Genomic DNA, 67,857 nt, shown 5'->3' with positions numbered 1-67,857 from the left:
TGTGTTGGAGTTAAACCTACGCAAAGAAACATGCGATGCGAACGGGGCCCGATAACGCTTTCACGTTCACTGTCAAGGCGAAGCTTAAGCGTCCTCCAGTTTTTGTTTTGGTAAGAATATAACTTTTGGGGGTGACTATCGTCCTCCGAATGCTCCCCCTGAATATTTTGAAGCACTAAATGATCACTTGCTCCAAAATACAAATTAGCGTTCAAGCATCCTTATGACTGCTGATTTCAAGTTACCTGGCAATAACTGGTCCAGTCTTTGTCGTGACGGCAAAGATTCTAAAATTTTGAGCCACTAATACTAACTGCGTTTACCTTTCCTTTACACAAACTGGTTTCCGATGCTACCAAGATTTCCAGTACTTCTTCTGTTTTTGACCTTACGTTTGTAAGCAGCTCGCTTATAGACTGCTCTATTATTGTCAAACATTGGATATCTGATCACAAGTTGCTTGTTTTAGTATGCCCTATTGTTAGCTCGCGATCACCAGTTCAATTTCTTACACATTTATCATGGACTATATGCGCATGCAGATAATGAGGCAGTGCTTAGCTATATGGAATCCTCGTTCCTGTATTTCAATGTGATAAAAGGCGTTAAAGAGTTATCGTCACGATTTAAAGACGTAATATGTTACTGTGAACGTAGTTATGTGTCTAAAAAAGAAACGTGTCAACAGGAACTACCCATGGATGAATCGTCACCTTATTCATCTGAAACGCAAAGTGAAACGCTGTCGTAAATGCGGTTGCAAGAAACAGCTTCCAAATCTAGTACATACCGTTCAGGAAAAAAAATGCACGCAGCAAGTAACCAATTTCTTTTCCAGCACTTCGTCCTCTTTCATGTTAGAACAAGCCAAATGTTCTGGCGCTATTTGTCTAGAGACAAAAATGGTATCACAGAGATAAAAGCATGGGGTGTAAGCATTGATGATCCCTTTAAATATTTCTCAAAAATTCAACGCATTTTTCACTACATTTTTACGCTGACGGCATCGATCACAGACATGCCATTTTATGCGATTCTTAAACCGATGCCTCAAGTGAACTTAAGCAAACACCATTAACGTTTTGCGTGGACTTGATATAAAGTGGGTATATATATATATATATATATATATATGAGTATAACGTTTTTCTTAACTGATATGCGACTTGGGTGGCCGAGTATTTGTATAAAATATATACAACCTAGGTGTTAGAATGTTGAGTGAGACCCTATCGCTGACGCTCGCGAGGATAGTCCCAATTCATAAATCTGGACCTCCATTAGAATTAAACAATTACAGACCAGATTCGCTAATATCCACAATTTATAAGGTGCAAGAACATATTATATTTGCGGCAATTATGATACATCTAGAAACCAACCAACTTTTTCATGACAATCAACATGTCTTTAGGTCTGGTCTGTCTCTGCAACTCAGGTAGCCGAGATAACCGATGATTTCGTAAATGCACTAAATATGACGAGTCATATTTCTGCATTGACGCAGTCTCTTTAGACTTTTCTAAAGCGTTTAATGTTGCTCCTTATGATGATTTAGTAAATAAATTGCATGCTATTGTTATTGAGCACAACATTGTTTGTGGGTTAGCATGCTACTTAGCTTCAAGGAATCAATACGTGGCGGTTAATGACTTCATCTCTGACACTCTAGATGTGCACTCCGGAGTAGCACAAGGGTCGGTGCTTGATCCACTGTTTTTGGTCTATATAAATCATTTCTATTTGACATTATTTTGCGGCTTTTCCCTTCCGCGTCTGGGCAAACGCGGAACCGTCGCACGTGAAAGCTGCGTCGATTCAGCGTCCGTTCCGAGCAACCAAAAGCACTGTCAAACGCTGCCGAACTACTTGGCGCGCTAACACATGTGCAGCATCCACGCGCCCGTAGCTTTCCCTTCATTGCCACAGAAAGTGGTCCGCGAGTATAGCATAAATCAACACTCCGATCAAGTCAGACTAAATCATGCATTCTATTCAATCAGTGCATGGTGTGACCAATGGGGCTTGAACCTGAGTACTTTGCAAATGGCGAGCATACCATTTAGTAACAAAAAGGAGCCTTTAGAAGTTGCTTACACCATTAAAAATACTTATGTTAGGAAAATTCGGCAAGTGAAGTATTTAGGTGTTACACCCACGAGTATCTTATACTGGGAACCTCATTCAGATAATCTGTGGTAACGCACTGGAAAGCTGGCATTTTTTAAACGGAAACTGCGTCATACGTCACCCGCCGTAAAGTTAACAGCATACAAAACTCTCATCTGGCCAAAATTATAATACGTGGACTTAATATGGAGTCCATGTCAACAATATTTAATTACAAAAATAGAAAGGGTGTCGAACTTAGCCTTCAGGTTTATCTATTCCAACTATTCGCGTCTTAATAATAGGGCAAAGATCAAAACACTCGCTCATCGTAGAATGTTGTCCAGATTAAAATTTATCTGGTTTACCATGATCATATTAAAATACTTGTGAACGTTACATAACGGAGCCGTCCACGCTCTTTGACCGTACACACCACAACAAAACAGTTAGGCAACCATTCAGTCACCTTAACACGCATCAATATTCTCTGTTTACTTATTGAATTTCACTATCCAATAAATTACCACAACAAGTAGTCAACGCTGATACGACACAATTGTTCGTTCATCTTGTAATTATTTTTTCTTCTTCTTCTTCTTCTTCTTCTTATTATTATTATTATTATTATTATTATTGTACTACACCACAATGAAGGATAATAATCAAGTCTAGTGTGTGTTTTATAATATTATTAGATAAAATGCTTAATACATATCAACTGTTGTGTGTGCATGGTATATCACTGATTGTTGTTGAGTTGTGAACTACTATTGTTCCTGCTTATTATTTATTGTTGCTAATTGTGCGTTGCAGATGTTATAGTCCCTGTATTTTTCTGTTTCTAGTCTTGTTCGTTGCCATTGATATAAGCGCTCCGGATGGGGCCTGAATAGGGCTTGGAGTATTTGTAAATAATAAATAAATTAGGTAGCAGTCACTACAACCACTGATGTAGTGGCTAATTCAGGTGGTGGGGTCGCTTATTCGCGTTTATGGTTTTTTTCTTGAGTTTTTTGGGGTGTTATAACATGCACGGTTTCAATTGTAACTTTATTAAGTCACCTGGTGATCGAAAGGCTTCCACAAAGAAAACCTCATCAAACAAATAAATTTGCTGTGTTGATTCGAAGCACTGAAGAAGTAGACGTAAATCTAGAACTACAACAATAATTCACGTAATGTTGATTGTATGCTACTAGTCACTGAGTTCGCTGCATACAAAAGCAATAGAATTTATCCGATTAATAATATTGCAAGATGGAATCGAAGTAATTTTTCTCGTAGTGTTCAGCGTTTTCTTTAAAGCCCCGAAAATAAAGCTTGCTGACAATCTGAAGTTGTGGATGGTGCCACAAGTGTGCTTCACGTTGTACGTATGTTGTGTCTGCGTTAGATAATTTTCGATTGCTTTAACTAAAAAAAGCAATTCATCAACAATAGAGCTTGAAATTGTGAACAGTGAACATAGTAAGCTCAAGCTACAATGAATTTATGTTTATACAGTTCCTGAGTTACTGCTATTGAAGAGGGTTTACACTATAAAAGGAACGATGGAACATTGCGAAAGGCAAAGCAGGTGCTTACCTCGACGAGATTGCGGAATTCCGCGAATGCTTTGCATTACAACAGGGAGAGCAAGACACTTCGTTACCGCTGCCTGTTCTTGACGTAAGCGCGAGCTTATGCCAGCGGAAAGGCAACGCCTTGTGGACCTGCTGCACCAGTTTCGCAATTGCTTCTCGTCCACATCCAGAGTCGGTCAGGCGCCACTGACAGAGCGCCGATTTATCATGGAGGGGACAGCGAGACCAATCCGACGAAACCCATACCATGTAGGACCGAAAAAACGCGATGCAATTTAAGAACAAGTGGAGAAAATTCTCGTCGACGACGCCATCTAGCCTTAAAAAAGCCCCTGGGCACCGCCGGTAGTGGTGGTCAAAATGAAAGACAGCAGTGTGCGTTTCATTTCGATATCAGTTGTATGGACACTCTAGGCTAATTTATGCCATCGTCGTCGCCGCGAGGTTCCGTATAAAGTCCAAGCAGGGTAACACCGTAGTGGCGCGCCTTAACGCTGTATATGCGAGTGAAAGCGTGCGAGGGGAGCCGACGAGCGCGGCTCAATCTCGTCCGCGCGAAAGGGAAGAAAGCTGGCACGAAGTGCGCCTTCTTTCGCCACGCACGAGGCACCCAAGGTTGCGAGGCATCGGGGGGAGGGGAGGGGCGGTGGGGGGTGGCATTTTACTCTGGCTGCAACCGCGTATGTGGCGGCTGCGCACGGCAGTATCTTTAGAGCGATCTGTGCGGGGGGCACAGTCTATAATAGGTGCATCGGCGGCTCATAGCTTTGTGGGGGCTGTGTTCTCGGCACTCAGTTTGCGTTGAAGCGATATACAGCATGAAGGTCACTTCCCTCACTGCTGCTTCCGCATTTCCGCACGCCAGCGTTTTGACAGCGAGTGTCCGCGGTCATCGAGTGTGATGTACTCATGTTTGCTTTGCGCGCTGACACCATGCTTGTTAATTTAGTTAGCAAGCGAATGTTTACAAGTAGATACGGCCGATAATAGTACTATTTTACTTCATATGGCTCTCTGATAATTTGCTATCGCAATCGATGCTTCGCCTTTCGGGCGAAGCTGCGACTTTTTTGCGTCGACAACTGCAACCTGAACCGGGTGACAAAGAAAGACGTTTGCCCATTACCGCGTATCGACGATTCTCTCGACAGACTGAGGCATGCCCGCTACTTTCCGTCGATAGACCTAAAAGAATGTCGCAGTTTCACCCGAAAGGCGAAGAATCGATTGCGATAGCAAATTAGTAGACAGCTATTCGGAGTAGGGACAGTATTTTTATCGGCTGCATAAACTTGGACACATTGGCTAACTAACTGAATGAACAATCGTGGTGTCAGGGCGCACAAGCAAACATGAAAAGATCACAATGAATGACCGCAGCCAACGACTGTCAAACCGCTGGCAGCAAGCGCAGGTTCGCGCGGTCTATCGCTTCAACGGAAACTGAGCTGCGGATGCACAGCGCACACAAAGGTCAGAGCAGTGTGGAGATAAGAGACGGTGCCGGCGACGGGCACCACCGGGCAAACTGCGAAGGAGAAGTTTTTGGCAGAGGAGAAGCTGCCCCCCCCCCCCCCCCCCCCCTCTTCCCGCTTTGTTGCTTTCGCGTGGGAGATTGAGTGGCAAGATACGCCTTTGGTGCCGGAGCACAGCGCCGCCCCGCCTCCCTCCCTCCCATACCCCCACGCGACGGCCGCGTTTGCTTTCCGCCGAGCGTTCGCTCTCCGTGATAGCGCGGGGGGAGTTCGCCCTCCGTGATAGCGCGCGTCCCCCGCGCGCTTTCGCTCGCGCATACGGCGCGCGGCGACAATTTTATCGCCCTTGGAATCTATACGGAACCTCACGGCAACGACGACGACGATGGCGACGGCGACGCCGACGGCAGAAATCCGGTTGAAGTGTCCATATAATTGCTATCTCAATAAAAGTGGCTATTGTAAAATCGAGGTCGACGAGAGAGACAAAGAAAAGACTACTTTCTTAACGCGTGACGGGCTTTAGAAGTTCTGGTCTGACCTTTCGGTTTACGCTTAGCTTCAGAAACTTTTCTGCTACTCATAAATACGGTTCTGTTAGGCCTGAATTGCCAGACATGTCTAGTATACCTCGACGATATCACAGTTTTTTCGGGAACATTAGAGGGACACCTCAGACGGTTGCTGGCTGTTTTATAAACGACACGGTTCGCCGGCCTCACACTGAAAGCAGAAAAATGTCACTTTGATTTCGAGGAACTCCAGTTCTTAGGTCATGTGTTCAGTCACCAAGGTGTCCGCCCTGACCCGGACAAGATAGAAGCCGTCACAATGTTTCCATCATTACATTCCAACGTTTTCAGCGTCGACGAATAAGAAGGCAGTGAGGCGTTCCCTAGGTCTCTGCGTGTAATACCGAAGATATATTGCCATTTTTTCTCATACAGCTTCGCCGTTAACGCGCCTTACAAGAGAAGACACTCCCCGCAGGGGCGTCTGCGTAAGCAGGCGTTTGGTGTGTTGCGACACCACGGACCCGAGCACAAGGGGGTTGGACCCTCCCGCGCTTAACCGTGCGCGGCTCAGCCGTGTCCGGGGAAAAGGGGATCCTGGAGGTTGAGCCGAAGCCGGGAGTTTGGACCTTTTGGCCCCCTGGCGGAGGCAACACACCTCTTTGGCCTCGGCTTCACGTAGACGGCACCCCCGGACTGACCCACCCGGGGGAAATCGGTAGTTGCCTTTTCCTGTCTCTCTCTCCCTCCAACCTTCGTCTTTCTTACTTTCACTCTTTCCTGTCCTCTCTTTATTTTCCTTTCACTTCCGACTTCGCGGGCAGCAAGGGTTAACCTTGTGCATTATATCCTGCCTTGGGTATATGTATTTGGTTATAGTGGTGGCGTACAGTTGGCGTTTGCAGGACCTGTCCCTTACAGACTCTGCAGCGTCCCCTTGTTGGGCTCCATGGTGGGTGGCTGGCGCCACCGCCGAAACTCATCCCACATATATGGATAGCTCCTTTCCTGCACTTGCTGATCGCCGCCCGAAACGGGGGCGCACCGAAGAAATATTCCAATTTTTTGGCCGACAAATTGAGAACTTTCCACGATACCACGTGGTACATAGTGAGAAAACTGACAAGTCCGTGAGAGTGATCTCACCCTTTATTGTTGCAAAGACTCTGACAGAGACTATAGGACCAGGTTACAAGGCGACGAAGTTGGCCAGCGGTGATCTCCTTCTGGAACTCCGCGATAAGAAACAACATGATAAACTACAGAATCTAGTGTCGTTTGGAAATTTTCCTGTGACTGTGACCCCGCACCGCACCATGAACACCTCCCGCGGTGTTATTTCTGATGACGACATGTTGGAGCTCACTGAAGATGAACTTCTGGAAGGATTTAAGGAACAAAATGTTTTGGCTGTAAAACGAATCAAGATGAGGCGCGATGGTAAGGATATTCAGACAAAACACATAATTCTTACGTTTGGTTCAAGTGTTCTACCCGAGACCATTGAGGCCGGATACGTCAAACTACGTGTCAGGCCATACGTGCCAAACCCGCTCCGATGCTTCAAGTGCCAAAGATTCGGCCACAGCTCTCAGAACTGCCGAGGCCGACTGACATGTGCTAAATGTAGTGCCACTGAGCATCTCTCTGAATCATGCGAAAACTCTCTCCACTGTGTGAACTGTGATGGGGAGCACGCCGCATACTCGCGGTCGTGCCCATCCTGGAAAAAAGAAAAGGAAATAGTGACAATTAAGGTAAAAGAAAACATAACTTTCAAGGAGGCACGCAGGCGGGTATTGCACCTGCCAAAAACCAGCTTTGCCGAAGTGGCGCGTCAGGGGGCAGCGCCACAGCGGCTTCCGGCGGCTGTCCGGCTCACACACAGTGAGCTGCCAGCGACGCCATCCGCCCCCTCGGCGGCTGCAGCTAGCGCTGCTCCGCAACCCCAGCAGAAGGGGCCATCAACCTCCGGGCTAGTGGCCTCCAAGGCCTTGTCCCTCGAGAAGAGGCCTTCACTGCGAACAAACCGCTCTCAAGAGCGGGTGTCCAGCGCTCCGCAAGAGCCAATGGACACATCTTCCAGCCAGACGGCGCAGCCAGCGCCAAAGGAGCGGCGAGAATCTCTCGACCGCTCCAAAAAAGAAAAAGCCCGCATCACAGGGCCCGACAAGGGCTCTGTAAGTTAAATTAGTCTCTTTTTTAAACACACAGCACAAAAACACTTCCAACATGAATACACAAATAATACAATGGAACGTCAGAGGACTCCTACACAACCTCGATGACGTCAAAGAAATCCTACACAGGTTTAATCCTAAGGTGCTGTGTGTTCAAGAGACACACCTTAAACCTACACAATCAAACTTTCTCCGGCAATACGCCATTTTTCGTAAAGACCGCGATGACACAGTCGTGTCTTCCGGTGGTGTGGCTATTGTAGTCGATAGAGGTATTGCCTGCCGGTAATTAAAGCTTCGTACGCCCCTAGAGGCAGTTGCTGTCCGAGGGGTGTTGTTTGACAAGCTAATCACTATTAGTTCCATATACATCCCTCCCAGCTATCCACTTAATAAAACGGAATTTCAAAACTACATAAATGAGCTTCCGGAGCCATACATAGTTCTCGGAGATTTCAATGCACATAACACCTTGTGGGGAGACACGCGTTGTGATGGAAGAGGTCGCCTAATTGAAAACTTCCTTTTTTCCTCGGGAGCATGTTTACTTAATAAGAAAGAGCCAACGTACTACAGCGTGGCGCATAATTCATACTCCTCCATAGATTTGAGTATCGTGTCGAGTACACTAATTCCGTACCTGCAGTGGTACGTTCTGAAGAACCCCTTTGGGAGCGACCACTTTCCAATTATACTAAGCTTAACAAAACAAGATGGTTGCTCGCCACATGTTCCCCGATGGAAGGTTAACTCTGCTTGCTAACTGGCAACTTTTAAAGAAATAACATATTTAGGCCGGGATGACATTGCGTCTCTTAACATAGACGATGCTGTGGCGTATATAACACGTTTTATCACTGACGCTGCAGAAAGGTGCATACAACAAACTAATGGACTAGCTAATAAGCGTCGCCTGCCTTGGTGGAACGAGGAATGCCAAAAAGCACGTAAAAAGCAAAACAAGGCCTGGGGATTGTTTCGCAACTCCCCAACAGCCGAAAACTTGATTAATTTTAAACAAGCAAAATCGCAGGGCAGGAGAACGCGCAGACGTGCTTAAAGAGAGAGCTGGGAAAAGTACATCTCCAGCATAAACTCGTATACAGATGAAACGAAAGTCTGGAATAGGGTGAATAAATTAATAGGTCGGGAGTCACATCCCCTACCCTTAGTAAATAGCCAAGGTGATAGCCTGGAAGACCAGGCGGATACTCTAGGCAAACACTTCGAATATGTATCGAGTGAATCGCACTATACACAATCTTTCCTGAAGTTCAAAGAACGCGAAGAGCGGCAGCCCCTTAATCGCAAAGGTTCATCAAATGAGGCTTACAACCGACCATTCAGCTTAGCCGAACTTAAAGCATCTCTCGCTTGTTGTAACAACTCGGCGCCAGGTGGCGACCGTATCATCTACGAAATGATTAGGTACTTACACCCCGAAACACTGACAACACTCCTCTCTCTCTTTAATGCCATGTGGGCGGCTGGATATATTCCTTCCTTGTGGAAAGAAGCCATAGTCATCCCGATTCTTAAACAAGGCAAGGACCCGTCTTTAGCTAGCAGCTACAGGCCAATAGCGCTAACAAGCTGCCTGTGCAAGTTGTATGAAAAAATGATAAACCGGCGCCTAATCTGTTTCCTAGAAAATGACAAAATACTAGACCCCTTCCAGTGTGGCTTCCGAGAAGGTAGGTCAACAATAGACCACCTTGTTCGCATAGAGGCAAACATCAGAGATGCATTTATTCATAAACAGTTTTTACTTTCTGTATTTATAGAATTAGAGAAAGCGTACGACACGACATGGCGCTTCGGAATTCTGCGAGATCTCTCTGGGATGGGGGTCCGCGGAAATATGTTAAACACAGTCGAAAGCTACTTGTCTAACCGCACGTTTCGCGTAAGAGTGGGCAATGTGTTATCTAGAACATTCACCCAGGAGGCTGGCGTGCCGCAAGGGGGTGTACTTAGTTGCACACTTTTCATTGTAAAAATGAACTCCCTGCATACAGTCATTCCACGCAGCATGTTTTATTCTGTGTATGTCGATGACGTACAGATAGGTTTCAAATCATGTAACATCGCTATCTGTGAACGACAGGTGCAGCTTGGATTAAACAAATTGTCTAAATGGGCGGATGTAAATGGGTTCAAAATAAACGCACAGAAAAGTACATGCATGCTCTTCTCAAACAAAAGAGGTGTGACACCGGTACCAAATCTCACGATCAATCGAGAGGAACTATCCGTGAGCAGTGAACACAAATTCCTGGGCATAATTCTAGACTCTAAGCTTACCTTCATCCCCCATCTTAAATATCTGAAGACAAAGTGTCTGAAGACTATGAACCTTTTAAAAATTCTCTCGCACACAACATGGGGTAGTGATCGAAAATGCCTCCTAAACTTGTACAACAGTCTTGTCCGCTCGCGCCTTGATTACGGAGCTATAGTTTATAACTCCGCAACGCCAAGTGCATTAAAAATACTAGACCCCATTCACCATTTGGGTATCCGCCTCGAGACCGGTGCTTTCCGAACAAGCCCGATCCAGAGTCTCTATGTAGAGTCGAACCAGTGGTCACTCCATCTGCAGCGTTCATATAGCAGTTTCGTATATTTTCTGACAGTACAAGCAAACAACGAACATCCTTCTTATTCCACCATAAACGATATGACCGCCGCTGCACTCTTCCATAACCGACCTGCAGCGAGGAAACCGTTTTCTTTACGTGTAAGGAATCTTAGTGAGCAAATGGGTGTTCCAGTGCTTGAACATCGTCCTATGGCTCCTGCTAAATTGTTACCGCCGTGGCAGTGGCAGATCATAGAGTGCGACACATCGTTCGTAGAGGTCACGAAAGACGCTCCAGAGGCGCACATTAAAATGCATTTCCTAGAGCTTCAATCCAAGTACTCGTGTACAGAGTTTTACACGGACGCTTCTAGGTCACATGCCGGGGTTTATTATGCAGCCGTCGGCCCATCTTTTTCGGAATCCGGTGTGCTCCACCCGGAAACAAGTATCTTTACGGCTGAGGCCTACGCACTATTGTCAACTGTGAAGCATATAACGAAAACAAAACTTCAAAAAACAGTTATATTTACAGACTCTCTAAGCGTTGTGAAAGCCCTGATGTCACTCTGCAAACACAAAAATCCTGTACTCATTGAGCTGTATTCCACTCTATGCAGAGCGTATATATCCTACCAGCATGTCATTATATGCTGGGTGCCGGGCCATAGAGGCATTGAGGGTAATGTGCGAGCTGATCAAATGGCCACATCAGCTGCATTGCACACTAGTAATCCTACAGTAGCTGTTCCTGCAACAGACTTGAAGCCTTTCTTGCGAAAGAAGCTACGAAGCCACTGGCAACGCTTGTGGGACGCTGAAACAAATAATAAACTTCACATGATTAAACCACAGTTAGGTTTCTGGCCCTCAGCTACGAAAACACGACGAATTGATGTCCTATTCTGTCGTCTCAGAATAGGACACACGTACGGCACCCACAATTTTTTGCTCACTTGTGATGAACCACCAACCTGTGGTAGATGTGGTGAGAGGCTGACCGTCCTCCATGTCCTCGTGGAGTGTCGTGAAGCCGAAGCCGAGAGAAGGAAACATTTTCCTGTAGCATACCGCTACAATATCCCTCTGCATCCCATGCTGTTTATTGGTGAAGAACCGCTTTTTAATGCCAAAGCAGTCCTCGATTTTTTAATGATGTTGTGCTATATGTTATTAGCCCAATAAGTTCGTAGCGCATCCTCTCTCCAGAGGATGTTGCTGTGATAGTTTTTTATAGCACATGCCTCCAGGCCCTTGTGGTTCAAGGGCTCTGTTTAGGTAGTAGTGCTTCTTGCCAATTACTGTATCTTAAATATTTTAAATGTATAATTCTTCTTTCTGAATGCATTCCTCATTTCATAGTACACATCATTAGTCATTGCCATGATTTTAGTACATGTATATTTTACGCACTTTACAGTGAAATTTTAGGCCCCTTTACAGCCATGTTTCATCTACTTCTCAGAATTCATTGCTCGACTGCACATTCACCAACACTGGCATGGCGCTCTTTGGCCATAACTGGCCCTTGCGCCATAAAACATCACACATCATCAACAAGAGAAGACATTGCCTTGTTTTGGGGCGCAGAACAAGCAGCGTTTAATCACCTCCGACAGCTCCTGCAAACGCCTTCTGTACTGGCTCACTTTGATGAGGACGCTCCTACAACGATTCATACGAATGCTAGCAACATAGGTTTATCCACTGTGCTCGTGCAATGGCAAGACTCAGCCGCAAAAGTCATTGCTTACACTAGCAGGACGGTTTCACGCGCGTAGTATAATTACTCAGCCATGGACAAGGAATATGTTGCGGTGGTAAGGGCAGTTATGAAGTTTTGCCCCTATCTCTACGGCCGTTCCTTCAGTGTTTTCAGGGATCAGCCATCCCTTTACTGGCTGAGGAGCTTGCAGGATCGGTTCGGTCGACTAGCACGTTGGAGCCTAAGGCTTGAAGAATTTGATATGTCAAGAGTGTACAAGTCCACACGACAACACTACGACACCGACTGCCTTTCAAGGTCACCCATTGAGCCGGGAGTCACAGTAGAAGACATGTCTTTTACAGGAGGTATAGACATGTCCACCATTGCTCGTCAGCCGCGCGAAGACCGCGAGCTCATTCCGTTAAATTACGTTTTAGATGGCCGGATAACAAACGCTCCCATGGGAATAGACCTTATCGAATCATTCCGGACTTCCAATACTGGAAATAAGTGGTTTATAGTTGCCACTGATTACCTGACATGCTATGCAGAAACCAAGGCCTTTTCAAGCGGCACCGCAGTCGAAGCAGCGCAGTTCTTTGATGAAAACGTGGTTCTGAGGCATGGTGCACGAATGGTCATAAAATTGACAGATGGACTGCATTTATGGCTACACTCCTCAAGACATCGCTTACCCTCAGCGGCAAAGCTCATCGAAAGACCAGAACCTATCATCAGCAAACAAACAGCCTAACAGAACGCTTGAACAAGATTATCGCGGACATGCTCAGTACGTTCGTAGACATGGAACACAAGAATTGGGATTACATGCTACCGTAGATCACATTCGCTTTTAACACGGCGCAGCAGAAACAACGCGAAAGACAATATTTAACCTTCTTCATGGCCATGATGTGACGACGATGCTCGACGCGATGTTACCCCATGACTCCGGTGGTACCGGCACGGACGCTGAAGCTTTCGATGAACGCGCTGAAGAACCGACACTGCTCGCGCGCGTCAGAACCACCCGAAAACAGGACTACGACTTCCGACGTTACCATCTACGTCATCGATACGTCACCTATTAGCCAGGCGAGAAATTCTGCGTTTGGAGGCCCCTCCGCGGCCGAGTGTTTTCATAAAAGCTACTCAAGAGGTACTTCGGTCCGTACAAGGTTGTACGATGTCTGAGAGACGTAACTATGAGATTAGCCGTAACAGTCCTTCCTCCAGGGCGACGCAGCGTCCACCAGAAGTCGTTCACCTTGTGCGCGTGAAGCCCTATTGTTCAGAATGAAGTTAAGTGCCCGCAAATCGCCTGACGCCACATCTTCCTGGCGTTGGATGAGCATCGGGACGGTGCTCTCTCTGGAGCGAGGCTAATGCCACATCCAATATGCGGCACGAAGAGAAAGACGAAGACCTCGCGCGTGGCAGAAGAGAAGACGAAGTGCATGCTAGATCCCTTTTCAGTTTAACTAGTGTATGTTTTATTTTGATCTCGTGTGGCCAATCCCCCTCGTGGGTACGAGCCATGTTTTGAGGCATCAACAACAACTAAATAAAGTGTCCTGCGTTATTTTGCCAGTTCCTGCTGTTTGTGCATCGTGACGCTATCTACCTATCTATCCATCTATCTATCTATGTCTCTAACCGTCTTCACCCCAACATGGATCACTAGGTAGACCATGGTACAAGGGTAACGCGTCGGGCTGCTTAGCTGACGGAACAGGGTTAAAAACCAACAGTCGGAGCACTTTCGTCACTAGGTATTTGGGGCCGTACTCTGTGGCCATTATGTTTACGAAGAATTCACTTTGGCGGTAGCGTCACATTTGGGCTGTCCGGTGAAGTAATGAGAACGACCGGAAGGAGAGAGTCTAATCGGCGCGCAGGTATTGTTATAGATGTGAACGTCACAAAACATTGGAAAATATAACAAATCAGCGCCGGTGCTTGTCTCGTGTCTTCTTTGTGGTTTGTCCTGGGTGTTTGCGCTGAATTTTTTTCACCTTAAAAAACTAATTAGGAATAGCTCTTGCTCTGAACGCCGAACTCGACCGTGCACACAGCACGCACATGCTCTGCACACGGCACACGGTACCTTCGAATCGCACCGAAACACCTTACACCGCTTCACTTCGTAGCAGACGATGGATGCGGTTTCCGCATGATCGACGTGTACGTGACGTCATCATAATATGTGAGCACGCCCCGAGGTGATGGCATCACCCTGGCGACGACGAATCACTGTTCGCAATGCGAATTCTTTCAAAACCGAAGCGTTACAGAATGCGCTTCCTGGTACTGTGTATATATGTGCTGCTTTTAACAAACCTGTATCACACCGCCATGGGTCAGTGGGGATGCCAGTCTGGCTATGCGGCACAGGGTATGTACCATTGTGCAACGAATTTATTTACACCGACTTGGAGCGCTGGGTATGGCCACTCGATCTGTGCTACTTTTTAATGAACCTCTTCGATGTCAACTTCGGTCACTGGATATGGGCCAGTAGGTGCGTGACGTTCTTTAACCGTTTATGGTCGGGCGTTGCCTACAGGCAACATACCAGAAATATTTTCTTCCTGAGTTTCGGTATTGAGTACGAAGTTTCTGGCTAAATATTCTGAGCCAACATTGAATAAAAGGCAGCAAATGCTATTTATTGGTATATCGCCTACAACCCAGAACAAGGAAGAAGTTTGACATGTGAGTCGCGTTCTTTTGAAAGCATGCCTGGTCATAGTAGAATGACCAATGCAAGGTCTCCGGCTGCCATAGTTTCACGTACGTGATGTAAAGCAAAGGAAATATAAACATATTGTTTACACAGGACGAGAGCTTCTGTACAAAGTCCACTAACCCATATAGTTGCTTCGGGTGACGCCTACTTCTACTTTTCTGTCTTTTCTACGTTACCCCTTGTACTATGAAATAAGCTTCTGGAAAGAATGATCTTTTTCGTTTAATGTTCTTATTCTGGATGTCTGTTGCACATTTCAGCAGAAAATAAATATTTCTATTTCGGTATTTACATGTTTCATCCTAAAGGGTGAATGAACTTCTTTGGCACCATGTGGGCGAATTTGTATGTGCTACTGGGAACCTTCCTTTCACCACTGACGAACAAGATCCTTGAAATTTCACCGATGCCCCGCGGAATCGCACCCGCGCCGACCTTTGAACCCGCTTTGCTAGATGTTGTACAGTAGGAAGCTCGGGAAAGCAGCCTAGCTGCATTTCAACCAGCTGATTGTGCGATGGGTAATCTCGACCAGCCAAATGTACCAATATAAAACCTTTCGAACTTCTCCCGTGCTGGGTAGAATCTAACACAGGTCCCTTCGTTTAATCAGCTTGACGCTTGGGCAATATGCGCCACATATCCACTGGGTATGCCATTTTTCGATTAACGACGTGCACGCCAACGCACTAAATATATGCCGCTCTCCAATGAACCTGAAAACTAACACCCATAAAGCGTCTTGGCAACTGGTTGGAGTGGAGCACTCCCCCACAAAATTTAGACAAGCTAAGCTGGCCACTTCTAGCGCAGGCCGTCAAGGACGTTCTAAGCCAGGAAGAAGGAGCCTACCAGGAAGTCCGGACAGCGGCCTTTGTTCCCGCAGGACTAATAAATTGTGTTTCTCTATATCTCACGAACTTGCCTCACTGAGCATGTACCACATGGGTGTCCGGCTAGCGAGTGAACATTTATCAATGTTCACACGCACCGGCGCACCACGCGAGCCGGCTCAGAGGACAAGCACAGATTTCTCGGCAGCGCCACTACATGACATGGTGTAGCTCGAAAGAAGCGTGACAGAGGAGGCCTGCTGCTGCATGCCGCGTTTGCCCGCGTCCCGCGCACAAGCGCGCCATGCATTTCGGAGGCCGCGTGTGGGGTTTGGGGCGGCGCCGCTTGATGTTGTACATGTTCATACGGAAGCGCGAGAGAGGAGTCCTGCTGTAGTACACGTTACATAAGGGGCGTTTCAACCGTGGCAGTACTTTGAGTGGCTGTATTGCTTTAATTGACCTAGATAAGCTGACTGGCGATCCTGAATGCCTGTTCCCTTGCCATGCTATTGAACACCATCTTTCCCTTCTGAATAATAATCTTCAACGCCACTTTTACACTTTCTCGGTTAAGGTCCTCAATCATTTGTTGTATTTCGTCCCCATTGTTGCTTAATAGGACAATGTCATCTGCAAACTGAAGGTTGTTCAGATATTCGCCGTTGATCCTCACTCCTAATCCTTCTCAGTCTAAGAGCTTGAATACTTCTCCTTAGCATGCAGTGAATAGCATTGGATAGATTGTCTCTTTGCCAGACTCCTTTCTTGAAAGGGAACTTTCTACTTTTCTTGTGGAGAACCAATGTAGCTGTAGAATCTTTGTAGACATTTCCAAAGATATTCACGTATGTCTCCTGTACTCCTTGTATACGCAATGACTTTATGACTTCTGGTATCGCTACTGAATCAAATGCCTTTTCATAATCTATGAAATAAATATAGAGAGGTCCATTGTACTCCACAGGCTCCATGAATGTGATCAATTGTAGAATATCTCTTCCTGAAGTTAGCTGTTCTCTTGGTCGATTCAAGTCAACTGCTTCCCTGATTCTATTGGAAATTACTCAAAGGGGACCCTGACCACGGGAAAGAAATTTCAGAAGAATAAAATTGGGCTGCAGTGCATATGGCAGGCATTACCAAATCCTTACTGGGAGATTAGCACTGTCGTTGAAAAGAAATGTGTACAATCATTGCACTCTACCGGTGCTAACATATGGAGCAGAAACTTGGAGGTTAACAAAGAAGCTCGAAAACAAGTTAAGGACCACGCAAAGAGAAATGGAACGAAAAATTATACTCCTTACGTTAAGCCACAGGAAGAGAGCGGTGTGGATCAGAGAGCAAACGGGATAGCCGATATTCTAATTGACATTACGAGAAAAAAAAATGGAGGTGAGCAGGCCATGTAATGCGCAGGATGGATAACCGGTGGACCATTAGACTTACAGAATGGATACCGAGGGAAGGGAAGTGCAGTCGAGGACGGCAGGAAACTAGGTGGGGTGATGTAGTTAGAAAATTTGTAGGCACAAGTTGGAATGAGCTAGAGCAAGGAGGGGGAAATTGGAGATCACAGGGAGAGGCCTTCGTCCTGCAGTGGACCTAAAAAGAGGCTGATGATGATGCCGATGATGATGACTGCTTTAACGCAACACATTACCATTAACAGTAATCGTGAGTTAAATTCTGCCATATTTATGAAGCGTTTCTAAGTCATGATCGCAAGCCGCTTCTGTACCAGCACATGATACAGAAAGCACCAAGCAAACAAGACCCCCGTACTTGCTAACAGTTACGTAAAACCTTGCATATGACTATCTACATGTGACGCCAAACAACATTACCTTGGTATTGTCCAGCGACGTCGCATTTGCAGATTTTTAAATCTTGGTGCATGATAGATGGGACACCCTGCATGTACAGGGTACGAATTATCTGTCTCGTTTACTATATCACACGTTTTCATATATATATGTATATATATATATATATATATATTACTTGGACAAATCTAATTGCAAATAAAAAGAAATACGCAGATTTCTCTTTCGGTTTCTTGGTGGATTTTATGCTCTACTGTCGTCCCGCAACCTTTATTCTGGGTGCCTTCTGTTGCTTCCCCGCAATTATTCCCCATTGTTCACGACTGAAATATTCACGATTAGAGTTCATGTTCAGCACGTATGCACGTAGTATGACCATAAAGCCCATCACACAAATATTTCACGGATCTGGTGACGCATTATTTCAATGCTTCGGAATTTCACATTTCTTGTCTAAAGTTCACTTGGAAGCTGCAGTGCCTATTTACTTGCGCTTAAGTTTTGGAAAGAGATGTCTCTGATGCTGGGTACACAATGCTTCACATTTTGTGCGCGTTAACTTTAAGCCGTGTCTAGAAAAGATGCTTGAAAACATATTCGATTTGGACGAGATTGGCAATGTTTGGGGACTTCACGCAGTTATCGGTATGTCGGCTTGCCCTCGGCTAACCTCTTTCACACTAACTTCGATCCGGATAGTCCATGGTCCGATAGGTAGACATACCTGGCTGCAGAGGGAGCTGCGGAAAGAAGCGCGTTCGAGACCAACCGTCGGTCCAATTTGGGTCACTGGATATGAGCTATTCTGTGTGTGCCGTGTTCACTGAACCTCTTCCATGGCAACCTGGGTCACTGGGTAGATGCCACTGTTCCTGTACCACTGTGCGTAAGTATGTACCGCGGTTCACTGTATATATATATATATATATATATATATATATTTCCTGTCTTATATGCCGGTATATGCCACTCCTCAAGGCGCCTTGTCCAATTTTTTTATGGACATGATATAATAGGAGAGCTTGGCGCCTTTAGGTTGCCTCGGCTACTCGCCGTCGCTTGGCAAAGAAAAATATTGTCTAGAATTTGTAACAACATTCTGCACAGACCAATAAAAACAAAGAATCACTAAGCAATACGAAAAAGTTCTATCCATGAGTCCCGGGACCCACAGAAGGTGAAAATGTATACAGTTCCATATGTAGAAACACGTGCTTTGTATCGTCCCAGAACACAAAGAATATCAGTTTCACTGATGAAGTTCCGTTTTACAGACGAGTGCACAGACCCAAAGTTCATCCAAACATAACATACTACCTAAACTTTTGGCATTCAAGCACGGACTCGTATCATGCATGTACATTTCAGCGGACATTAACATTTGGTACAGATCCAAGATACTGGTGTTTACTAAGAAAACATTTAAAGTGACAAGCGCTTTTCTCTGAACCCCCGCAGTTGGCCATGGTATAAGTATTTTATTGCGATAGCAATTAATACTTATACACTCGAAGAAGAAATAAACTTTATTGACAGAGCCGGCAGTTCGGTTTTAGTGGCCTCAGGTGTCGTCTCGAAGTCCTTGGACTCGGGCGGCATATTCGGCTTGCCGGAAGAAGCGAATTTTGGCTGTCGTCGTCGCCAGGAGATTCCGTATATATTTAGGCATATGTAGGCTACGCACCATGCTATGCTATATGACATGCGGTATATGCGGGTTATATTGCCACACCTTTCTATCCCTGAAGTTACTCATACCAGGTCTTACATTCATGACAAAATTATTCCTGAAGATTTTGAGAATGGAAGCCCACGAACACATGTCATGAAACAAAACAGCGAAGCGCATGTCTTTAATCTTCAATGTTCTCAGACTTAAGTAATAAGTGTGCAACAATAACAGAGCTGAAACCTGAAAATAATGTGTGTTTATTGGCACGGCTGTGCACTACCTCCGGGATCAGCCGAGAAAATTGGTTTCAAACATACCCGATACGAAAAAGTGGCGGTAGAGTCGATGACAAAGACGTTAGCCCTAATTAATAAACATATATAAAATTGTCCGATGGCAAGATTCAAACAGAGGACCCCTAGCACAACAGCTCCTTTTTAAGTTTACTTCAATTCATACTGCCAATACAACTTCGAGTCTTACACTTCGTTTGTAATAGTGATATGTTCCTATCGCATTCATTGCTTCGCCCTTATGGCGAAACTAATATGTTTTTAAGGTGAATGCTTGTTGATCTAATAGCATTAGATCTGCCCTCAAACTCTGCCTTGATGTTTCATGCCTTGGACACTCAAAGAGGAGGTGGTGCCCGTTTTCGTCTGGGTGGCCACATGAGCAACGCGAACTAGGGGCACGTTTAATCCTGCACAACAAGTACCGCGTATATGTTGTACCAAGTCACACATGGTGCATTAATATATCCAATTTTCACTTATACAAGTTTGGCAGAATTGACAATTTTATACATGGGTCTGTAAAAAATATCTCCGAAGCTTTAGACTTTTGGGCAAAGTAGGTATTTTTTGGCATGACGTCTGTTACGCCAACATGGATCAAATGGAACAAGAACGTTTGGAAGTTTTCGTTTCCGGCAGGTGAAAAGCTCTCTTCCTAGCACTTTCTAGCACTGCATATGTGCCGCTGATTTACGACACCATAGTCAGTGCACTATTTACACAAAAACATACCGATCACAAGATATGTTGCTAATGACATTAACGTGAGAAATCATCTCTTAAATACAGATGCGCAGCCTTTATTTTTTCTTTTCAATGAAGCAGTGCCTTCGGTATATGCATATACGGATGCCTTAAGCTTTATTCTCTTTCTGTGCTACTTCTACGCTGTGCTGACAAAACCAAAGAATCCCCCGAAAATAAATAAAACATCCCACTACAGAAGCTACGCTGAGGAGAAATGATACCTTTTTGACCATGCGTTTCAAAAATTATTTTGTGGGCTTCCCCGCTGTGGCCAACAAGCTCAGGAGCTCGAGCTCTCGGTCTTCTATTCGAAAGTAATAAGCATACATATGGTCCTTCGTTTCGTGTAATGTTCTTCTATTGAAATTTTGCAAGAAGAAATATTAGGAAAACATTTTAACAATCATGATAAACTCACTTTGTACGAAAAATTCCGGAGACCGCGACCAGATATATCAATTCAATATTCTCCTGAAACGCAGTTGCTGGAGGATAAATCCCGCCTGCATGTTCCAAGTGGCTTCTTGGAAACCGCTGTAATCGCTTCAGCGAAATCGCACGAGCGGTTTAGAAGCAGTTGCTTCTGTGGAGACACTTGCATGCTTTTGATTCTCGCGTTCAATAAACAACTAAGGGGGTATTTTATGGATATACGAATTAAAAACATGGAAAACTACACCAGAGCTTGATATTTTATGTCCAGTTCCGTGATGTCGAACAAGAAGCAAGGGCTAATAAACTCTTGTTCTTTCCATCAATGATGCACTCGAGGAGAGCTTGTTGTTCTGAAACATTTAGAAGCTGGTCGAAAAGAAAAAAAAAACTGCTCTTCGCACGCCAGGTCAAGAACTATTTCTCTGAAGCCTAGTTGCAGTTGTGCGGATTCCCGTGAATTTACCACGTGTGCAGCTCTTAACTGCGTCACACGAGGCTGCTTGTTCATTCTTCGTACCAACCTCTTTTGAGGCTGCACAAAGGACACGTGTAAAATGGTAAATAAACCAAAAGGCAATAATGTGAAAACTATTAAGGGCAGATTCCATTAGGACAACGCGAGAAAAGCAGAAACAAAAGCGCTACAATAACGGCAAAAGATTTCGGGCTGAGAAAAAAACGGCAATTATGATTTGTGGACCGTCACTTCATTGCCGTCTCGTACTAGAGAAAAGCATGGGTTGGCGAGAAAGAAAAAACATATATTGTATAACATAGCGATAATATTAATTATAAAGACAAGCTATCACTGAAGACGGACTTCAAGGCCAGGCCAATAGTTACGCTCACAGGTCACAGTACAGTAGATTTTCAAGATGGGGTGTGTTGTTGAAGTGCTCACTGTTTCATTACGTAATTTGATAGACAACAGAGCAGTTAATTATTAAATCTGTATCGGTAGTATCGGTATCAGAAGTCTCTTCCTGAAACGTTTCGTTCTACCTTTTACAGCTACCTATGCCTGATGGGTGTAGCTTTGCAGCTTCTCAGGGGAAGCTCTAGCTCTCATAAGGTTTTGTATCTAATTCTAGCACTTTCCCCTTTTAGCTTGAACGACAGCACTTTGTTAATTTTATTTCTTACCACTATTTAGGTGGCACGCCCTATCAGCCCGAGCCACCATGTTGTCACTTTGAGTTTTACGGATAACGCTGAATACGAGGACATAATTCTACACTGTGCTTCATAATTCAAAAAATTGATCGAGGACTTAGGCATTACAAAAATTACGTGGAGACTTAAGTTAAAAATATTGCTTCAGCCTTTGCCACCAAGGTATACCAGGCTTAAACCAAATGAAGGTACAAACGTTGGGCTCACGCGAATAAAATTTTGAAGAAAAAAGAAAAGTTTAGAAAGAATAATAAATAACTACGATGCAGAGCCATCCCATCAACGGGAAAGGACCTGATGATCTCTAAATATTCAAAGTATTGAATCACATCTTGTCTTCGCTAACAATTTTATTCATTCCTGAATGCTGTCTTACTTTGTTCTTTGACCTTTTTTTCTCAATCACTGTCATCTCCTTCATGTGGCTTGTGTCCATGATTGTGCTCTCCTTTGGTTTTATCTCCCGCTGGTAGTTTTTGGCTTGTGTTGTTCCTGTTTACTTAAAAGAAAGCTACTATATATATTTAAATAATTTCACCTAATGCCTTATTATTATGCTATTATTTGCTATAAGTTCTTGATTTTACTCTTTTGAATGCGTAGGTTCCGTTCAGCACCCTTTATGGATTACTGCTTATTGATGACTATGTTCAAGCCTACACTTTTTTTAAGTATTCAAACATGCATGGCATTTTCCCAAGGTATTATTATAATGTGTTGCTTTTCTTACTTTTTTTCCCGGACTTAGGGTAATCACTGTGATGGTCATAGCTGGATTTAAATTTATCCACAATGCCATTTTCAGCTCTTTTATTGCGATAGCAATTATATGGACACTTCAACCGGATTTCTGCCGTCGGCGTCGCCGTCGCCGTGAGGTTCCGTATAGATAAAATCTTCGCCGCGCGCCGTATGCCCGAGCGGAAGCGTGCGGGGCACGCGCGCTATCACGGAGAGCGCACGCATGGCGGAACGCAAATGCGACCGGCGCGCGATAGGCCGTGGGGGTATGGGAGGGAGGGAGGGAGGCGAGGCGACGCTGCGCTCCGGCACCAAAGGCCTATCTTGCAACCGGGCGCACGGGGAACTTTCCACTCAATCTCCCACGCGCAAGCAAGGAAGCAGGAAGCCAGCGCCGGAGGGAGCGGGGGGGGGGGGGAGTTCACTTCTACTCTGCCAACAACTGCCCTCGTCGCTCGCCCGCACCGTCTCTTATCTCCACACGACTCTGACCTTGTATGCGCTGTGCATTCGCCGCTCATTTTCCGTTGAAGCGATAGACCACACGTACCTTCGCCCGCTGCAGCGTATGCGCTTGCTGCCAGCGTTTTGACAGTCCTTAACACCCCGTTTACATGAATGCGACAGTGTCGCATCGCATTTCTAGCGCATCGCATTCGTGTAAACAATGGTAATGCGCTAGGAAGGTGCATCGCATTAATGCGCCAGGCGAGGGTAGATTTACGGGCGAAAGTCGACTCTCGCGGAGCGTGTAAACGCAGGGCGCCTACCAAGACCTTCGATGACTACCGTGAAGCTACTGAGAGGGGAGAACGGAGGCGGGGGCGTCTAACAATACCTTCGATGACAACCGCGAAGACGCTTCCGAAAAGCAAGCGAGAGCCGAGGGGGGCCTCTAACGACACCGTCGCTACATGTAAACGGCGTCGCATCGCCTTTCCCAAATGCGCTTGGAAATGCGATGCGCCACTGTCGCATTCATATAAACGGGGCTGTTGTCTGCAGTCATTCAGTGTGATCTATTCATGTTTGCTTGTGCGCGCTCACACCACGCTTGTTCATTCAGTTAGTAATAGTCGGGCCACATTTTCCAACGCACGCTACACATGCAATGCTGCCCAGATCGGCAGTGCAGCGCTACAGGTGTGTCCCTTCGCACGCACTGCCCACGGGAAGCGCTTCTCATCAACACCACCGTTTCACACGCGCCTTCTCGTGGTCATCGAGTCTCTCTTCATGTCGGTCTACTTACGCCGCAGCACACCTGCTTACTTAATCAGCTCATGTTTATTACAATTCATATTGCTACTAAAGCCGCTCACCTTACTTCGTATGACATTGCTGTGTTGCTATCGCATTCATTGCTTCGCCCTTAGGGCGAAACTGTGACATTTTTTCTCGGTTAAGAAGATATTGAAGCCTTTCCCAGTTGGTTTTTATGCTGACTACTGCTGTTCTACAGCTGTACACTTTTATTTTGGCCGGACGTAGCAGCTTAGGGACTATGGCGGTGCGCTGGTGAGCTCAAGGTGGTGGGTTCAATCACAGCTGCACTGGCGGCATTTCGATGGGGGCGAACTGCAACAAATCTGATGTATTTAGACTTACGTGCATGTTAACGACAAGATAAAACGGTAATTTCAATGTTGATGTGAACACGTCATCAACTTCCACTCACGCCGCCGCGTGTTGTGCTGTTTCGCGCGAAGGCGATTTATTGATGCCGATTACAATATATTGGACAACTACATGAAGTATGACTCGTATATATCGGTAGTATAAATTGCAGTACAACATTGTTTTTATTAAATTGAGAAAAAAACATGCTATCAACTTCAATAGGCAAACATGAACCGATCCCACTCGATGACCGCGAACACTTGCGGCGACTACACTGGTGTGTTCACTAGACTAGCGGTAGCGAGCGCTTTGTGCGGCGTTTCGTTTGAACGCGTCGCCTAAACTTGAGATTATGTGACCTCAAAAGTTAAGTTGGGCTCAGTTCGTCTCACTGAGTTAGGCTCAGTTCGACTCGCTGAACTGAGCGCCCGCCAAGACTTTGCATCCGCCGCATATTACCTCCAAAATAATGCACACCAGTTTTATGGTAGACAGAACCTATTTTAACGAGGTGCATTGCAAACGAAACGTCTGTGAATTTTTGAAAGAGCCTCGCAAAGCGACCAGGTGGTACAATGTACCAATGTACTCTGTCACGACAGAATTTGTTGGCGTTCTATCATCTCATCTGCGCTGCTTTACAATAACGTAAAATGGTGTATCGCTGGTCTGTTCTGTGTACTTCTCATAGTAACTTGACATTTACATATCAGTATGCGGCCGTTCGTGTGGGTTTTCTAGGTAGTTTTATCCTGATCAATTAGACGTCCCCGAGTTCATAATTGTGTAGTTTCAACTGAATGATAAGAGGCTAAAGATGTATAGAACTGAAGGAAAAAAAATCACAAAAACCTTTTTAGTAAGTAGAATGTAGGGCCTCCATGACTATCTTCTATTGAAGAAATGTAGCAGTACATTGCTGAAATCATGCCCACGAGAGAAAAATCTACCATTATCTGTGATTTCGTTATGCTCACCGACAAAATGTGCTACAACCAGCTACTACAGTCAAAATAACAAGCCTCTTCACAAGCTGCGGGATTCAACTGCTGTATGTTGTGACGCATTTCAGAAAGTTAGATTTCGAAGATGACCCCAGACGCTAGTGTATCCCACAACCTCATTATATGAAAATCAAATTGCGACAATTCGTAAATGGTCGCTCCGCTCCAGAAGAACGCGTTCGTCGTTCTGTCAACTCATCCGCACCATTTTAATACGCTCTTAATTTACGTTAGAAATTAGGTCTGTAAAATATCGGCCAGAAGACCTCAATAATGCACGTTCATGCGCGCGAAGAGTTCTTAAGTTTGCAGAATGGCCTAGTTGTAGCCGAGGCCTGGTTGTAGAGCACCCGCTTCGGCTGCGGAAGGTTGTGGGTTCGATTCCCACCGCCTACCGGGCACCAACTGGTTCAAGTGGCTGCAAGCGTTCCCCGGCGAGGCATTCGGCTTTCTTCAATGGTGATGCGCTTGGGAAAGGTGCGTGTGCCCTGAATTGTTGTCGAAACTTTTGTGGGCACAAAAAAAGTTTTGGGCCGCACCCATGGCGGCAATTTCCCAGGTTGCACCCCAAATGCAGCTATTGAAGTGGCAGCGCCTTCGGGTTGGGAACAAACAGCCGTTTTAAAGTCCAATAATGGCTGAGCACCAGGCCGGGAGCGTGATTCTACCTATTTTACCAGTAGGTATCCGGCGGCAGCACTTGCCTCCCAAAGTCACGGCGGACAATCTTCAGCAAGGCGGTTTGTGGTTAGACAATAGGCGCCAAGAGAACACGCATGAAGTCTCTTTGGGTTCCCTTTCTAAATGTGAACCCCACAGGAAGCCGAGCACTAGGTCATGGGACATCTCTACCGATTTGAAAAAAACCGGTGGTTCTCCGGCGGTCCCCGAATTTGAACTCAGTACATCCCGCATATGCGGTAGATGCTTTACCGGTGGCTAGTGGCCATGGGAGTGGCCCAAACCTCCTTTTTTTGAGCTCACGAGGGTTTCCACGGGAACTAAGGGAGCATGCTTGTTTCCCAAACGTATCACCCCTGAGAAACCGATCGCCAGGACAGGGTATGCATGTACCCTGTCCAGTGGCTGGTGGCCGGAGAAGGGAATCGTGCTGGTTCATTGAAGACTACATTGAAACACAACACATGGCAAGTACAATATGCAGGTATCTTTATTTACAGACTACGACGTGTCCATGGTTTCAGATCATTCCATGATTACCTGCAATACCGGAGTTTGAATGGTTACGTAACACGCCCATTTGACGGTTTCCACGTTGGTAATCTTCTGGTGAGCATGTCATCAATATGCTTGCTGAATCTCGGCGCAGATATTGTGTACTCTAATAGAGACGAGCAGTTGCAAAAGGCAGCAGCACTTTGTACTTACGAAAGAACCCGCGGCGAAAAATTCCTGGCATTAAAATCAGTTGCTACTATGCGCATGTTTTATAAGTAGAACACATTAAGAACACATGTAGCGAAAAATCTTTAACCGAACACCTCACTTGACGGCGGCTGATTATGCTTCATGAGAGAGGGGACAGGGTGCAGGATGTGGGGTCCGAATGCACTGCGCTCGCAGGATGTCGATTATGTTTAGCAATGCATAGAAACTGGCAAGAAACGTGATAGAAGAGGCCTAAAAAGTTGCAAGTAAGAATATGGTCGTAAACAACTTCCTAGTAATGTATATGGCTCAGCCACTTGCAAGAATTATGTTCCCAAGAGAAGTACTCGTATTATTGACCGATGAAAGCCGAAAACAAATATGCATTCAACGTTTTATTTTCCAAGATGACCAGTTTATTTCAATATCATCTGTCGAACACGTTTTACTGAAGTCAATGGAAATTTGTATCGGTACGTGGCTGTCAGCTCACTTTTGTCAACATGCCAAAATATCTAGATTTTCCTGTTTGGGACACCTCCTGCAATATTAAGCACAAAAAAACACTATTGCATTATTCTACGCGACTTCCCTAATGAGAGCGTAACGCCGACATAACGCCTCACAAAGATACCCATGCAGATATAACCCTCAAACATTGAGAGCAAATTTATCGAGAAATGCATGTTTGAGTACTCGTACATAGTGAAACATGCATTGCACATTATATTTGGCATTAATACTCTGATGATAGTGTATTTATGGGTACGTTTTTCCGGCATTTTGTCGGTACATTATTCTGAACAGAAATATTACTGGTCAGGTGTTTCTTTGAAGACTCTCCAACCCTGCATAATTAGGGCAATTGTGTTGAAAGCATAAAAACGGTTCACGATTAGGGCATTTTATTGCGCTTGATACAAGAATATGAGCAAACTGAATTGTGAAACGCTTCAAACGGCAACATTTACGCAGCTTGGGCTGGTCTCTTACAGCTTAGCAATTTTGAGAACACTTTTTTCGAGGTAAAAACTGTATGCGTAATTGAAAATACGCTGCCCCAGTAAAACAGGTGAATAAGAACGGAGGGAACTACTGGAAAGCACCCTACTTATGGCGCTCAACATTTTCGGTGCGGCAAGTAAAACCTGAATTTTTCTTTCCAAGTAAACTCACAGAATAAATAACGCAGCACTTCACACGTCCGTAATACATTTGTGCATCTGGGCGTTCTTCTCTTATATATCAGTGCACAAATAGTTCTTCATTTCGTCTCAACATCCTTCCATTGAAGTAAAACTTAGCAGGTTAGATCCTAACTCTGAGCATAGGACAATCAGCGGTTCAGCACGATATCAAGGGTTGTATTCCCTTTCAAGCTACCAGAGTGCAAGAGTTGTACTTTGCCCTCAGCCCGCCTTGAACAATTTGGTGGCGAAGAAGCAACATATAACATCCTTAATACGATGCGTGATGTTTGAGCGGTAAAACATGAACATTCTATACACACAAGACTACTGGAAACTGTTATTGAACGTACTCGCGTAAGGCTTGCACCTCGATTTTGACATGTTGCTCATTGTCGGGGTCGACGCATGTATTTCTTAAACAGCACTTGCACGGCACTTGTCAGGTATTAAACAGCACTTGCGATACATCGTACTTGAGTAATGATGATTTCAATTTTGCGATTTCGTCGAAACATGCAATTTTATCACGGCAGCTGGGTTTAAATGAACAAGAAAGAAATGCTCACGTGCACCTAAGAAATTATATAAAACGAAATTTTGCTTGAGACAGCATCATTAGTAAAAGTTCTGGACATATGTTTTTCGATATCCGCCATTGTTGATCGGAGTGTAATTGACGCATGAGCAAAAACGAACATTGTGAGGGTTGGTTAACAGTGAGGACACAAACGTGGAGCCAAGGATATAGTACCCTCCACGGTAACTATCTGCCTTTGGCGTGGCGCTGCAGAGCTCGAGGTCGCAGGTTCAATAGTACCAAGACGCTCGCAGAAGGGCGAAATACAAAAACGCTTGCGCACATAGATAAGCACAGACGTTAAAATTCGGAGGTGGTCAAGCTTAATCCGGAGTCCCTCTGTACGGCATGCCTGATAATGAGGTTGTGGTTCTGGCATAAAAACACGCAATGTAATTTTATTTTATAGGTATAGTGCACATGCAAAATACGCGTGGTGGGCGCATAATATTGTTCATATGCCTCACTTTCAGGATATCGGTATGTTTGCACACCTTAACAGGGAACATTTCTTATTGTATTTAGCACAATGACGAGTCGCTTCTTTTAAATTTTGCTATGGAGTAATCCGGCCGTCATCATGATTTTGGGGGGTGCATGTGATATGTACTTACAAAATTGGCCTTTTGCTCACATTTATCATTTATCGGACACTTTTTATGAGAATAGACGAAATTAGATGCTTGAATAATTGTTTTATATCAAGACAGTAAAAGGAAATAAAGCCATTTCCGAAATGGCTTACTATCATTCCCTGACTCAGTTTTTTTGTGAATATGCCCCACAGCGTTCTAGTTTGTGATTACGACTAAGCAGTAATGGTATATGAAACTATAAATAGTAAAACAGATGAACTGCTTGTTTTTATTCAGTTGCTGGCAGATGAAGCATTCCCAAATTGAGTAAGATCATTCCCGCTAACAGTCAAGTGATAACATTGCCGTTTGTGCTGTCCTTACACAGCCCAAATTGCGAAGATAATTGTGAGAGCTATAGTGTTCTTTAACGCTTCATGCAATATGTATTACAAAAACTGAATTGCCACTAGGAGTGGTCGCTCTCCAATAAAACATTCCAATTTTTGTGCCCAGCCTGAATTGTTCACATAATTTGCGTGATTTTGCTTCTTTTATTTACGTGGTCCATAGTCTATTTTACTTTTGGCCCTCATGTAGTGATCTTACCTCTCCATGACCTCTTTCCACTTTTACTGAACCAAGGTTATCATGCTCCAAGGGAAGAAAACAATGAAGAAATATGTTTTTCGGCTAAGTGCGATTTTTTGGCATTCGTTTTAGTTTCACTCGATCAGTCTCAATAAGCCTTGCAACAGAACTTATTATAGCACATGATGAAGTATGCCAACTAAAAGGAGGAAATTTTGTTTTCATTGCCGCCACCAATTTGTAACGTCATAAGCAGAAAACTTGGCAAATTTCGAACTAAACAATAGAACTTGTACTTACAAGAATGTCTGATTCATTACTGTCCAGTCCAGGCGAGAAAAATTAAAGAAGTGCGTCGAACCAAATCTGTCGGTTAAGAACAATCCAAATGGTAGTGTTAAAGTTCCGGCCAGAAAAGCGTGATTTGTATGAACTACCCCTAAAGTTATATTATATAGTATTGTTACTTCAGCCTGGTAAGCCAGGAAAAAGAAAAAAATGTCGCAGTTTCACCCGAAAGGCGAAGCATCGATTGCGATAGCAAATTAGTAGAGAACTATACCAACTAAGGATACTAGCTTTATCGGCAGTATAAACTTGCAAATATCCGCTTCCCAACTAAATTAACAAGCACGCTGTCACGTGCACAAAGGTTAACATGAACACATCTCGCTCGATGACCGCGGAAACTCGCTGTCAAAACGCTAGAGTGAGTAGGCGTGGCCGCAGCAGCCAGCCAATTGGCGCCTAAAGTTATAGTATATAGTATGGTTACCTCAGCTAACACGTTATGTATCCTTTCACATGTACGAAAATAATATTAACTAAATTCGATTGAGTCGCGTTGAAGGCGTCAGCCATTAACTATGAGCCACAATTATCGCTGATGGTACTGAGGTCATATCAAAGCTATTTGGTTCTGCTGTGTTCGCATTTGGACAGCACTCCTATAATTCCTAACTTAATGCAACAACATAGATGATTTGTTTTGCAGCGGAAGTTAAGCGATTTCTGGCTGTAGTGTTAAGCTATTGTTGCGGTTTGGCCACAATTTTCAAGACACACGGTGTGTTCTCAATCAACGTTGGACGCTGGTGTTATAGTGATTGCGTTTGCTACAAAGAGAAACATGACGGATGCGTCCAACAATTTGAATACGTTGTGAGTGAACTTGCCAGGCTAATAGGAAAGCCTTAGTCTTACGCCTACATCTGAGCAAAAGGAGCGCGCAGAGAAAACAGCACTACGATTAAATTACCATAGACAACATGAGCCAAATATATAAATCTGGCAACGCTGAAAGCATGACCATGCGAGAAGCCTCGTTTAGCAGTCTCAGTTGAAACCATTGTACTGTGCCGACGAGTAAGGTTTTCACTTTGACTGTTGTTCATTTTAGCTATGGAAACGTGACGCAAAATGGCGAACATCTTTGAATTGCCGCAATTTAAAATCAACCAGACGTATTGATGACAATCAAAAGAGAGTATACTGGTTTGTTTCCTATAATCAACCTTGTGCTTAATTATTAGCGATTTCAGACGTAGTACTGAGCCTTCTGAGACGCCGATATCGGCAACTGTACTTTTCTATGACGCTCGACTTCCTGCCTCTGCTGTCACGTCTCAGCAAAAGTGTCAATTTGAGGAGTTACTTTCGGTATTTCGTTTTTCTGACTATCTCTTTTAGCACGTGTGCTTTCCTAGTCCATTGTAGTGGCATGTTCCTGTTGAAAGTTATTTTTCCAACTGCCGGTACTTTTGAGAAGTGTGCAGCATGAGTCTTCGTAGTCACTTGCTTTCTTGTTTGGCTATACTTTCGGCATGAACTTTGCTGTCGTACGTTTTCTTTGAATTTATTTTTTCTACCTGCTCTTCTCATGGCTCCCAAAATGTTCCTGGCAGTACGTGATAAATAAATAGACAAATTAAAGAAATTTCGTAGAATTGGTCCGGCTGATATTTTTCATTGTTATGTAAAATCACTTGCACACTAAAATAATTATGTAGTTTGAATAACCCATTTTCTCCCGCGATCGTTCAGAAATTTGATTTCGCATTAAAAACCAGAGGTACAACATTATTGTCAGGCTAGACGTATACAATGCCTTTTCTTCCTGACGTTGCGTGGCTTGCGATTGCACAAATTAGGAACAGAAATCTGCTTTGTAGTGTCCATATAATTGCTAACAAAATAAAATGTTACTCGTTCGGCTGCAGCTTTTCATTAGATGATATATCGCCACAGAAGTAGAGTCCTGCGAAAGTGCCCTAGCACATGAGCAATAGACAGTTTTAGCAGAGCGTTCACGGTCCGCTCCGCTCAGACCGTCGTGTCCTAACGATTCGCGCAGAGCCGCTCAGCGGAGCACTAGCAGGAACGCTAATGCCCGCGCGCACAACGCTCATGTCGGCAGCGGAACGAAGAACTCTGCCCACGCTCCGATACGAAGCCATTTGAGCGGAGCGTTAGGGTGCGTCTACTGGTTGCTTTGTCGTTTTGCAGCCACGCTTAGCAAGCGTGGCCGGCGTCTCTGGAAGACGCGCTTGTCAAACAAGCCAAATCAATGGAGTTCATGCAGCCAGTGGTGTGCGTGAAATGTTAGTGGAGTGGAGCGTAAGCAACCCTCTGCTAAAACTGTCTAATAAACTAATTACCTTGGTATATTTCTAACCACAATATCCACCAAGGAAAGTTGACTAATGCAAGATGTGTGGTCAGCTATGTACTTACAAAATACTTGACTAAGAATTAAAGCTACCATTACGGATATGGGGCCAGATTCACAAAGCTTTTTTTCGTAAGTGCTCTTTGCCATTGGCCGGCTGCCTTAGATAATAATGTTTTGCATGCGGATTAGCTGAAATTCTTTCTTACGAACAATTCTAGCGTAAGATGTTTTTGTGAATTTGGGCCATGTTGTTTACACATGCCTAAGTAATGTATGAGCACCCAATTTTGATGTGCAAGTTCCGAAATGTAATAAGCGTAATATGAAACTCACATAAATGATGATGCTTTTATTGTCGACCAAGGGTTTTGAAATCCTTGATGGTGTATTATGATCGCAGCGCTTGTATTACTTGTACAAAATGTTCCATCGGTCTCCATGGCTGCGTAAAGAACGTTAAATTCTAGTGAGAAGAGCATGCTATGCTTTCGTTGCCTTTGTATTATGTATGCTACTATATAAATTCTGAATATCAATTTTTAGCTATCATTAGGAGATGTTGGCTATCTAGCAAATATGTTTCTCTGAGATTCTCTAAAATCAGTACTCTTGTAACCGTTTCATTATATTTCTAAGCTTTTATCACAAAACCATGAACCAGTAATTTATAAAACAATAAAGCGAAAACGGATGAGTCTTGATTTTATTTGGCGTACTGTTCCTCTGCTTAATCCGAGAGAAGCATAAATTTGTTGTAACAAGTAACAGATTCAGAAAAAGAAATGGGATGCACTAGTCTAGGACGTCTACTCCTACACTGATAGGAAGTGCTAATTTAAGTGGAGAGAAGATTTCGTGGTCTGCATTACTAAATAAAGAAGGCACTTTATCAATAAAATTCTAATTTTGGAGGTTCCGTTTATGAAACCTTGTGGTTATGTTGAATTCGGAAAAGCAAGAATGCCATATATATTGCCGTATTAGCCGCTTACAGCCTTTTTATTATTCGTGTATTCGCTTCCGAAACAGCAATTCATAAGCCCTACAAGCAGACGAACGTCCCTTTACCGTAAATGGGGATGTTGTCCTACCATAAACATACAATTTACCTTTTTACTTACAAAGAGCAGAAGATCGCCCGGTTGGCCATTTTTATTTTGTAGTTACTGCATTCTCGCAGCACTGTTGTTCTTGGTATATACAGTAGTACAAATATTTGTTTTTCTTGTGTGTGTTTGTGTGTTTTTAAACATGCAATATCAGCACTCTAAAAATATGAAATTCGCACTTGAACTATCTATTGTTCCGGTTTTATGTAACATAGTGTCTCGCCAAGGCCTACGTACCACAGTCATATTCAACCTTTCTAATACATCAGACACATCACTTTTCATGTTGTCATGTTTAGGTAGAGATAGTTTTCTTTTAACATGGCGCACACTCACAACTCGGCATTGCGGAATGCGCCGAAGCGAAAGCTAGCATTCTACATCGCATAATTCAAATTACATGAAGCGTCGGTTCAACAATGACTCCTCTATTTATCGCAAAGCAATGCTAGGAATTGAAAACTTTAGCGCTCAGTGAACCGCTCGGCTGTTGTCGAGGAAAACCTCAGTTTACAGGAACATAAATAATGGTCCCTCCTTCTCAGAGATGTTCCCTCTGACGCTCGTTCAAACGTTCGTAGATAAGCGCACAAAAAGCAAATGTTGTAAATGAAAATGTACGAAAGCAGGCTTCTGTTTTGTCAGGTTCTTTCGCCTAACCTATTGCAGCAAACTAGAAAGATGTCTAGCACCTCCAAATTTTTGAAATAATTTTGTTTTACTCGTCCGGAAATCCGACACATAATAATATAGGCGTTCTGGTGCGATTGCAGGACTGTCAGTGATGCTAATTGGGTGAGACGCCTTAGACGGTATTCTTTTCCAGGACTTCTGAACTACACAGCAGATGAAATTGAGAAGTGGACGGCGACTTTGGGATATTACATTTGGTGTCTGCGTGCTTTGGCACCAACTCACATAACTAGTAGGCCAGCTACCGCTTGTGCGCACAACAGCCACCTTCCAGTTACTGGCTTACTCTAGCAACAAAAGGTCGCAATCAAATGTTTCGTTACATCCTTTGGTGTACTTGCGAGAATTTGACTAAAATATACATATATGCACGCGCAACAAATTTATATTTAATAATTTTTCCACTAATGATTAGTCCTGTCAGATTACGGCAAACATTTGAAAATATGTCTGTCAGGCAAATCATATTGTTATGCACTGTAACTTATTCGTCTGTAAGCATCTGAAGTGGCATTAGTGATAGAAGTTGTGCTTTGCGTAAGGATAGCGTGCTATTCCCTGTTTATTTTTTAGATTAAAGGCAAGCATCACTGATATTCATTTTTTAGATCATTTTGGGGTTTTACGTGCCAAAGCACGATCTAGCTTTTACGAGTCACACCGTACTGGGGGACTCCGGACTATTCTTGACCACCAGGTGTTATTTAATGTGCCCCCAGTGCCCCCATCGCCCCCGTCGAATATATTCATTTTTCAACTCTCTCAGACTGCAGCTATCACTCACCAAAGTCAGTTAGCCATACCTTTATCAGTGAGCCAACGTGATCGTGAGACTTCAGTATTGCGTTGAGCTCTCGTCAGCGTACTATCAGGCTGGTATTTTTGTTCTGTTTACCATGTAAAGATGAGAAAACGCTTACATCTCATATTTTAATTGTGAAGTTGCTGGTGCGGGTCATACAAAAGGGTTGATTTGAATGTTAGCTGCATGAAGAAATATTTTGATGCGGATAATGTGCATTTTTGTCGCCTCTGTTCTGCACATCGTGCTGTCCTCATTACTGCACATTTTTCATTGGAGCGTCTGTGCTCCACTAGCAGCCGCTTAAGTCTCCTACTACGTAGATAGTGCAAAAATTCGTTGTTTTATCTTTACTGAGATTTACTTGATCTGCAACAGTAGTTCAGCGTATACTGCAATCCCGCTTGTTTCTGTGAGCAAGAGTACAAAAAGTCTCCCATGACGAAATGAACATCTATGCTATTTTCTGGACACATACCATTTTATGTGATGCAATAATATTTCAACTGTTGTAAAAGGGATCGTTTTTTCCAGTGATTCTTCAGGATATGTTATGCCCAAGTGGCGATATATTTTCTGTATTCATGGCTTGTTAACGTCAATTTAAGACAAAGTCACGTCCTCAGAAGAACATGTTAGAGGAAGCAGGTACAAGCTTTGCAGATGTTGCGCCGCCTGCATACCTTTCATATTGTTTATACACACATGCTTTGGAAAGTATGGCACATTGCTTTACAAAAATGACATTTTTCTTGTGAGAAACAGAATGCTGCCAAATCCTAAGTATCGTGTTCACCAAGCGTAAAGATATTGTCGATTCAACCACTAAATCACTCTATTGTTGCTGGTCATAAGGAGTGACACACTTCGCCTGAACGAATGTTTCCTATTTGCAATTCCATACCTGACTGACTCAGAGCTCCGGAGCTAGTCCCATAGAACTTGTTATCGCTCCTGAAAGAAAAAAATCGGAGTTATGGCTTTAGCGCTTCATTTTTTTACCAAATTCTTTAAACCTAGGCCGAATCAAATGATAATTTTAACGCAATAATTGCAACGTTCATTATCGAAAGCTGCAAGAGCCAGTTTGCAGAGTGAATTTAGGACGTGCTTTTTCTTTAGTCTGATATAGTAACGTTTACACGAAACATATCAACCGTCCCTCTATTGACTTCTATATTTCCTGCTTAAATTAGTTTTTTGCATATGTTCCACTATTGCATATTCCGAATAGCCATTTGATTGAAAAAATAAGCCTACAATTATTTCTATAACTGTTGAAAATTCAAACGTGCACTATTTTATGCATGGGCGGAGAGCTTTAGTAGACAGAAATAAATTACTGGAGGTCAGACAGAAGTTGATAATGCACCTAGTAAGACCTCAGCAGTGCATCTTCTTTTGTACATTTGGGTAGACCAAAGACACGCTTGTGAACATCTAAAGTGGCACGTTTTTGAAACGCTCCGTTAAAAGTTTACTCCAGCGAATACATAAAATGTTGTGTTCCAGAAATAATGTACCTCTTTGATAAAAGTCTGGGTGCTGTGAGTATACTTACTAATTTTCTATAACACATCATAAATAATAATTTACTGTGCGTCTCTAGGTTCGCACGCAGTGTTTTCTTTGTTTCCTTCTTTTCTGCAAGGCTAATATATATGGGAATGGGTTTATCACAGCGAACCTGTTATACGCTAGGATTGAGGAAGCGTGACCGGCAACGGAAGTAGATAGATAGACCGGAAGTAGATTAACAATTTCGGCTCCATATGCGTGGCGCTTTCCTGCCAGTTGGGCCTTAGCACATGTGCAAAACGTATGATGGATGGCTCATTGTTATACCCCCCGCCACCGCCAATGCCACCTTCACAAGTGTCGCGATACTCGGCGGCGGCACGTCCCACCGAACGTTGTGCTCCTTTATCTCGTAACGTATCGTGCTGGCACTGTTATCAGCAGTTGTCCCTTGGATTTGGTATGGGATGGACGCTTGTTCAATCACATGTTCCAGGATTGTGACATTAGGATCCTGACAATGCCGTGCAGTGTGCCGCGGCTATGAACGCTGTGGCTCATACACTAGTCTATGACGATGGGGCGGACTTGGCGCAGCAAACGCACTACTTGGTTATCGCACCTGGCGAAAAGAAGACGCCGGTGTCTTTGCTCTGTGACGAATATGCCGAATACACTCAATATACTCAATAATGATGATATATGAATTGGCTATAGCAATATTCACTATAGCAGTCCCACCATAGTCGCAGCTTCGCTGCTTCCATCTTCACAGTAGTGGAAATGCTCTGAATTTTTTTGTTCGACACCGTAAGAAACATTTTTTAGTCCATTTCAGTTCATAATATGAGGCAACTCCTGTAGCTCCGCGTTGAATACGTTTATGTGCTGTTTTGCAATTTGAGAAATGTCACACCTCTATCTTGTCTCTTGTTTTACGAAACATATAGTTCTGTTTATTTCAAAAGAGCCTAATTGTAGGCTACTCTCACGTAGTGCCTAAAATTGTGCATTCAATCAATATTGTATAGCTTGACACCACATGTAGAAGATTTACCAGAAGCACCGAAAATTTGACAACCAAAAAACCCACAGCATTATGTTTCTATGAGCAAGCCTAAGCGGCAAACTAATGTTACTTCTACCGCCACTGCGCTACAGCTGCCTCGAAATGTTTGCAGGCGTCACTTCAGATCCAGGAGGTCAGTTGCTGCTCTTGCTGCATTCATCGCAAAAATACAATGAGAAGGATGAAATCGTCCTCTTCACACGGCAGCAGAGTAAAAGTCACTGCATCCTGCTAATTATTTATTGCCTGTATAACAGGTCAGTATTAGAATTTGGGCGTGTTTCGGACTACGAAGGTCTTACAAGGTTCATATTTTCCTTCCCCGAAGACGCAAAGCGTTCCGCCTTTACATGGGGCTGCCCAAGTTACCAGCAAATGAGGTACTCATCCTGGAAGCGTGAGTGCATCCGTTAGGTGGGAGAGAGATTCTGACAAATAACAATCCAAGATAATATGAAAGTGCATTCATCTTATATTAGATGATGCAGCATGGGGTACATATTGTCGCCAGCGTACATTTTTTATGCAATTTTGATGCCATTTCCATACACCGCCATTGGTCTTTTCGCTAGCGCTACTAAAGCTCTGCTGTGTAGCTAGCACTTTTTATGTTGCCGACGCCTTCAAAAGTATTTTTGATAGATTCTAATCAAACAATGCTAACATTTTCTCCTCGCTAATTATCAATGACTTGCTGGCTGATCGCTTCATCCTTCTTCAGACCAATGTTGGAGTGTCAAACGCCTCAAAGAATAATACAAAAGAAGGTGCAGAAATGTTTTCTTCATGTCTAGCTGAGTCCTTGTTGATTAGACAACTTCATTTTACTCTAGCTATGTAGCAGACCTCTCCACTGTAGCTTTTAGTCTGGGCAAATTGAACCTATATCTTTCGAAGTAGCTATAATAACTGACTTTCTCTGCGTCTCTTAATTTCTCGCAGCGCCATTAAGCGATTATTATAAGTGATGACTTCTCATTTTTCATACTTCGTTTACTTTCTCTGTCGGAACAAACACAAAGATTTGGTTTTGAAGAAGTGTGCCCACTCAATTGCAAATCATTAACTTTGAAGCCTTGTAGCTTCTGTCCTTCCCCCGACCAATCCAGTCAATGCAGCTATAGATTTTGGACATTACCAATTCTGAACGAGTTTTATAAAAGCGCCCTAGGCCTTGTATGCTGACTACCAGCTCTTATTCTTGTCCTGCGTGAACAAATTCTGATAGGAACGCAAACTACAAGCGATGATAAAAGGCTAGGGTGCCAGATTCCGGCAATAGATTCGTGTTTAGAAAGGTCTGAATTAGCAGTGTCGCCTTTAACTACACAATGCAGTGAACAGGAAAGAATCTACAATTCCTTGCATGTGATATTCCTCAACGAAAAAGGTTCCTCAAGTTTCCTATAGGCAAATTTGTCGTCAACATGAATGTTTTGGTACAGCTTTCATTTAGAGCACCCAAAAAAGGATAGAGCCACCGCAACGTTATAAATGCTATAAAGACTCAACTCTTGGATCATACCTCCGGCTTTGTTAACATAGACAATATCTGAAATTTTATTTTGAGCATGTTGAGATTGACTCAACTGTTTTATCTGAAAATAGCCCAACTCTTCATTAACACGCATTTCCGCAGTAAGGCAGTTTTATTGCGATAGCCATTATATGGACACTCCAAGCAGATTTCTGCTGTCGTCGTCGTCGTAGCTGTCGCCGTGAGGTTCCGTATAAAGTACAAGGGCGATAAAACCGTTAACGCGCGCTTTATGCTTTATGTGAGAGTGAAAGCACGCGTGGGACGCGGGCTTTCACGGAGAGCAAACGCCACGTCTTACGTTGCGTGAAAGCCCGTGGGGGGATGGGAGGGAGGGGGGCGTGACGTTGTGTTGCGGCACCAAATGCGTATCTTGTGACCGGGCGCAAGCGGAACTGGTAATTCAATTTCCCTCGCGAAAGGAGAAAAGCGGAAACGCAGCGCGGGAGAGAGGTGGTGCGGCTTCTGCTCTGCCAGCAACTGCGTACTTGTACTTTGCGCGGCAGCAGGTGGTCGCGCGCACCATGGTGCTACTCCTACCTTTGTGGGCACTGTGCTTTCGCGACTCAGTTTCCATTGAAGCGATAGACCACATGAACCTTTGCTCGATGCTGTGGCCGCGCTTGCTCACGCCAGCGTTTTGACAGCAGTTGTCAGGTGTCCTCGAGTGTGATCTATCCACGTTTGCTTGTGCGCGCTGACACCATGCTTGATAATTCAGTTAGTAAGCGAATGTGTCCAAGTTTATACTGTCGATAAAACTACTATCCTTACTCCATATAGCTCTCTACTAATTTGCTATCGCAATTGATGCTTTGCTTTTCGGGAGAAACTGTGACTTTTCTTTTATATTCTGAACCGGTTCAACGCATTTTTACTAAACCGTTAATTTATTGACTCATTTATTATTTAGTTGCCACATGTAGGTGTCTATCGTGCAGAGGAAGTTCAGCAGAGTTTTTTTTTTTCTGGGCGAGTTGTTACATCTTTTTGAAGTAACAGAACAAGAGCAGAAATGCGCACACAGATGTGTTTCATTGTGTGCCCGTTTTTTTTCTGTGGCTTTCGGTACATTCATGAACAGCAGAGAAAGCATCTAGAGTAAATCGGTTGGACTTATTTACAGGGCGATAGGCTGTGAATGACCGAAGAAAAAGTCCGAGATAGCCTGATGCAAATGAAGGCCAATGCCTCACACCTTATGTTTCCTTTTCTTCAGGGCCTATGCTGCCCTGGCGCCCCGTTACATTTTTCCGCGGACCAGACAAGGCATATTAAACGTGTCGAAGAGTTAGCTGGTTTATTTTTGCAGATATTACAAGTCAAGAAATTAGGTATAAACAGGACAAGTGCTAACTCTCAGCTAATTATTATTCGTAGCGGGCAGTATACACGTAGAGAAGCAGTTAACATGTGCAAACTGCATCGCACGTAAATGGCAAGGAAGGTAGTAGTAATTTTTCAAAGCATAATAAATGAACACAATCATATATCGAAAAATTTTTCAGCGCAGCACTACAGTGGAGATGCTGCACTCCTAAAAACCTGCTGCCAACTCATTTCGACAGCAATGGCTGCCACCAAGCAAACTTCTGCTTTTCCGAGCGTGAAAGGAGACCAAGAATACACGCGAAATTGCTGCATGACTGGCCGCTCAAGGCACCAAAAAAAGTGACGCGCTTGACCCGTTGATCGGATTTTCAGTGATCGCAGACTGTACTGACTGTCACTTGCCTTTCTGGGCACAAGTTCGCGCAATAAAAGGTTACGTTCGTGCATCAATTCCTTCTACTGTGTTCATCGCCATCACTGTAACGTGACAATATCATCCAACGTCTAATTGAAAACGGCGCAAGCATGTGATTATTTCACACACGGGATTTCGCGCGCGATTCTGCTAGGCGTGGTGTACGAGTCAAATATCCCCAAGAGCTACTTGGCATTGGCACGGCAAGAGTATGTGTGCGGTTGCCGCCGAATACTTAGACCATCGTGTTGTCGTGCTGGAGACCGAGGGGTGTGCCCTAACCTCGTAGACGTACTTACTTTTTTCTGTATGAGCTATTCGGAAAGACAGTAGGAGCCACCATGACTGGCATCCGTCGTCGGATCGTGCCTACCATCATCCCGACCGCCATGGTAAGGTAAGTCCAGGAGGGTTCATTACAAAACCTTTCGCGGCAAAAAAGCTACAAATAAATCACGTGCGAACTGATTAAAGCACTCATCCAGGATTTGGATGCATGGTCGAAAATACCCCAAGGTACATGAGCTGCACTACGCCAATAATTGCGATGCGGCTTTACTTTACATTTGATATTCCCGTGCGCGTACGTTGATACAACAGCCTTTTTGCCGGGTATAACCCTTCGGAATGTAAGCGAAATGTCGGAACATACGCCAAAGTTGCACAGGATATCAGGCCTTGAGCACGTCTTCCCTGAAGGAGACTTGGATAGCCCCAAAATCAGCTACTCTGGTAGCTGACGCGGTACTTCGAAAATTATAGGTGCTTTGTACGCGTTCGCCACGTTTTACAGCGTAAGCTGTTATGGGCTCATTCCAATAGACGTTTCTGGTCGCGATGATGCCGCCGCCGCCCCCGGCCCCGTAACCGCTATCGCCAGAAATGCTAAAAAATGTGGTTGATCCCTCTTATATAGGAATCGGTATAGAACACGAAATTGAAACGTGTCTTCACAGAAGTAGTGTAATGTTTATTGCACATTGATATATAATGTCTATTGGTGTTTTGTGGCTAAAGCGCCCTTAGGCGTTGATGCACCCACGCTGACGCCTGGTGGCACGTCTCCTCCATCACGACTACCAACGTCGATGACCATGAGCAACCGTCGTGCATATGGAAGCTGCACTACGCTGCACACGCTAGCACAACGCGAAAGACGAAGCACGTAACTGACACACTAATACAACGCGCAAGACAAAGCACGTAACTGAATCGTCACCGAGTCAAATCAGCGCGTACAGCGCGTCGTAATTGCAGCCTCCGCGATCAACTTCAGAAACATTTTCAGAGCTAATTGCGGATGCTACGCTCCGCTGTGCTGAGTACGGTGACCGCCACCTAGGTGGCGTTGGTAGTGCTTCTTGATGCCAGCGTTCCTTCAAATGCTGGCATCGAGGCGTCGTAGTGCTGAGACCACCGAAGCGTTCACTGTCGGTGCGCGTTAGTGTCATAATGCAGTACTTCTCTTTTCTGCTCGTAGGCGGCGGCACCGCCCCGAGCAAGAGCGCGGGTACACGGAGGAGTGTTAGATATATAAGGCGCGTCTGTGTAGCTCTCTGCAAATGCGTTTGTGGCGCAATGGGTTAAACGCTCGGCGATCTATCGTCGCGGACCGAGAGGTCGTGGGTTCGATTTCCAAATTTTGCATGTTTGTGGAACTTGTTCTTCTGGTTTCTTTCTTTGTATTATGTTCGTGTACATTGTAAGCTGACGTATTTCCGTGACGGAAATACGTCAGTGAAGTCTTGGTGGACCCCGGCATAAAACACTTTCGTGTTAAAAAAAGTACCCGCTCTTCGCCGGGGTCGAACCCAGGCCCACTGCGTGGGAGTCGGATACTTCACCACAAAGCCGCGCAAGCGCTTGCTATCAGGCAGCAGAAAAAATACCCTTGATACACGCCCTATAGGCCTCCGCCAGTATGGTTGCGCCATCTACATAACGTGTCTGCAACCGCCGCGTGCGACAAAATGCGATGCAGACTAGGCGCGCATTCAACGCTACCCCGACGTTAGATGTGCGCCACGTATTCAGGGTACCTCTTCGGTACACGTTATGGCGTCTCCTCGCAAGGTACGAACCGCTGCTGAAGAAGCGAATCGTAGAGCTATGTGCGCGGCTACAACCAGGCATCATCGGGCTCAGCAGACTGCTGTGCAGAGAGCATTGCAACCCGCAGCTCGCCGTCGACTCCGACGCCGGGCGTACAGTGCAGATCATTCTCGTCAAAACCGAGGCGAAGACACTTTGCCACGAAGACCTTGTTGTGCGTGGTGCCGAAATTGGAGCCACTCTTGCGCCGCTCCACCAGCTTACGCTGTGACTGTGCTGCGTGTGCCGCGCAGGCCTGTGAGTTTTTTTATTGTTGTGACAATTAGGACATGTAGGGCGCCACCTAATAACTGTTTGTTTTGAGTATGGGTTTAGGTTTCTTTTTACCCTTAAATTTCTTAATCAAGGTCAACGAAATGAAGCAGATGAAACCAGCTGACTAATAAAACTAACTGCTAATAAAACTTACAAGTTGCACTAAACGAGAACAGTACTTCACGAGCACTGATTCGATGCAGTAAAAAGCAAACGCACATTTCACAACCTTGCTCTGAGCGAAATGGAAAGGCAAAGGTTTATTGAGCATGTGAAGAGAGCATATAGCATATATATTGCTCACTGTAATTCATGTTTTTAATATCTAACAACTTAGTCTTCTAAAGAAATTACTGAAGATGCTCAAGAGAAGCCAGTAGAGAACCCTTGAATGTAGTTTTACGGTATTTGTGTAACTTTCTTCTAACCTGACTGATCGAACGCAAAGATTACGCAAAGATTTCAGGCGAAAGCCCTTTTAAAGCCTTAGCTGTTTACTGTATGAACGCGTAAACAAGCTATGTTCAAGACAATATGTTGCAGTTATTTCTCATTCATTCAATTTTGGACTGAAAGCAACATAGGCGCCTTAAGCATACTTTTTCATGCCATTTTCACATCAATGTTTACTTTAAGATTGCCATCTTCTCACCAAGAAAAGCCGTAAAATATAGTATTCGGAGGTAGTCCTAAAGATTTTCCATATTCTGTAAGGCTCTTCAGTGTCTCTCTTTCTTTAAAGACACCATCTGAATAGGTGGAGAAGTTGTTTGTCTGAAAAGTGGCAGATATTAACAAAAATTAAGTGATTACTTAGCCAAAGTGTTGCAGCATCAACGCGCTATATTATGGCAACGTATCTACTTTTGGAAAGCCTCCGCGACTGCAGCTTATCATTATTTAAAACTTAGTAAACATAAAATGGTCTTATTTGCAAAATACGGCTCAGTCAGGACAAATTGCTTGCCTAATTATTCACTAATACCATCTTCACATCCATCTTTCAACTCCCAAATGCCATGCCAAGGCATATCAAATATGCATATAATCCCCCATAATATAGGAAGACATATTTGCATGCTCGTATTTCGCGGTAGAGTTTCCAGCGCTTGCAATTAAGCACGATAGGTCGCTGCTCTTCATGTTACCAATTCTCAGCGTCAACGTTCTCATCCCTGTTTTTAACTCCCTTTTCCTTGATACCAGCGCTGACTAGCCTGTAGACGCAACTTCAGGTTGACCTAACTCTTCGCTCGCTCGTACATAATATTCATTTTCTCTACCTCTCCTGTAGTCAGGCTAGCCTAATAATAAAACGATAATTAGTTGTTTTCGTGCGCATTTTTGGCGCACGAATTAGATTGTCAATGAATAGACTTGAACATACAATATAATGCCATATCTGGTGTAATAATAAGAAATCATACGTATAAGAAATCAGACACCATGAAATTGGAAATGGTCCAGAAAAAAGCTATCAGGTTTATCTACCGTCGTTATGACAGCAACTTTTCTCCGTCTTCTAAACTTTCAGAGTTATATCTAACAACTCTCAGCACCCGTCGCAACATAGAATCCCTAAAGCTATTGCATTCACTAATTAACTCATCGAACAATTCCTGCCTTAGCAAATACATAAAATTTGTGGAACCTTCCTCATCTAGGAGATATCACCATCTTAATATTGTACCTTATTGGGCACGAACAGATGCGTTTACATATAGCTTTTTCCCTTTAACCATTGATTATTGGAACTCTCTGCCTGGTGCCATTCGCTCCCTTCCTCTGGACGATTTCTTGCTCAAGCTTGACTGTTATTGATTTATTTTTTGTGTTGTTTGTTCTTGCTTCGTGGTGCTTATATTTGCAATTTGTGTACGCTCTACAACTGTATAATTCCCCACTCCTGCCATAGCCCTAACAGGGCTGCAGTATGTAAAAATAAATAAATAAAATAAATAAAGAGTCAAGCAGCCTTCTTTAAAAATCAAAGTAGACATAGCAGGCGAGATATTCATGTATTTAAGCATCACTGAAATGCAATTTTCATTTGCTTTCATCGGCATTTTGCTAGCAGTAACACATAAGCACACAACAAGGAGCTGAACAACAAAAATGTGGTTGATCCCTCTTATATAGGAATCGGTATAGAACACGAAAGTGAAACGTGTCTTCACAGAAGTAGTGTAATGTTTATTGCACATTGATATATAATGTCTATTGGTGTTTTGTGGCTAAAGCGCCCTTAGGCGTTGATGCACCCACGCTGACGCCTGGTGGCACGTCTCCTCCATCACGACTACCAACGTCGATGACCATGAGCAACCGTCGTGCATATGGAAGCTGCACTACGCTGCACGCTAGCACAACGCGAAAGACGAAGCACGTAACTGACACACTAATACAACGCGCAAGACAAAGCACGGAACTGAATCGTCACCGAGTCAAATCAGCGCGTACAGCGCGTCGTAATTGCAGCCTCCGCGATCAACTTCAGAAACATTTTCAGAGCTAATTGCGGAGGCCACGCTCCGCTGTGCTGAGTACGGTGACCGCCACCTAGGTGGCGTTGGTAGTGCTTCTTGATGCCAGCGTCCCTTCGAATGCTGGCATCGAGGCGTCGTAGTGCTGAGACCACCGAAGCGTTCACTGTCGGTGCGCGTTAGTGTCATAATGCAGTACTTCTCTTTTCTGCTCGTAGGCGGCGGCACCGCCCCGAGCAAGAGCGCGGGTACACGGAGGAGTGTTAGATATATAAGGCGCGTCTGTGTAGCTCTCTGCAAATGCGTTTGTGGCGCAATGGGTTAAACGCTCGGCGATCTATCGTCGCGGACCGAGAGGTCGTGGGTTCGATTTCGAAATTTTGCATGTTTGTGGAACTTTTTCTTCTGGTTTCTTTCTTTGTATTATGTTCGTGTACATTGTAAGCTGACGTATTTCCGTGATGGAAATACGTCAGTGAAGTCTTGGTGGACCCCGGCATAAAACACTTTCGTGTTAAAAAGAAAACAAAGCAACATAGCGGCAAGACTAGAACTGCCCTGAAGGCCATATAGCTTAATTATCTGAAGAAATCTCTTCATGATTTCGAAGCTCACGCGAATTCGCAAAAGACTATTTTTATGAAGAAACATGGGAAACAGAAAAAAATAGAAAAAAAGACATAGCACATGGAAGCGAGACACACTCTCCAATATTATTCACTGCGTGCTTTCAAGAATCATTGAATACGCTTGTTGGGAACATCTTGGCTGAGAGGCTAGCAGAGTGTAGCTCAGCCTTCTTTATTTGGGCAAATTATGTTTTACTATTCCGCAACGCTGGAGATGACAAGTATTGTTATCAGAATGCTGTTTTTAAAAGACGATAAAAATTGTAACGGTTTTTATTGGCATTTTAAGAACTATTTATGATTTGAAATGGGGTATATTACGCTCCTGCTGAATACGAGCAATCAAAGCTATCCCTGGAGTCAGGTGCAGGAAAATATACGTGAGATGAGACGCTTCTATGTCTTGCAACTGCAGAAGAATGGCCGGTGCTGCAGTGCGGCACTAGTTTGTGAACGCATGCATACAGTAGCCAACTTTTCCACGACAAATTTAGGAGAAGAAATAAAAATGCTTCGTTTTCCAGCAACCTATGCATTTCTTTACTCCACTTAGGCAAATTAACTTTTATATTTATCATCTTTATTCGCGCTTAGATCGCTTTACACCGACGAATACTGTGGTAATAGTACATTTCGATCCCCTTAAAGAGCACACCAGTCTACTTGCACGTGGTGACGTGCTGTTAGCTTGATTCATTATTGTCATCGCTATGGTCACCAGATGAGCGATAAGAATAATGATAAACATATCATGTCTATGAAATTCGCAGTTGACACGGCGGTTAATGGCATTACGTGCCCTTTTGAATTACTTCACTTTTTTTAGCAGATTGATTGCTCGCGATCTTTTGTTGTCTGAAGGTGGTTTTTCTAGGATATTCGCGAGCGATTCAGTTCAGACTGTTCCAATAGTTTGATGACAAGAGTTTGCGAGCATGAGTTGGAACAGTACAATGTTCTGTTGAAGGATATGTGCAACGCGCTCCAGTATTTTTTATTGTCCTAACAATAGAACAAGACTTCGTGATCAGTATTGAGCGTTTTGAAGCTGTAAACGAACACCCCACCCGCCGCGGCGACGCGGTTGGTGTGGCGCTCGGCTTCTGAGCACGAGTTTGTACGTCCGACTTCTCTCCTGTGCAGCAATACACCTATGGGAGCGAGATGAAAGAAAATCTCACGTGCAATAATTTATGGGCGCAATAAATTAAAACACATTGTTTAATTTGAAAGTGTATTGGGAAAATTATGTTAGCTGTTTTTGTAAGGACTCAATTGGCTTCAGCATCATGTTGAACACTTACCTGTGTAACTTCTTTGACCTTCATCTTTATTTTTATCGAGTGATTGTGAAAATACGATTCAACCTGAAATAAAACAGGTTCAAATAAAACAAGAAATCTGGTGCGAGCACGATTGCCAGATAAAAGTGCATGACCACCTCGAGCTGTTTAATAACACAAACGTTTCAGCTGTATAATGCATGGATAAATGGTAATTTGTGCATTTTGTTACGTCATTTCAGTACCCTAATGCCACCCGTAGAGCCTCATCTGCATGCTCAACGGGTTTCGGGGTACCCCAAGGTGGCGGCATCTTTGATACAGTCTCAAATTATATTTATAATTTATTTGACGCAAAATTTCAAGAACAATATTGTTGTGCTAGAACAATTGCAATCTATAAACTGGATTGCTATAAAAGATACATAATTGAATAGTTTTGACAATTTCACAAGGTACGTTTTATGGAATTACATTTCAGCACATATTGAATTTTAAGAATTGTAGCTGGTAAGTTTGCAACAATTTATCCAACGTCAGACTTGCAGCAGAAATGCACTGTTGGTCCAAAGGTATGTAAAATCAACAGAACTCAGCGTCACTCACAAAATAGATTTTTTGCTAGACACAATTTTTGCGACTAGCCTTAATTTTACTGAGACGTGCTCACTAGGGTTCAGAGCCACAAGAATTTCACTCAGCATTCTACTCAGACTCAAACATACAGGTTGGTCTGAGTCTGAGCGAGTCGACTCACAAGCGAGTTTCTGTTTGTAAAATTCTCTCAAAAAATCTCTTTCAGAGTTTCTCTAAAAGAACGTGATTTTGTGTGTTGAAGCACACTACACATATGGTTATGTGATTGTTCCGTTGCATACTTTGGGAATTAAAATCGGCCAACTGTTTTCACCATGGCAATTCATTTCAAGCCCGTATGGTTCGCTAACTCACCGGCTACGATTGATAAATAATTTGTAAAGTAGGTATATATTACCCGTTTAGTATAATCGTTTGAGTATGATGTATTGAACCTTTTATCGTTATATGAGCTGTGAAACGCGGACACTCCTGCTTGGATCGAGAAAAGTATTGCCGAGCTGTGCCTGTATAACCACCGACCGAGATGGTATATTCAAGTCCTATGGCGTCGTGCATGGTGCGCCATCAGTGCACGCGATACATGCATGATCGAGTGGCTTCTTTCCTCTACACAACGTTTCTGATGTGATGGACGTGGGCAGTAAGTTTGCCAATTAAGATATAAGCAATAAAACCATTACCTTTTTTTCGTAAAAGTCATGTAATGTTACATGACGTTTTATCAAGCTGCTCCCCTATGCTGAATGAGATGAAATGCATTTCATTGAAATGAATTATTCGCCTCTGCTTTTCTTCACTTAAAACTAGTGTCAGCCTGGAAATTGATTTCGAGTGGATGCGTCTTGCAAGCTCACTGGCTGCGATTCGTAAATTGCATTATGTGTCGTGAAGTAATTACCTATTAAGTTAATTAGTCAATTTCTCTTAATTATTGAATGCCAAGCATTTCTTAGCGAACATTTGCCACTTTGACAGTATCTATTTTTCTATCTACTATCTATCTAGCCACCTACGTCTTGGTGCTCTCATGGCCGTTTCGTTAACTTGGTGTGTACCAAAATTGGCATAGTATGACAAGAGTGTATGACGAACATAAATGTTAGGCCATGACATGAATATCACGACATGTGTGTCATGTAGGTCTGAACCAGCTGCCTACGTCCTGGTGTTCTCCTGGCCATTTCGTTAACCTGGTAGGTACCAAAATTGGCATAGTGTGACAACAGTGCATGAGGAATATCAATGATAGGTCATGACTTGAATTTCATGACATGTGTGTCATGTAGGTCGTGAAACAGCCGCCTAAAATGACAATGACCCAGCTAAAAACATTAACACTAAAAAACCGCTGAAAGAGGTTCGGACATTTGCACTAAGGGAAGGAAACACTAAAGGATAATAGTAGAAGTCATAGCCGTGAGCATGACTCCGCAAAAATGACAATGACTCGGAAAAAAATTCAAAAACCACTGAAATGGGTTGGCACGTGGGTAATAATTGAAGGAAACACTAAAGGATTGTGTTAGATGTCATAGTCATGATCAGGACTCTGCAATAATGACAGTGACTCAGCAAAAAAATTAATCTCAAAAGCTACTGAAATGCGTTCGGACGTGGGTACTACGTGAAGGAAACACAAAAGGATGGTGGTATAAGCCATAGTCATGTGGATGACTCAGCAAAAAATGACAATGACTCAGGGAGAAGAGATTAACACTCAGAAACCACTGAAATCGGTTCTGACGTTGGTGCTAAGGGAAGAAAACACTAAAAGATGATGGTATAAGTCATAGTCATGAGCGTGACTCAACAAAAATGACAATGACTCGGCAAAAAAAGATTAACACTCAAAAACCACTCAAATGGGTTTGCACGTGGGTACAAAGTGAAGGAAACACTAAAGGATGGTGGTAGAAGCCACAGTCATGACCATGAGTCAGCAATAATGACAATGACTCGGCAAAACATTCACTGTCAAAAGCTACTGAAATGGGTTCGGACGTGGGTACTACGTGAAGGAAACACAAAAGGATGGTGGTAGAAGCCATAGTCATAAGCATGACTCAGCAAAAATGACAGTGACTCAGGGAGAAGAGATTAACACTCAGAAACCACTGAAATTGGTTCTGACGTGAGTACTAAGTGAAGGAAAAGGCTAAAAGGTTGATGGTCGAAGTCATAGTGATGAGCGCGACAAAGGAATTCGCCTTAAGGTCTCTTAAGCCCAGCTCAAGGGACCCCTGAGGAACTCAAGACATGAATGTCATGACATGCGTGTCAGGTAAGTCACGAAACAGCCGCCTACGTCTTGGTGCTCTCATGGTCGTTTCGGTAACTTAGTAAGCTCCCCGCTCACTGCTTTGCATAACATCAATTCCCACAAGGTGCGGCATCTGCCGGCTTTTTTTTTTGAATATGTATTTCAATTTCTGGTGCTTCTAATGTCCGCCTCTTCGAATAACCCAGCTCAACGATAAGAAATATGCCACCTGCCACAGGCAAATTTTAAAAATTGCCTAAAACTAAAAAATGAACACCCTGTATATGACAGGACCTACGGGGAGGAGTTTACAAGCTAGAATTGATTGCTCGCTTGTTTTGCACACAAATCTACCTTGGCTGATCTAAGTTTACACCAGACTTTAGGCTACAATAGCACAAAATTTCTTTCTTCGAAGATGTTATCTAACGCTCCAACTTATTCATTCGCATGCAAACAGGTCTCACTGTGGCCTGTTTTTTTCTAGGAAGGGTCCACATTGCGTTCAAGCATACTACTTGCGCTGATCCGCGGCCAGCTCAACATTAAACGCAAACGCAAATAAATACTCAATCTTATATTCCCCCTTACCACTGCACATATGTCTGCACGGAGAGAAAAGAAGAATGCTCGTTTTTTTTTTCTTTCCGTCCGCTTGACATGCTTTAAACTTTAACAGTGTAAGGACGCCAGAGGGGACAGAAGAGAGAACAGAGCACTGAATTCCAACAGTTTATTTTCTTTTCATAAAGCATCGCTATACTCGTATATAAAGTCCCAGAGTAGTACACCAGTCATGCGCAGGACACAATGAAAAATCCACACTAAAAAAAAAAACGCATATCTACGAAGTGAATGATGATGAGTGGCGAAGCACCCTGGGATCATTCGGGTAACCGTGAATCCCCCGTACATTGCCCACTCGAACGTGCAAATGCGTGACAACACATGTATACATTATATAGAATGTGGTTTTATTGGTCGTATATGGTATTGAGGTGCGGACTTCGTTTTGCCTTCATTGAGACTGCCTTTTGATCAGTGCAGCAGCACGGCGACGACGGAAAGGGGACCCAGAGGCGACGAGAGCGCGGGAAGTGGCGGCAAGACGCCGGAAGCGTTCTCCGGAAACCGGAAGTTGGCGTCCGGTACCGGCTTCCGGCTTCCGGTGCCTGCTTCCGGAAACCGGAGCTTCGCGTACATATAATATATATATATATATATATATATATATATATATATATATATACATACATACATACATATATATACTGTACATGTGTACAGTATATACAGTGCTTATATAGGCCTTGTCCACAGCAGCGCAACTAGTGGTCTCCATGCAAACCAGAGCTACGGACGGACAACGGACGACGAGGGAGAAGGCTCGGCCCTAAGGTGCTTCGCCCCTAAAATTTAACGCTGTCATAGCTCAATGTATCTCATTTCCTTGTCACTCCGAGCGGCGTGCAGACGCAAGCATTCATTAAACAAACTTTTTCTGCTTCGATTATCTCGCGTGCGGCACGATCGAAAGAAATATCTACTTAGAGCAGCCCCTGTCGCGTACGGACCTTCCTCTCTGGGTGTTTAAGAATATATGTTTTGGTGCAAGCACTCTTGGTTGAGTGTTTGCGCTTCAGGATTGTGCATCAGTGCATATGAGTGCATGAGTGCCCCTTGTGCCCAGATTGTGCGCAGGGACACAGTCATGGTAAACCCCTTTTCCTTAGTATGAACATTAGATCGTATTTACTTTTTAATATTCTAGAAGCTTCCTCAAAAATTAGCATGACCACTTTTAAAGAAAAGAAGGTGAAATAAAAGAGAAAATAATGTATAATCATTTTTTGTTCTGAGTATAGTTAGTACTGACCAATAAGTTAACGATAAGCAAGGACTTATATTACGTTTTCATTGCATACCATGGCCAATCATCCATCGAGGGTAGGTACCATAGGTTGAAGGTTCAAATACTGCATTCGAATGCTTCAGGTGCCATATGGTGCTATTTTATTGATCTGATGTTAAATATTCAGTCAGCGTCTCATGGAGACCAGAGAGAGTGTGCGTTCTCCATGAGAATAAAACATGTTTTTCTCTCATATTGTAGGTATTTAATATTTTTGAGAAATGAATGAAGAAACACTACTACAGGACAATAGGTAGGAGGGGCTTCTAACAGCGTACACAAATATGCATAATTAAATGACAACATAAAAAGCACATATAAGACAGGAAAAATTTACCCTGCGAGAAGAAACTGGAAGCAACGCTACCAATATTACAGCATAAGGTCGATATACACAAATCAGCGTTGGGCAACAAAGGAAAATAAAACAGAAACGTAGAACATAAAATTCAATAAACATATCAGAGGGTAATAAACATAACAAAAAATGTGGTTGATCCCTCTTATATAGGAATCGGTATAGAACACGAAAGTGAAACGTGTCTTCACAGAAGTAGTGTAATGTTTATTGCACATTGATATATAATGTCTATTGGTGTTTTGTGGCTAAAGCGCCCTTAGGCGTTGATGCACCCACGCTGACGCCTGGTGGCACGTCTCCTCCATCACGACTACCAACGTCGATGACCATGAGCAACCGTCGTGCATATGGAAGCTGCACTACGCTGCACACGCTAGCACAACGCGAAAGACGAAGCACGTAACTGACACACTAATACAACGCGCAAGACAAAGCACGGAACTGAATCGTCACCGAGTCAAATCAGCGCGTACAGCGCGTCGTAATTGCAGCCTCCGCGATCAACTTCAGAAACATTTTCAGAGCTAATTGCGGAGGCCACGCTCCGCTGTGCTGAGTACGGTGAACGCCACCTAGGTGGCGTTGGTAGTGCTTCTTGATGCCAGCGTCCCTTCGAATGCTGGCATCGAGGCGTCGTATCATCGAGGCGTCGTGCTCGTATCACTTTTAATGTAAAGTAAGAAATAAAAAAAATATTTGCTATAATATCTCAAAAATAATTATAATTGTGTGCTAGTACAAGAAGAACAATTTGAATTAGTAAGTTCTTACCATTTCTTTTTTGTGATGTACGCAATTTCCTTTTTCTGTGACATGGTAATCCATAATATAAAATTTGAAACTACACACATGGGTAGACTTATAGTGTTCTCAGACTATCCCGTCTAAAATGTGTAATTATTGAGTCTAAATGAATAATATTCTACAGCATTTTATTCGCAGTTGTATGGCCAAATGCATATGTTATAATTTCTTGTGCCTGAAGTGTTCGACATTGTACCAGTGCAATTCAGTTCTTTGAGGTAAATCTTATTGCGGCGTGTTTATTTTTTTTTTTTTTTTGGTTTGATGTAAAATAGTCACATTTCTTTGTTTTGATCATTCGGTAGGACAACGTCGAAGCAACCTACCTGACGTGACTGCAGCGAAGCATTGTAGATGAACATCGACTTTGAAATCTCGTTACCCCATTTTCAAAACTCAGTTTTTGTATAAATCAACATTTAGGCGCAATTCAGGTGGCAGTGACTGTGGTAAAGGTTTCGTGCGTTTAGGGTTCGATGACTTGTTTTGAAGGTTCTCCCTGATAAATTCAAATAGACTATTATCCGAAAGCTTCTACTACGACTAATATCGGTCGAAATGACGCTCCTAGAAGATTTGGGTGGTTACATTTTCTCTGTCCATTAGCCGTACTACAATAACAAACACTCAAGTACTTGGCGCATTTGTGTAGTGTGAGCTACTTGGTAAACAACGTGGACTTGTCGCTGTGACGTCGCAGTTGGCATTGATGTCTGACGTTGTGAAAGTTTTCGACATTGTTTTCCCGAACATAATTATCGGCGCATCCTCTTATCGGAGTACCTGTCGTACTCCTGGGTTATTCTCAGTATTATCATGGAAGCCTCCCTGGTGCCGCTGACGCTGCTTTCAGGAGCATGACAACGAAGAGTAGTACTTAAATATGCCGCCACCTTTGTCAAATCAATTTATATGCAATGCACATTGTGTATTCCTTGTGACATACAATATTTCTCATCCCGGCCTCCGAAATGCCGTATGACACTCCTCTCAGCATCTGTGTAGACCGCAAAACCTAACACTAATTGGCAAGCACACTTGTTCTTTTTTGGTTCTCTCGTGCATTTGTTTCGGCGCTTGGTTTGCCCCGCGGCCTACCTTCAGTATGAAATTAAATATGAGCATGTAGGCCTGTTTGATGCAGACACTGCAGCAATGACTTATCGATTGTATTGGGAGTATCAATAGTGTGTGTATCAGGTTATATTTCTGCCTTTCTGCACTGCAATAGTTATCATGAAAAAATGTCACAGTTTCGCCCTAAGGGCGAAGCAATGAATGCGACAGCAACACAGCAATGTCATACGAATTAAGGTGAGCGGCTTTGGTAGCACTATGAATTGTAGTAAACATGAGCTGATTAAGTAAGCAGGTGTGCTGCGGCGTGTGTAGACCGACATGAAGAGAGACTCGATGACCACGAGAAGGCGCGTGTGAAACGGTGGTGTTGATGAGAAGCGCTTCCCGTGGGCAGCGCGTGCGAAGGGACACACCTGTAGCGCTGCACTGCCGATCCAAGCAACATTGCATGTGTAGCGTGCGTTGGAAAATGTGGCCCGACTATTACTAACTGAATGAACAAGCGTGGTGTGAGCGCGCACAAACAAACATGAATAGATCACACTGAATGACTGCAGACAACGACTGTCAAAACGCTCGCAGCAAGCGCATATACGCCGCAGCGGCGAAGGTACGTGCGGTCTATCGCTTCAACGGAAACTGAGTGGTGAATGCACGGCGCATAAAGGTCAGAGCCGTGTGGAGGTAAGAGACGGTGCTGGCGAGCGACGAGCGCGGTTGTTGGCAGCGTAGAAGTGCGCCCCCCCCCCCCCCTCCCCCGCTCCCTCCGGCGCTGGCTTCCCGCTTCCTTGCTTGCGCGTGGGAGATTGATTGCGTTCGCTCTCCGTGATAGCGCGCATCCCCGCACGCTTCCGCTCGGGCATACTGCGCGCGGCGAAGATTTTATCTATAGGGAACCTCACGGTGACGGCGACGGCGACGGCAGAAATCCGGTTGAAGTGTCCATATAATTGCTATCGCAATAAAAATTAAGCAGCTTGCACAAATGGTGCAAGGCTGGTTAATCAGGGGAGCTGGTGATTGACCTAGCTTTTTCCAGGTTTAACTAGGCTTGGCTAAGTTTTACTAGGAAATGCTAACTGCTGCCAGGGACAGTATTCCGAATCCGGTCGCCGCCGACGCGCAGATTTTCGCTTGGCCGCGCGACGCGCTTCAAGATGAGCGGCTTCTTTTGGTGTCCGGATCTTCTTTGGTCGCCTTATGTAAAAGCTACAGGTACTCGCCACAGAGTCAACGAGAGTTGTGCTGCCGTCGTGGCGGCTCCGAGCTTCATCGCCTCGGTGACGTCCAGGCCAAGCTGCGCCTCCACACTTGCCGCCGCGGGGATGGTCGAAACCTGTCGAGCCGCCGCCAGAGGTGCCTGCTGCAGTCACGGACACTACGCGCGTTTGGCGCGAACGCGGGGAAACGGGTAAACGCTGACGGCGTCGGCAGCAGCTCCGCGCGTTGCCTCGTTGTTGCTGCTACAATTTTTAACACGAAAGTGTTTTATGCCGGGGTCCACCAAGACTTTACTGACGTATTTCCGTCACGGAAATACGTCATAGATCATAATACAAAGAAAGAAACCAGAAGAAAAAGTTCCACAAACATGCAAAATTTGGAAATCGAACCCACGACCTCTCGGTCCGCGACGATAGATCGCCGAGCGTTTAACCCATTGCGCCACAAACGCATTTGCAGAGAGCTACACAGACGCGCCTTATATATCTAACACTCCTCCGTGTACCCGCGCTCTTGCTCGGGGCGGTGCCGCCGCCTACGAGCAGAAAAGAGAAGTACTGCATTATGACACTAACGCGCACCGACAGTGAACGCTTCGGTGGTCTCAGCACTACGACGCCTCGATGCCAGCATTCGAAGGGACGCTGGCATCAAGAAGCACTACCAACGCCACCTAGGTGGCGTTGGTAGTGGCGTTCACCGTACTCAGCACAGCGGAGCGTGGCCTCCGCAATTAGCTCTGAAAATGTTTCTGAAGTTGATCGCGGAGGCTGCAATTACGACGCGCTGTACGCGCTGATTTGACTCGGTGACGATTCAGTTATGTGCTTTGTCTTGCGCGTTGTATTAGTGTGTCAGTTACGTGCTTCGTCTTTCGCGTTGTGCTAGCGTGTGCAGCGTAGTGCAGCTTCCATATGCACGACGGTTGCTCATGGTCATCGACGTTGGTAGTCGTGATGAAGGAGACGTGCCACCAGGCGTCAGCGTGGGTGCATCAACGCCTAAGGGCGCTTTAGCCACAAAACACCAATAGACATTATATATCAATGTGCAATAAACATTACACTACTTCTGTGAAGACACGTTTCACTTTCGTGTTCTATACCGATTCCTATATAAGAGTGATCAACCACATTTTTATCACTCTTTCTCTCGCACTCTCATTTTCTTTTTCTCTCTCTCGAACATAGTGTGCACCGCGCGCATGCTCTCCTTCCCTCTCCTTAAGTCCCGTGTCAAAGCAGCATGTGCACGGCATGAAGGGGAGGCAAAGCACACGCCGCTCCGCGAGGTGGTTGCTAGGCAACGTAGGTGACGTCATCTCTCAGCGAGGTTTTGTTCGCGAGACACGTACTAGTACTAACGGTCGGCTGAAACAGCTCCGCTGTTAAAAACAAATTCTCCGGTAGCTCGGAAGTTAGCGCGCGCAACTGAAAAAATGCACAATATTTCAATAGCATGCACTGTAATCTCAATATAGGCAGTTTTGTATGCGGTTTTTATTCCTGCTGTGGCGATGAGGAAGATGTGGATGACGAGGTGGCGTGACGAAGAAAAAACTATCATCGTTTTATGGTCAACAACGGCAGCGGTCATCCACAGCATAACAAAGTTTGATGAACGTCTAGATGGACGAACCTACAAAACAAACCCAATATCAACCATTTAACTGCTAGAAAGAAAATGATTACCTAAGTTACCTAACGTTAGGCGTATTTTATTTACTGCGGGAATTTTAAATGTTTAAGCATTTCTATGCCTACCCAATCAGAAAACTTCACCATTCGTCCGTCACGTGAGAGGAATCGCAATATAGAAATGAAAACGTTGGCGAAAGGGAAAACGGTGGAGGTGTTGAGTTTCGAACCTACGACCCCATGCTCATAAGCCGAGTGTTTTACCCACCACTGGGATAAAGGCCCACGCTTGCGGGAGATGAATATATATGAACCATACTAATGTGGTGTGCCGGCGGTACAAAGCAAATGTCAAAAGAGAACAGTTTCCACGCACGCTTTGTTGAAAGCTTTGCTCATGGTTAAATAAAAGACCTCCCTAGGATCCTATGTAGAGCTGACTTGGAGCATTTTAAAATATCAGGAAAATGTTGGTTTTGCTAAAAGTTAATGGTGAGACGCCACATCCCCGCTGAGTTTCCGTGGTCGCGGTAAACCTTGTGGTATTTGGACGCTCCGTCATCGACTGAAATATTACCAATCTCTAAGGCTCATGCGCTTCAGAGACAGATAAGCAGTCAATGAGTTGACAAGGATGATAATGAATGATTAGGCGTTATATGGGTCTCATCACGGTTGGTAATTGCTCGACACGGATCGATAAGGTATTTAAATCCATAAGGGCTTATAATGGTCCGAGCGATTCTGAAAAAGTGAATAAGCACTGCTAAGGGGTGAGAAGGGTCCGATCAAGCCCGATAAGGTTGAAAAGGCCAGATAACAGCTGATAATGGTGGCGTCATGTCCGGTAAGCTTGATAAAGACATGGAAGGGTTGATAATGATCTTAACGATAACTACCGATAAGTGTTTATAATGGTTTATACTGGTCTGATCAAATTTCATAACATTGATAGTGAAACCGGGTGGCTGGAAGATGAACAAGTGCAATATGCTTATGTATACTTAGACAACTCCCAGAGGAGTTTCTGCGCAAATTTTTTTATATAGCTTCACAATCACGCTTTCGGGAAAGATATTTCTCAGACGAATGATACCTCAAATCGCTGATGAGGTTCATGAGTCGGTAATACCGCACATGCGCGGGAAGCTTATGTCATTTTGTGAGGTATAGTGACATGTACGACAATTTTTTTAGGTGGAAAAGATGGTGCATGGAAAAAAGTAATGCAACTATTGATAAAACAACGAGAAAATGACTGCGTCACAACAGGTTCCTAGCAGCCGAAGGGAATGAGCAAGTTATTTGCACACGCGTACACGCTCTTCCACTCCTAACTGAATTACGGGAGTGAGTGGGCGCTCCACAAGACGCGATGTCTAGCTTCCGGAGAAATGCACGCGAAAACGCGATAAAAGAGATGTGGCGCGGCTTATTGCACGTCCTATTTTACCTTGCCGGCTTGCGCATAGCCTCAACTGATGGTAGGATGGTAGGTTTGGGAAGGTTGGAAGACTGGGATAGCTCGCGTATCTCTCCTGCAGTAAGGTCAAACGCGTTCACTGACTGCTCGCTAGATGGCGCTTGCATACCGATAGCCTAGCTGGAATGGTGGTCGCCTTCGGCGGATGGAGCTTTCTGTGACTAGAAATCACCCTTTTCACCTGTCAAAAGTAAGTTGCTGCTGTTTGAATTACACTTCTCTCAGAATAAAACCACTCTGTGGAGGCTAATACAAATTTGTCTCCGAAAACACACATCAGCGTCGTACTTCAAGCAATAACAAAAGTTCTTTTTAGGCCTAAAAAGACAATTTTTTGTCGCTCAATGTTTTTTTTTTCTTTGGGCGATGTAGCTTGGGAGGAATGGGACAAATGAGTTGAGGGTGGAATGTGGCCCTGTCCCATTCCTCCCCACAATAAAACTGTTGCTGTGCTAGGGAACCAGCTTCATGGTTGAGCCGCATTAGCTCCGAAAGCAATTAATTTTGTTTATTTCATATTTTAAGCTTATAAATATTCGGGGCCTTGAAAATTAGAATAAACGTAACAGACAGAGTGCCTACATGACAATTCACGTTAAGACATGCTAAACTAAAGGGGCATTATAAAACGCGATGTCGCTTCACTTAAAAAAATGTCACAGTTTTGCCCTAAGGGCGAATCAATGAATGAGATAGCAACACAGGAATGTCATACGAAGTAAGGTGAGCGGCCTTGGTAGCAATATGAATTGTAGTAAACATGAGCTGATTAAGTAAGCAGGTGTGCTGCGGCGTAAGTAGACCGACATGAAGGGAGACTTGATGACCACGAGAAGGCGCTTGTGAAACGGTGGTGTTGATGAGAAGCGCTTCCCGTGGGCAGCGCGTACGAAGGGACACACCTGTAGCGCTGCACTGCCGATCCAAGCAGCATTGCATGTGCAGCGTGCGTTGGAAAATGTGGCCCGACTATTACTAACTGAATGAACAAGCGTGGTGTGAGCGCGCACAAACAAACATGAATAGATCACACTGAATGACTGCAGCCAACGACTGTCAAAACGCTGGCAGCGGGCGAAGGTACGCGCGGTCTATCGCTTCAACGGAAACTGAGCGGCGAATGCACGGCGCATAAAGGTCAGAGCCGTGTGGAGATAAGAGATGGTGCGGTAGAACGAACGACGAGCGCGGTTGTTGGCAGCGTAGAAGTTCGCCCCCCCCCCCCCCCTCCCGCTCCCTCCGGCGCTGGCTTCCCGCTTCCTTGCGTGCGCGTGGGAGAGATAAGAGACTGTGCGGACGAGCGACGAGCGCGGTTGTTGGCAGAGAAGTGCCCCCCCCCCCCCCCCCCCTGCTCCCTCCGGCGCTGGCTTTCCGCTTCCTTGCTTGCGCGTGGGAGATTGAGTGCGTTCGCTCTCCGTGATAGCGCGCGTCCCCGCACGCTTCCGCTGGGGCATACGGCGCGCGGCGAAGATTTTATCTATACGGAACCTCACGGCGACGGCGACGGCGACGCCGACGGCAGAAATCCGGTTAAAGTGTCCATATAATTGCTATCGCAATAAAAACTTTCATTACTCTACGCATTTGCGAGCAGCTCGGGATAAACGCGTGAATAGTAGCCTGCAGCAAGGGTGTTATCAAGTGCCTGCACCGAACTTAAGCGCGCTTTGTCTGCGTGAATATATACATGTGCAAATTATTGATCCATTTCCTTTTTCAGGAAGATGCCAAGGGTATACAAGAAAAAGCACCCCGCCAGAGCTCAAACATCGAACAGTTTGATGCTGGATGCTTTGATATTGGTTTCCGACGAAAAGAAAAGTATAAGAGCAGTAGCGGAAGCTTTTAAAATATCAAGATCATCACTTGGCATAAGTACAAGGAAAGCCGTGACAGAGGTAGCATCTTCTTTAACATCAATTTGGTCTGCGGAATGGTCTTCACAGCAGAAGATGAAGCATTCTTGAATAAATATTTGCTGAAGGCAAGCAAGATGCATAATGGTCTTACGAGAATGCAGGTTTGTTCTGGCGTACCAATTTGCAACCGCCTTATACCAATTTGCAGCCGCCTTAAACCGGTAATGCCCGGCGTCATGGGCAGTCAACAAGACAGCTGAAAGAAACTGGTTTATGGGCTGGTTATCGCCAGTAGCGGTTATCTGGTTATCGCTGGTAGCGACCAGTCTCGGTCAGGCAACAAGTTTCAACAAGAGCAACCTAGATGCTTTCCTTTCAAACCTGAAAGGCGTATACAACCGATAAAAGCTATCTCCGGACAGCATCTGGAATTGCGATGAAATGGGATTCACAACTGCACACAATCCACCAAAGATAGTAGCAGCACGTGCTGAGAAGGAAATTGTTCAAGTCACATCAGCAAATCGTGGCGAACTGGTGACCGTTTTGTGCGCTGTCAATGCCATAGAAAACGCTCGGCCGCCAGTGTTAGTTTTTCCTCGGGCGAGATTTAAATATTTTGTTCTGAAAGGCGTCCCAGCAGGACGTCTTGGTTTGGCAAGCAGGTCGCGATGGATGTCCGGCGAACTGCTTTTACTGGCATTTGAGCACATTGTGAGGCATACAAAGTGCTCGAAGGAACAACCCATTATTTTAATTTTTGACTATCATGAAAACCATGTCAGCATCAGCCCCATCAACAAGGCCAAAGAGAGCGGCGTCATCCTGCTGACCTTTCCCCCATACTGTAGCCACTGCCTGCAGCCACTTGATGTGTCCGTGTATGAACCATTCAAATCTCGGTACAACGCTGCTTTCAATGATTGGCTCATAAATAACCCAGGGAAGGCCATCTCCATCTACAATGTTGGATAACTAGTGGAATCCGCCTACGTATTAACGGCGACGCAAAAAAACCCCTAATCTCGGGATTTCAGAAAACGGGCATTTAGCCCTACAATAGCGAACCCTTCACTTCGGATGACTATTTGATGTCATCAGTAATTGGCCGACCCGTAACATTCCCAAGAGGAGAGGTGTCACAGCGGACTGCCACCATCATCAGAGAATCGAACAGCTCAAGCCTTCTGGAAGGCGTTTGTAACTCTGAGACAAGAATCGACGGAGCTCGAAACGTCTCTACAGATGTCATCACGACTATCGTCAGTAAAGCAGCCTCAACGTCAACTGCATCTCCATGCAGAATTGTTCCAAGTGACATCAGGCCCTACCCTAAGGCTGCACCACGTAAGACAGGGCAAAAAGAAAGAAAGGTAGGACAAAAATCTTTACAGATACGCCCGAGAAGCATGCAATTGAACAAGAAGCCGTAGGGAGGTCTGCATGGCAGTTTGAAAAAAAAAAAGAGTGCTTAATGCTGTTAGGACTGTGGCCACTACCCGTCCAAAAAAGAAACGACGCCTTCAGAAAGATGTAAGACTGTTGCCATTGCATTTCACGATTCTGACAGTGAAACGTCACGTTTCGATAATGAGAGGCACGACATTGCTGAGGCCGATTGGCCGAATGAATCTGTTTAAGTGACAAAAGGTAACTTGGTTCTTGTCAGGTTCAGTACAAAAAAGTCTGACGCCTATTACACGGCTAAAGTCGAGAGCAGTGACAAAATTGACGTCTGTGTCCCGTTCCTGCGAAAGAAAGAAGAGAGCTCAAAGTTTTATTTTCCTCCTGAAAAGATACAGGGACGATACCAACGACGGAGAGAGAGAGAGAGAGAGAGGTTTATTTGAAGAAAGGCAGAGAGGTCGGCTTGAGCGTTAGTTTGCTCTGGCCTGCTAGTCTACACTGGGGAAGGGGGGAGGGGATAAAAAGAGCGATGAATGATGATGATAAGATTAGGAGGTGCGTATGTACATGTCCATCCCGTTTAGGTCATACTATAGCCGTGCATGGAGTCCAGTGGTTTGAAGGAAGGCTATAGTCGCTTCGATGACCACAGCTGCGCTGTTGGCGTCAGGCCAAGGACCTAAGACAATCTCGTCAGACATTGGTCTTTTAGTCACTCGCTGAATTGTTGAAATGAGGCTCTGCCGTTCTCGCGCGTACGATGGGCATGAGCAAAATATGTGCTCAAGTGTTTCTGGCACTGGGCAGTGATCGCAGTTCGGACCAGTGTCACTGCAGCCGATGATATGTGTATAACGCCTCGTGAGTGCAACACCAAGACGAATCCGGTGTAGCAGACTTGTTATGCTCCTCTTCAGTTTATGAGGCATGCGGAACTTCATTTCTGGGTCCCATTTGTGCAGTCTCTTGTACGACGGACTTAGTGATGAAGCAGCCAGTGCCAAAAACTATCCGGGGCACAAAGCCTTTGCAATCTTTCTTAAAGTTTGATGTTGATCTATCGGCTTATATTGTTCTCTGAATACGTTTGGACCCATGCGTTACAGACGTCCCATACCTCCCAAGTGATATCCCACTTCACCCAAAGAGAGGAGTTTAATGGGACACGTTTGAGCCGTTAGAAACAATTTTTTCACAACTGCGCCAGGAGAGGTAGGAACCAGTGCTTCCCAGAATTTGTGCAGCATGCTTTGACTCGTACCATAATTAATCATACATCTTTTTGCGTTTAAATTAAGTAAAAGTAAAAATTCATTTGTGAAAAGTGTCTCATTCCTCCCGACTCTCACCTATTGCTGGAGCATTGCTTGCGTCGCTGTTGCAATGGCACTTTTGCGTTTCATCGTAAATGAAGCGCTGAGTGTTACTGACCACACGAGAACAGTGTGCACAAATAAATAAACAACAGCTTTTTTCCAGATATGACAGCATTTGTAAAACACTTATGGCATTTTCTTGACTAGTTATTGATTATATTGCTTGTAGATTTTTTTTCTTTTCGTTGTCTTTCCAGGCATGCCTTCGGTTGACAAGCTTTGTATTTAGAATTGACAAAACAACAGCTTCATTTTAAACTCAACACAGCGAATGTTCAATTTTGGGTATTGTTTTAGGAATGCAAACCACACTGCCTAGTTGTGCTACCACAGAAGCAAGCGCGCTTCTTTCAACAGTCACGAGATCGACAACTGTCCTCTTTACTAGTTGGTCTTACACGCCTCTCGTTGGTGCATTTAACGGTGCAAACTTAGAACTCCGCAGTTGGGTCCGTCGTAGGTCACATGATATACCACGCATGCAATGTTTAAAAACGCGAGCAGTACCACCTCTCTTTACTAATTCCCCAGAACAGCCTAAATAAGTTTGTTAAACTGAGGTATCAACCACCACCCTTCGCCTTCATGTAGTTGCTAGAAAGGCAAAATACTCGGTCGATTGCTGCGAGCGCTCGTGGCGTGTGCCAATCTCTCTCAATCACTACGCTATTTTGCTGCATCTAGAATGTTTGAGAAGCTTCAGATGGGGAAGCATACTTGTTGGACAGAGCTCAAAAAATATATACGTATATATATGGTGCCACGGCCACCACGAATCGTGGAATATTCAAAACAGCTTGCGAGATATTGGTGTGGAGAGGGTCAAGAAACCTATTGCATGCGCTTATTTCTTTCGTGCATACTTTTGTAGGTGTATATATATTATATATATATATATCCCGAAAATTTCGGTAAGTACACTTAAAAGAACCAACCACGAAGTTGTGCTTCTCATCTTTATATATATATATATATATATATATATATATATATATATATATATATATATATATATATATGTATTCTAACTATTGTATACGTAATATTTGTTATTGTGCTCTCCCCCCTTAGACAATGCCCTTAGGGGCATGTAAGGTATCTTTACAAAACTATATATATATATATATGTGTGTGTGTGTGTGTGTGTGTTTGAGCACTAAACTTTCAGGCTTTCACTTACGCAGTTTGTCGCTTTCATATTGTTACCCAAAATGGGGCAACTGGTCATAGCTTAACCCACACATATATAAAAATTACATTGAATAATTCTTCTAAATTAGACACTCAAAGCAGCACAACCAAAATTCCGAGGGAGACAACCTCCAGAGTAATAAAAAGTAATTAGCAAGTCTACAACAGTGCTAACCACCTCGTGAGAAGGCAATAAAAGATTCCTTTACCGCTGTTGCTCTCGCGGTAGGCATTTAATTATGTTCAGCAGAACTGGCGTCGATTGTTTGGTTACCTGTTGAAAAAGTTGTTCAAAATATTTTTCCATTGAGTTGCCTCCATCCAAATTGCTTTCAGTCTTGTGCTTTGCCTTGCTGAGGTACGCTGAATCATAGTAGACGACAGCCTGGACTGTCACATTTTCTCCAATGGGTTCTCTTTTTTCTGCAACACAATGATACATGTGAATATTTTATGTACCCTTTCACAGAACTTGTACATAAAATTATGTTTCGTTTTTTATATATATCTATACTTTCCGTCTCAATATTAATTTCCATTTTCATGTTGGAAGTCTTCGAGAGTGTACCACCTCTCCTACTAATACAGGCGTGACATATCAATCATGTAACCTGCCATGGAATGTAGCTGCACACATGTTGTGCAATAGTCACGATGAGGTAAGTAAGCGATCTGCGCATGGTGCTTTAAGAGTCACAGTGGGCTCTTCGGCGAGACAAAATTCTGTTAAGGAAGGCATAAAGTTGCTTGTTTATGATCAGCACTGCTCCGTTTTCCAACGCTAAAAAGCTGCCGCTATGGCTCAGTGACATGTCTTATGCTCCTGAGAAATACCGGGTATAATTTTTAAGTTTCATGGAGTTTATAAAATTTCCGGCGGCAGAAAGCATAATTAATTTCCTTGAGCTGCATTATTCAAAGAGCTGGACATTACTGGCACAAGAAATAGAAACACATATTATACTAGTGAACAAAAATTCACTAATTCACTTCCTGATTAAATACTTTACGGCACATTGCAATTTACGAATTGTCGCCGGTGAGCTTGCAATACGTATTCACTTGAAATGAATTTCTAGGATGACACCAGCTTCGAAATCTTATTTCCCAAAGTGTGGAACGAAATACATAGGCGTTCCACTTACATTTGGGCTTCAATGCATTAAAGAGCGTTTTGTTAAAGAAGTGGAAAAACAGTGCACTCTTTCGGCAAGTTTTATGGTGCATATCTCCATACTGGCGTCATTCTGCAAACTCATTCTAAGTGGATACGCCTTGCAAACCCACTGGCTACAATTAGCAAGTGGCAATATGTGGCGTAAGGTAATAAATTTATTTATTTCAAAAGATAATTAGAGAACTTTATATTATTAGTTGAATATGTGTTTCGATTTCTCGTGCAAGTGATGTCCACCTCTATGAATAATCCATCCCAAGGACTAGAATAACGTTATCTGAAAGAGGCTAATTTTAAAAATTCCATAAAACTTAAAAATGATCACCCTATGCATTGCATGTTATCTGCCTGCCTATGTGGCCTAATTCGGACTGCGAGGAATGCAAGAACACTCGCGAGCCCCGTGTTGGCTGAATGGTAATAAACCTTGGGTGGTCGAAATTATTCCGTATTCTATTAGAACCACATGCCATTACATGAGTGTTGCTTAGCGGAAACAGCGCAAAATAACGGGAGGTTAGAGAAGTACAGACAACTGATCTTTTGTTTGTACTTTCTCACGTTTCGTTATTTTGCTGTTTCCGCTGAAGTCATCAACCAACTAGCCCAAGTGCGTACGCTACTGACGTGTGGTGCTTTGCGCTGTTAAATGCGTTGATTTGATCTAAACAATGTTTGGTTAGAGAGTAACAAGCGAAAAACGGGGTTTATAATCGCCAGCATTGATACGGGTAGTAAAAGCTATACTTGTTTTGCATGAACGTACTGCAAAACCTGCACTGTTCTGCATACGTTCTCAGCATCTAAAACGTGTGGTTCACTTTATCGAGCCTTCGAATCATCAAGATCGACTAAGTGGCTAAATAACTGTTCTTTTTAAATGGATTTTGTTTCATATATCTACGCCACTAACCCTTTCGCAGTATTTATGTAATCTCTAATACAAGTATGTCCAGCTTTCTGCTGCTATTTTTGATGTACAAGACGTCGACCAGCGTAACTACGTCCTCATGCTAATGGGGATGGGCACAAAATATAGATTTCACTTCCAGCTTATGGTCTGAATCAGTTCCGTTGTAGGGTTTATCTTTTACCCTATCCTAATATTTTCAGAATATTGAGACGTGAATTCAGTACATTTCCGTGTGTTGTGCAGTTGTAGTTTGCTTGAGCTTTATTTTGCGCGCTGCGAAGGATTCGAGCGAGAGAGACAAAGACGACGAAGAAGACGTTCTGCTCGATCGGAGCTGTTCTGCTGTGTGACCGGTTGTTGCTTGTGTTGTTATTACCGTGACAAATTGGTGGAGGTGCTGGGTATCATCCTATGCCCTAATTTGACCTCCCGACGCTTCAAGTCCCAACCACCATTCCCGCGATTCCGGAGGAAAACCGGGCACTTCGCCACAGCCGCCGCTTGCAGGGACTACCTCCTGAATACGGCCCATTGAGCCCAGTAAGAATGTCAACCACAGGGGCAAGTACGAGTCAGACGCCAGAGAGCGACACAGTCCAATCCACTTCTACCCCGAGTGTCGTCTATCCAGCGCACGTTCCGAAGTCATTTCATGGTGACGTGTTCAAGGACGTGGAGGATTGGCTTGAGCACTTCGATCGAGTCGCCGCAGTCAATGAATGGGACGACTGTAAGAAACTGCGCTACGTTTACTTTGCCCTTGAAGACTACGCTCGCACATGGTTCGAGAATCATGAGGGCTCCCTCACTAGCTGGCAAGATTTCCGACAACAGCTTCGCGAGACGTACAGCAGCCCCGAAAGGAAAGAAAAGGCGGAACAGGCTCTGCAGAGTCGGTTTCAGAAGCCAAATGAAAGCGTGGCCATGTTTGTCGAGGACATGTCCCGCTTGTTCCGACGTGCTGATCCAGGTATGGCCGAGACAAAGAAAGTTCGCCTCTTAATGTGAGGGGTGAAAGAACAACTCTTCGCTGGGCTCATGCGCAACCCTCCAGCTACGGTCGCCGAGTTCATAACTGAAGCGACGACATGGA

General features: G+C 44.2%; 1 protein-coding gene across 1 annotated transcript; it reads right to left on the bottom strand.

Moving 5' to 3' along the window:
* Positions 1 to 27,031: 27,031 nt before the first annotated feature.
* On the bottom strand, positions 27,032 to 65,116 carry LOC119463778 (uncharacterized). Its single transcript, XM_037724603.2, has 7 exons — positions 64,949 to 65,116; positions 47,502 to 47,564; positions 43,738 to 43,859; positions 35,752 to 35,801; positions 32,577 to 32,685; positions 29,873 to 29,938; positions 27,032 to 27,180 (listed from the first exon to the last, which is right to left on the bottom strand). The coding sequence occupies exons 1-7, from the start codon at positions 65,114 to 65,116 to the stop codon at positions 27,138 to 27,140; spliced, it is 621 nt and encodes a 206-aa protein (XP_037580531.1). The 3' UTR covers positions 27,032 to 27,137.
* Between the last annotated feature and the right edge of the window lie 2,741 nt (positions 65,117 to 67,857).

Source organism: Dermacentor silvarum, chromosome 9 (genome assembly GCF_013339745.2).
Source record: "Dermacentor silvarum isolate Dsil-2018 chromosome 9, BIME_Dsil_1.4, whole genome shotgun sequence".
NCBI classification, from domain to species: domain Eukaryota; kingdom Metazoa; phylum Arthropoda; class Arachnida; order Ixodida; family Ixodidae; genus Dermacentor; species Dermacentor silvarum.
The sequence above is the reverse complement of the archived record's forward strand: the minus strand, read 5'-3'. Positions and strand labels throughout refer to the sequence as shown.

Bases quoted from the DNA above. Each gene is read 5' to 3' on its own strand.
- LOC119463778 (XM_037724603.2), bottom strand. From the start codon at position 65,116: ATGTATCATTGTGTTGCAGAAAAAAGAGAACCCATTGGAGAAAATGTG. The intron at 47,565-64,948 runs GTAACCAAACAA...GTTTTATTTCAG, and splicing joins TTGAACAACTTTTTCAACAG to GTTGAATCGTATTTTCACAA. The intron at 27,181-29,872 runs GTAAGTACAAGT...TTAATATTGCAG, and splicing joins GTAATGAATCAGACATTCTT to GAGGTGTCCCAAACAGGAAA.